At 41.2% G+C, this 71,888-nt stretch overlaps 3 protein-coding genes and 1 pseudogene across 11 annotated transcripts; 1 reads left to right on the top strand and 3 right to left on the bottom strand.

Annotated features, from left to right (window-relative positions):
• Window positions 1–11,993: 11,993 nt before the first annotated feature.
• LOC118498385 (putative protein SSX9) lies at window positions 11,994–24,242 on the bottom strand. The gene is made up of 5 exons (XM_036016338.1): window positions 24,205–24,242; window positions 16,251–16,386; window positions 15,683–15,797; window positions 15,241–15,339; window positions 11,994–12,385 (listed from the first exon to the last, which is right to left on the bottom strand). The coding sequence occupies exons 1-5, from the start codon at window positions 24,240–24,242 to the stop codon at window positions 12,030–12,032; spliced, it is 744 nt and encodes a 247-aa protein (XP_035872231.1). The 3' UTR covers window positions 11,994–12,029.
• A 2,567-nt stretch (window positions 24,243–26,809) lies between these two features.
• LOC114505201 (ferritin heavy chain-like) lies at window positions 26,810–27,544 on the bottom strand. The gene is given in 1 exon segment (XM_036017113.1): window positions 26,810–27,544. A coding segment is annotated over 1 exon segment (528 nt). The 5' UTR covers window positions 27,534–27,544; the 3' UTR covers window positions 26,810–27,005.
• A 6,339-nt stretch (window positions 27,545–33,883) lies between these two features.
• LOC114504542 lies at window positions 33,884–36,269 on the bottom strand (annotated as a pseudogene).
• A 5,658-nt stretch (window positions 36,270–41,927) lies between these two features.
• Window positions 41,928–70,899, top strand: LOC114504746 (zinc finger protein 182). Of its 9 annotated transcripts, none has more exons than XM_036017152.1 (7): window positions 41,929–42,153; window positions 42,378–42,549; window positions 43,542–43,598; window positions 58,555–58,611; window positions 61,030–61,156; window positions 61,462–61,557; window positions 67,993–70,899. In XM_036017152.1, the coding sequence occupies exons 4-7, from the start codon at window positions 58,606–58,608 to the stop codon at window positions 69,618–69,620; spliced, it is 1,857 nt and encodes a 618-aa protein (XP_035873045.1). In that variant the 5' UTR covers window positions 41,929–42,153; window positions 42,378–42,549; window positions 43,542–43,598; window positions 58,555–58,605; the 3' UTR covers window positions 69,621–70,899. The 9 variants fall into 9 exon arrangements, with proteins under 9 accessions (XP_035873044.1, XP_035873045.1, XP_035873043.1 ...); XM_036017150.1 differs by lacking the exon at window positions 58,555–58,611 and adding an exon at window positions 42,744–42,820; XM_036017151.1 differs by lacking the exon at window positions 58,555–58,611 and having other exon boundaries at window positions 41,928–42,153; window positions 61,465–61,557.
• The last annotated feature ends 989 nt before the right edge of the window (window positions 70,900–71,888 follow it).

Genomic DNA, 71,888 nt, shown 5'->3' with positions numbered 1-71,888 from the left:
AAACATTTTTTAAAAGTTTGTATCTCTGTGGGTGATGGGTGTCTGCCTCCATCGCTGAGCCCCTGGATGGAACTGTCATCCCTGAGTGTGGGGGGGTCTCTCTCCTGCAGTGTTGAAGTAAATGCCCTATCCCTTGCCCTCCTCCAACTGCAGGTGGGGTGGAGGCATCTAAGTTAACTTTGAATCCCAGCCAGCCCTTGGCCTTTCTGGGAATTCTGTGTTTCCTGTGGGGGATGGCGGTGGGTGGGTGGAGGGGCCCACACAGAGGCCTCTTGTCCACTTGGGCCTCAAGCGGCCCATTAGATTTGGGCCAGAACCCCAAGTCCATCTCACCTGATTTCCTGCATGAGACGCATACCAAATTGCCTCAGAAAGATGGGCTGTTACATACCTGGTTGGAAGTGGACAGGATGTCCCGCCCTGCCCCCCCCCCCCCCATATAAGACAGACAGACAGTGGAGCTCCTCAGTTAGGGTGTGAACAGGCCCCACCCAATGCCAGAAGCAGAAGGAGGGAAACTGAATTATAATTAAACATCTTCCCAGAAAACAAACACACAAGCCCGCAGGCCAAATGGGACCCAGGCTGCTCTGATTAGTCCCTGAGCAAGCACCTCAGCCGCCAATTGGCCACTGGGTGGGGCGGGGCCAGGGGCCAGGGGCCAGTGAGCCAGAGCCGCTCTCGGCTCTGGGGTCCCCCAGCCTTAGTCTGAATTCTGCCACTTAAGGAGCTAAGGGAAGCAAGGAGATGAGGAGGGGGTACTGGCCGTTGGTGGGGGTGGGGTAGCTTGGAGACACTAAGGCATGAGTGGGAGTCCTGGGAGTGAGGGTTGAGGGATTTCTGGAAATTTTTTTTAGCACTAGTGGAGAACTGAATGGGAGGGGGAGTCCTTTGGTACCTTGCACCTAGGGAGTGAATTTAGGAGTGGGTAAGAGTCCTCAGAGGGTGCTCACGGCTGAGGATGGGGCTCCATGGGAGTCCTCTCCGTCCCAGGAAGGGAATTAAGGGCTTGGGAAGGGGGTCTCCTGGAGGCAGTTTTAGCAATGATAGGGGCCTGGAATGGGGGGTTCTGGGCTACCGCATTTGCAGGAAGTGAGCTCTGGGATGTTTTTTTTTTTTTTTTTCCTTCAGACATTCCACCCAGAAGACAGAGACTGTAGGCTGGCCTGGGGATCAAACAGACACCCCTCTCACCCCGGAAATGCATCAAGTTCTGGAGGGGGCTTCTGATGAAAGTCTCAGAGACAGCTTATCCTCAGGAGGGGAAATTAGAGCTCAGGCCAGATTCCTGAGACACCCCAAGTCCAGGAAGGATTTCAAGTCTGGAATTGTCCACAGCTACTTCTGCCAAAAGGAGTTTAAGACTTGACAGGGGGCCTAGAAAATACCCTTGGTCCCTAAAAGGGGGATTATGGGGAGCATTCCTGGGTCACTTCTGTCCCTGGAAGGGGGCTCAGTTGGGGAATTGTCTCTGACTTGCAGAAAGGATATTCATGGTTATGGCAGATAGAGTTTGCAGTGTCAGGGCTGGGGTCTCCAGGCATGTCTCCACCTCTTGCCCAGTCTATTGATCGACAGGTTGCATCAGCTCTGGTCTTGACTTGGGGCCTAGGAGGGAAGGAGGGTGGGTAGGGGGCATTATGAGAGGTGGAGCAGTCTGCCGACAGGTGTCCCAGCAAGGTGCGAGGCCTGGCAACATGGTGAGGGTGGAGGGAATATGGGGGGGTAGTGTGCCGACCTAGAAGACCTGGGAAGGAAAGAGGCAGCAAAAAGACAGTGAGTCTAGTGTCTGGGAGAAGAGGCAATTGCAGCTCCAAATGGCCATCTCATCTGCTGTGGGGCTGGTCTCTCTATTTCTGTCTCTCCTTTCTATTTATCTCTTCATGTCTCTCTGAGTAACTGTTGGTGTCTTTATCCTTCTGATGCCCTTTTCTCTCTTCCATCTCTTCCTCTCAGCCTCTCACTCATCGTTGATTCTTTCCATTTATCTCTCTGTCATCCCTCTGTTCCTGTTCCCCCACCTCATCTGTTTGTATTTCTCTACCTGTCTTTATATGAACCCCTACGCCTTCATCCAGCTCTTCCACTTCGTAGGCCCCCTGCTCCATCTCTGACCCCTGCCCCATTTCTCTGCCCACAGAATGGAACTGCAAGGTCCAAAGATGGAGGGAGCCCTACCTACGGGTGCTGTGGGGTGAGTCAGGGCCCAAGGGGTTGAGGTCAGGGGATCAGGATTACCCTCTCATCAGCCCCAATTTCTCTGCCCTCTCCAGCTACATGCAGGAAGGCCAGGGCTTTCTGCCCAGCCATTGTCCTGCTCCTGAGAGGGAGCCAACCCAGTTCATGGATGTGAGTGCACAGGATCTGTCCCAGCTGCACCTTGTCTAGCTCATCTCCTTCCCTACCCTTCCCTCTTCCTGGCTACTACTTCTCCCCAGCTGTTCCTCATCTCCAGCTACTCCCCTCCCCAGTTGTTTTCCTTTTTGCTCTACCCTCTTCTCTTCCTCTCTACTTATAGATGCTCCCCTCCAGGATGTCCCCTAGATTTTCCCTTCCTGGCTCTCCCTTTCCCACTTTCTTCCCATCTTCAACTCCTTTTCTTTGCTAATTTCTTGGTTTCTCCTCTGGTTCTTCTTGGGCTTCTTCCTGCCCCAGTCTTTCCAAGGCCCCAGAATTGGTCTCCATACCTGGCCTCCCACCCCATAAGTGCCTGGGCCTTGTTCCTTACCCAGAGAAGACACAGTGTTCAACTTCAGCAATGCCATCATGGGCAGCGGCATCCTGGGGCTGGCCTATGCCATGGCCCACATAGGGGTCCTCTTCTTGTGAGTCCTGGGTGGCCTGGGGGCAGGGGTATTTGGGGGCAGGCAGGAGGTCTGGGGGGTCAAGTTCAAATTGTGACATCTGCTTCAGAACCCTGTTACTGTGCATTGCTCTTCTGTCTTCATACTCCATCTCCTGCTGTCCTGTGCTGGTGTTGTGAGTCCCAGAGCTCAACTCAGACTCCAGACTCACTCCCCTGATCTGAGACCCCAAATTCCAACCTAAACTCCAGACTCTGGACATACCCTCACTCCAGATTCTGGACCTAGGACCCCAGACCCGACTCTTAAATCCTTGCAGTCTAGACCTGAGACTGCACCCTGGACCTCAGACCTATTTTGGGCTCCCAGACCCTCAATTCCCAGTCCCCAACCCTCACCCATTATTCTGGTCATAAATTCTGTTGTTCAGACCCTCTCCACCTCCAGACCACTACATTCCACCTCTAACCCCCACCACTTAGTCTCTAGCCACCCCCAACTATGGAAGCTAGCTGTACAACCCCAAGACCCAGTTCTCAGAGCCCAGCTTCCAAGTTCCCAATGCTCCAGATCTCAGACTTCACTCCCACCATGGTCTTAGACTATGTATATGTGATTTGTTCCCAAGACCCCCACTACCTACCTCCAGCCCACCTCCAACCTTCTCCCTGGCCACAGTTCCTGGCCACAGATCCCACCTCACAGATTCTACCCCCAAGCACAATCCTAACTGCTTAACCCTCACCCTTAGCCCCCATCAATCAGACCTAATTACAAGTCCCAACTCCCCAGTCCCCAGACCCTCTGACCCTGACCTCAATCCTAGTCTGGCTTCCTGGACCCACAACCTGTTCCTTCCTGTCCCCTGCCTCTCTACAAGTGTCTGATCCTAGGAGCAGCTGGGACAGAAAGCACTGGGGCCTATGGGGAAGGTAGTGGTGACTATAGTTGTCTTGTCTCCACAATGTTGGGGGTGAGGACTCTGGGAGGTGAGGGTCACCTTGGGGGAAGGGAGTGGGGTGAGGTGGGCTTCCCTGGCTGGGCTGGGGAAAATGGGGTAAGGAGACAAGGGGAATCCTTTTGCTTGTACTCCCCTCCTCCCGCTCTGGCCATGTGGCTGGTTCACACCCCTTGGCTCTAGTTCACAGGCCATTGACTACCTGTCAGGTCTGGCTGCTCTCTTCAACTCTGTCTCCCAAATGTTCTATTTTGAGACTGTTGGGCAGTCCACTTTGGTCAGACTGTGATTCCTGTGTGACTGTTGCTCTGACTATAGGAGTCCAGTAGACCATGTGTGTTGATTTCTGTGACTGTTATTCTTGCTGATTCCATCTGGTGGCTGGTATGTCCAGTGTGCTCTGATGCTGAGCATGTGACAACTCTCCAGTAGCTCTAAATTCTGTCTGTGGGTTTGCCTTTGTGACTGTTGTACTGGCAGGTTCTCTGATCAGCTATATGAGAGCCAACTACAACTGTGCCTGTATACTATGATTCTAACCATGTGTGTTTGACATTTATTTACTTTTTCTGTCTGGAAGATTCTGTTTGATTCTGGGTCCATCAGGCTGGCTGAATCTGTCTCACTATAAGTGTGTGGTCACTGTCTCCAATGGTGTGTGTGTGTGTGCATGCTGTGTACTGTCATGCTAGCTATGTATATGTGATTTGTTCCAACTGTATGTGCCAGTAGACTCCATCTATGTGATGATAGAAATTTAGTGACCATTGTTCTGGCAAATTCTCTCTGGCTGTGTGTGTGATCATCAACTATGATTGTACATGTCCTCTGTATTGTTCCAACCATGTATGTTGGATTATTGTTCTGATTATGCATCCACATGACTATTTTTGATTCTGGATCCATGTGCTGGCTGAATCTGTTCAGAAATTTGTGTGTGATGGTTGACTCTGTGTGTCTTGTTGGATTTGTAGTTTGATTCTGAAACCATCCAGGCAGGTGACAGTCTATGTGCCCAGCAGTGTCTAATTATAATTAGCTCCCACTCTATGTATGGCCAGTGATGCTTTGTTGATTTATTCCTGTGTAACTGTGTGTGTGAGACAGAAAGAGAGTGTGTGAATGCCTGGAACATAGTAGGCACTCAATAAAATTCTTTTGAATAAATGAGCAGTTGTTCAGCTGATTCTGTATTAAATAGCTTGCCCGGGTACCTCCCTCCAATATCTGTATAGATCTCACTCTTTCTTTCAGCTTGGTTTCAATATTGTGGCCAGCTGGCTGATTCACATGGTCTCTACTTCTGTCTTTGGCCATGTGGCGAAATGGGCCCAGGTGTTCAACAAACCTTGAGCTGTTTAAATAACCACACATGTGCATTTCTGACTTTTTGTCTGACTCCGCATCATTGCCTGCCTGCCAGATCATCAGACCGTTGTTCTACCTGTCAGACACCAGGGTCATGGCTCACTGTGTGCCTGGCACCTTGTATTGGATTATTTGAGTCTGACTGACTTGGGGTATTGTTTTTCCATCAGGTTGTACATCCATTTGTGAGTCTGACATCACAGTTTTGTCTAGCTCTGCATGTGTTCTCAAATGTATTCCTCTGAGAGTATCTGACTTATAGTCTGATAATCAGTATGGCTACTTCTGTAACTCTTGTTGTGCCATCACTGTAACTACACCTTGTTCTTGATGAGAAACTTCCTCCTCATCATCATTGTCAGAGTGTTACTCATCCTGCCACTGGCCCTCATGAGATACTTGGGTAAGAAGCTTCCTGAGTTGATCATTGGATAGTGGGGTTAGAGAATGGGAGACAGATTGAGAGAATACCCATTTTCAACTGCTGTTTCACAGCAGGGGAGAGCTTGTTTGATGTGGGTTTTTAAAAAAAGATTTTATTTATTCATCCTTAGAGAGGGGGGAAGAGGGAGAAAGAGGAGAGAAACATCAATGTGTGGCTGCCTCCTGGGCGCCTCCCACTGGGGACCTGTCCTGCAACCCAAGCATGTGCCCTGATCAGGAATTGAACTTGATTTTCAGGCTGGCACTCAGTCCATTGAGCTGTACCAGCCAGGGTTGATGTGGGTTTTAACAGATAAATAGGAGTTTGCTATGGAGGGGAGGCTGGTCCAGGTAGAAGTAAAAACTTATGCAAAGGTGTGGCATAATTAGGGTAAGGGGTCTTGAAGGCCAGACTGGGGGGGTGTGGGTTTAACATTTGCTGTAGGGGGGCCCCCCTGGATTTTTGAATATCTGTGTTATTGACCCTTGCAGGCTACCTGGGATATACCAGTGGTCTTTCCCTGACCTGTATGCTGTTTTTCCTCATTTTGGTGAGTCCGAGAGAGAAGGACTGGAAAAAGTGGAGAAAGTTTGGGACATTGGGACACAGTCTTCCCTGTGACCTCACTTCCCCACCCTCCCTCCATCCCTCAGGTCATTTATAAGAAGTTCCAGCTTGGCTGTGTTGTGGGTCGTAATGAGACAGCATTAGACAGTAAGAGCACCCTGAGCCTTCACATCTAGGAGCTCAACAGAAGCTGTGAGGTCCAGTGGTCCACAATGGACTCACTAGGTGGGTGGAAAGGCTGATAGGGCTTGTACCACACACAGGCCCTCTGGTCCTGTCACACGGTGTGCTTTTCTCTGAGTTGGAGACAAGTATTGGGCATGGGGGGCTTCCAAGTTTCTTCTTTTTTTAAGTATATTTTATTGATTATGCTATTACACTTGTCCCAATTTTTCCCCCCTTTATACCCCCTCTGCCCTGCATCCCCCACCCTCCAGCATTCCCCTCCCCCTTATTTCATGTCCATGGGTTGTACATATGGGTTCTTTGGCTTCTCTATTTCCTATACCATTCTTAACCTCCCCCTGCCTATATTGTACCTACTAATTATGCTTCTTATTCCCTGTACTTTCCCTCCCCATCCTCCCCCTCCCCACTGAAACCTTCCATGTGATCTCCATTTCTCTGGTTTTGGTCCTATTCTTGTTGATTGCTTAGTTTTTATTTTGGTTTTTTTAGATTCAGTTGTTGATAGTTGTGAGTTTGTTGTTATTTTACTGCTTGTACTTTTTGATCTTCTTCTATTTCTTAGATAAGCCCCTTCAACATTTCATATAACAAGGGCTTGGTGATGATTCATCCCTTAAACTTGTCCTTATCTGGGAAGCACTTTATCTGCCCTTCCATTCTAAGTGAAAGCTGTGCTGGATAGATTAATCTTGGATGTAGGTCCTTGCCTTTTGTGACTTTGAATTCTTCTTTCCAGACCCTTCTGCCTGCAAGATTTCTTTTGAGAAATCAGCTGCTACTCTTATGGGCACTTCTTTAAAAGTAACTCTCAAAAAAAAAAAAAAGTAACTCTCTCCTTTCCTCTTGCTGCTTTTAAGATTCTCTCCTTATCTTTAATATTGGGTAACTTAATGATGATGTGCCTTGATGTGTTCCTCCTTGGGTACAATTTCTTTGGGACTCTCTGGGCTTCCTGGAAGTCTATTTCCTTTGCCAGACTGGGGAAGTTTTCCTTCATTATTTGTTCAAATAATTTTTCCATTTCTTGTGTTTCCTCTTTTCCTTCTGGCACCCCTATGATTCAGTTGTTGGAGTGCTTAAGGTTGTCCCAGAGGTTCCTAAGCCTCTCTTCATTTTTTTGAATTCTTGTTTCTTCATTCTCTTCCAGTTGGATGTTTATTTCTTCCTTTTGTTCCAGATCATTGATTTGAGTTTCCTTCCCTTCACTGTTGGTTCCCTGTATATTTTTCTTTATTTCACTTTGGGAAGCCTTCATTTCTTCCTTCATTTTGCAGCCGAGCTCAATTTTGTGAGCATCCTGCTTACCAGTGATTTGAACTCCGCATCAGATGGGTTGTCTCTCTCCCTGTTACTTAGGTCTTTTTCTGGAGTTTTGATCTATTCTTTCACTTGGGCCATATTTCTTTGTCTTGGTGCACCTGTTAAGTTGTAAGGGGGTGGAGCCTTAGTTTTTGCCAGGGTGGGGCAGCCCTCTTTGCTGCTTTGCTGTGCTGTCTGTGGGAGAGGGGTCAAAGAGGAAACAATACCACTCACTCCCTCTGTTTTATCCCATTTCCAACAAACTGTCCTGTGAGACTGAGAGTTTCTTCTGCCTTCGCAGCCCCCATAGTATTTTACAGCTAGAGGTTTGAGTGCTTAGTTTCCCCTTGAGCCAGCCCCTCCTTGCCATAACGTCCATGGCCTTGCCTGGGTCCTCTCCACTCATCCTGCTGCCCTTCTCCACCCCTCCTACCAGTGTGGATGAATGTTTCTTTAACTCCTTGGTTGTCAGAGTTCCATGCAGTTTGCTATTCTGGCAGTAGTGGTGGTTTATTGTTTTTAAATTGGTTGTTATCCTTCTTTTGGTTGTGTGAGGAAGTGAAGCATTTCTATCTATGCCTCCATCTTGGCTAGAACTCATGTTCTCTTTTATGATGCTAAAGCCTCCTTTTGGCTGATTTTATTTTATTTTATTTTTTATTGCCCTTTGGGCTGCTGTCAGAATGTTCACAAATAACCTAGTTCTCTCTTCTCATCAGACAACTGCACAATCTCATTCCTGTGGTCAGACTTTGCCATTTGATGAGCCAGTTCATGCTTAGCCATACTCTTTTTTCTCTCTGCCATGGCACCTGTTTGGCTGCTCTGTATCCCTGGGTCCTGGCATGAGGGTGTTGACAATGTGAAGAGCCCTAGTTCAGCTGAGATGGACAAGTAGCATGAGTGAGAAATAAATGGTGGTTGTCTGTCATTTCAGCATAACCCAGTTGGCTCTGAGCCCATATCCCTCCTCACCAGGATAATGAAGCATGATGTGAAATAATAGAAAATACATATTTTGGCCTCTTCTGTTGCTGGCACAGAGCACCTAAAACCCTTGTAACTTCCTACATGGAAAGAACACTAGGAGCATCTTTTGTTCTAATGAGGCAACTCTGGGTGCCTCATGAATGGCTCCTGGGTGGGTGCTGTTCACCAGAAAGACCAAAGCATGATTAAGAGCTTAGAACTTTCAGCTTCACCCTCCATTCTCTGGAGAAGGAGCAGGAGCTGGATATGGAGTTAGTGATGGATCATGTCTACATGACGAAGCCTCGATGAAATCTTAATAGTATAGGGCTCAGGGAGCTTCCAGATTGGCGAACACATCCATGTGCTGGGAGAGTGACAGAATTCCATGGGACAGAAGCTCCTGTGCTTGGGACCTTCCCAGACTTCATCCTACATATCTCTTCATCTGGCTGTTCATCTGTATCCTTTATCACATTCTTTATTATATAATGCCCAGTAAACATAAGCGTTTTCCTGAATTCTTTGAGCTATTCTAGGAAATGATTGAAATTGAGGAGGGGTCATGGGAAACTTGAGTTTATAGCCAGTTGGTCAGAAGTACAGGTGACAACCTGGGACTTGCAATTGACATTTAGGGTGAGAGAAGCAGTGTTGTGGAACTGGGCCCTTAACCAGTGGGCTCTAAGGTAACTCTGGTGTCAGGATTGAACTGAATTGTAAGACACCCAGTTGGTGTTGTAGAGAAGAGATTGGTATGAGAAAAAACCCAAACATCTGCTCTCAGAAGTGTTATGAGTGTGGTAGTAGTGTGAGAGTAAAGGAGAAACATGGGAGTGTTTTTCCCAGACAACTGGGATACCTCCCCATACACCCCACCCCTGGTCAGGCCTGGACCAGGAGATCAAGATGTCTCCAGCTCACCATTTCCCAGGATACTGTGGCCTAGAGAGAAATCATGAGGCTTTCTTGGCCCTTCTCCATAGGACTGAGAGCAGGGGGTCATCTGGTGGACACACACTGGGACTGAAGGGCTTTCCAAGCTGCAGGTTGTAACTCATGAACAAGTTAATGGAATGTTTTATGGAACCTGAGCAGAATTTCATGTTTTTAATGAATTAGAATGGGATAATCTAGCACATTACAGAGCAGAATAGAAAATATAAAAGTGTATCATATGTACAAAGGGTCAGCATGGTTTCATGAAGCATTTGTTTTCGAATCATTGCAAAAATGTTATTTATTGTGAGTCTTAGTGAATAATACTAAAAAGTTTCCTCCTGTGATGCATGTACTGTTCTTTTTCACATGTTGCTGCATTTCCCAATTGTCTGCTAGGAAGTGGGATTAGCTATAGAACCAGTGTAAAAAATTATTGAAAGACAAATGAAATAGACAAGAAGGTTTCAGCAGTCATTTTGGACCCTCATCAGAAGAGCACATGTACCCACAATGGGGTCCCAGGCTTGGGTGAGGGGAGAAAGCTAATTGGGGATATGTTTGGGGCCATGTGCAGGCTGATTTCTGGAGTTGGGCAAAACTGTACTAGCCTTTCATGTCAAAGTTTGGATCTGTCACATGGAGGAAGGGGAGGAGGAAAGCTCTATCTACCCACAGAACGTAAAGGAAAAATGTTCCCTATTGTGACTACAAAGTATTTTCAAGTTGCCCTTAAGCATCTGTCTCCCTTGCTGGACATCCAGTTGGTGGGAACCACCTTCCCAATGAGAAAGAAAAGTGAAATTTTTCAGGATCTCTTTTGGGTATTCTATTCTGTATTTGCATGGAGAATAATGTACTATACAATGCCTATTAGCAGAGTATTAAATCTGAGGAATGTGGAACTATATTGGGGTAAAAGAGAATTTGTTTCTGCTGAGGCACAGGTAGAGCAGCATCCTCACTGACCTGGGTAGCACTCTGCTCTCACTGCTCTGCCATGTGGGGTGTGCTCCTAGTTCTGGGGGACCTTGGCCCCAAGTAAGGTGACCCTTCACACCATCCTGACACTTTCTCCCTTTGGTGGCTGTTAGAGCCCACACTGGGCCCTGGAACTTCTATGACCGCCTGCCCTTCTACACACCCTGTGCATCTGTGTCTTCCCCTGCCTCCATCAACACTGGGACCCTGCCTCTCCCTCTCTGGAAGCTTCCGCTCTGGAGCTTTTTCATCTTGGAAAACTGACCCCACATCTCCTACCCTGATATCTGAGGCAAAATACAGAGCAATTCTGTCTCTTCCCACACACTCCACAATGGACTATTCCAGCTCCTGACTGTGATGACCTGACAGAGTAAAAGGTAAGGTGTCCAACCAACTGCAGAAACGTGTCTCCAGATGGTGGTGTACAGAGTCTGTCTAGTAAAAACTAGAAATATCCTTCAGTAGAATGTCAAGTTCACATGGGCAGAGACATTTCTCTGTCTTGTTCCCTGATGTCTTTTCAGAACCAGGGACAGCGCTCAGTACAAGCCCATTAGGTGTTAGCTGAATGAATGAAACCTTTGACACAGCAATTACACTTCCAAGTATGTGTACAAATGAACCAGTTACACATGTACATAGGCTGATGTGCACAAGAATGAGAGGACAAACAACTGGGAAACACTTGTGTTTATTAACGGGCAGTGACTGATGCTGGGAAAAGGAATAATGGGGGTTTGAAACACAGAGCAGCTACCAAACAGGAAACAGACTAAAAGGGACATGGCCAGGGCACTCCTTTAGTGGAGAAGAGCATGTGGGAGATGTTTATAGTTGCACTCTGTGTGTGTGTATACAAGTGCAGAAGATAACACCCAGAATCCAGCCCCCAGAATTGCCTTATCAGTCAGGTCTGAGGAGGGGAGGGTATGGATCTTTTGTGCATAGATAACTGGCAATGCTTGTTTCATTAGGTAAGTGCATGAATACATAGACAGAAACAAGCATTAGGTATATGTGTTACTCATTAATGAAACTCTAACATCTAACAATATTTGGCACATAGCAAGAAACGTGCTTAACTTTATTGTGAACATTTTCTTTTCACTTGTATACTTGAAGACCAGGAGTTCACAGCTTTGCTTATGTTCACGAAGGGCTGCTATGTTCTGTTTTCTATCATGCACACTTGTCACAACCCTGAATTGGAGGCAAGAAGAGAGAAGGAAAATAAGTGGCAGTGAGCTCCCATTGTCTGATCCATCAATACCTAACTCCTCATCCTGACAGGCAGGACCCCAAGCACTCCAATTCTGCCCTGCCTCATGATGTGCACTTACGTACCACTGCTATTCAGAGTGAATCTTCTGCTCCTGCCACAGAGACTCTCCCTTGGTCTGATTTCCTAAGCTAGAGGACACTGTGGCCTATAATTTGGGAGCTGAGCATGGGTTAGGAGCCCAGGGCATCAGAGGTGGGAAAGATCCCTGGATTTACAAAACAATGAATAGAAAGAACATGGGAAGCCTTATTTTGTCTCAGTGCTGCACTCCAAGGGTTTTGGCAAAGGAACGATTTTAGGGGAAGGAATGACAGATGGCATACCAGTCCCATAAGAACAGTTTTGCACAGGTGGGGCCTGGTATGAAAGCTCACTTACACAGTCATCTTCCTCGGGGTCACTGATCTCTTCATACACAACAGGGTCCCTTCTTTCCCTCAGCCTGTGGAGCCATACATTAGTCTTCCCTTTCCCCAATCCTGTGATAAAGATGTGTTGGTTAATAAAGTTTTCAGATAAGAAGATGTCTCCTCCTTCACAAGGGTCCATGAGCCTTCTTCCACTTGGTCTGTTGCCCACATCCTCTAGCTCAGAGCGACTGAGATGTTAGATTCACACAAGTATACAACAAATGCCTCCCACTATCAGGTTTAGATTCCCAAACTCTTTAGTTACAAGAACATTCATTCAGACTTTTTAGTATACATTGTTTAGGGCATATTGTGTGTCAGGCATTGAGCTGAGGGCTGTGGATACAACTCTGAGTAAGATGTTTCCAGGTTATCATAGATGGAATTACTTGAGCACCATTCATATCTTGAGTCATAGCTTTCATTCAATGTCTTCAAACAATTAATTTTGATTTTTCATTTCCATTTTATAAAATAAGAATCTGGAGCTCAGAGAATATGGATGACCAGCCCACAGCAACACTGATTTTATGCTGATGAAAATTCAATCTGTGACTTTGGAAGTCCTGTTTTCAGCTCTCAGCTGCAGCTGCACAAGCTTGATTCTAACTTGGACCCGGGCCCGTTCAGGATCCAGTCCTGATGGCAGTGCATCCAGAGAAATTGTTCTCTACCCCCCGCTTACCTGGCATCTGCTTTCTGGGCTCACCAGAGGCACTCACTTTTCCCAGGGGGTAGGGCTGTTTCTGAGCTGGCTCTGAGTCTGGTGTTACTGGCAGTGGGCTTCAAGTCATTTCCTTCCCTTGTTTCTTTCATGAGTACCACCCATTTCATAGGAAGGTCACATGTAAACAGTGTCAAAGCCATTTCTCTGGTGCTTTAAAACTTACAAAGTGTCTTCATGTGCAGTGCCTTAACGAATTTCTCCACTTCTTGGGGAAATGATATGACCAGTACTTCAACTGTGAAGAACCAGGGCAGTTAGAAGGAAAAGGAATGGCCTAAATGACTAGAACACTTGGCTTCATGCTATTTCCAAACCAGCACTGTCACAAACACAGGAAGGCAGAGGAGACTGGTATTTCTTGTGAGAGTGAGTGTCTCAATGGAAGGATCAGCAGCACGTGGGAGTAAACCCCTGTGGAGACAATCTGAACTTCATAAACATAAGAAAATGACTATGAGCTTGGAAATGGGTCAGCGATTAGGATTAGACTACTGTCACTGCCCCTGTGGTTTCAGGGAAATTATTTAACATCTCTGCGACACCACATCTTCATTATTTCAGTTATTATGTGCTATTATTTTTATTAATGTCCACCCAATTATTTGGATATAATAGTAACTCTTGTCATAAAAGTTTTCTTATGGATTATGTAAATTAATTCATCTGAATTGCTTGAAATAATATCTGGTATCACTATGAAGACAAAAGAAGTACAAGCTATCACAATATTCTCCCACTCTTATCATATTCACATACATGCAGGGAGAAAGGCTCTGTGGTCCTTCTGATTTGAAAGATACCTTCATGTGTTTTCTTGGTTGGACTTTGGAAGTCTCCTGAGGGTGTTCATTGAAACGAGGGTGATTAAGCAGAGTTCTTTGGTGGATAAAGTTCCCAAAGTCCATGGAGATTTCTGAAGTACCATGGAATTCTGAAGCAGATGGTATGAATCCACTCACCGTCAAGGGGTTATTTTGAGCTTGGCTTCTGAATCATCTTCAATAATTATTTATTGATGGTATAAATTCATAACTTTGTTCATGATGGTTTCTGATACGAGGTAAACCCCATTACAGCCTCATCCCGTTCCATGACATTTGTTACTCTTTTTCTCAAAGAACTCAATTGGTTGGGAATTTGAACTGTATCCACTTAAAGATGTGTGGCAACTAGAAATCCCTTAGACTTAAAATAGGCAAATTTTATAGAATGCCTATTATACCCCAATGAAGTTGTTAAGTGTGTGATGAGGTAGGGATGATTTAGCCCATTGGTTCTGGGAGGTTTCCAGTATAAAGACACTCATCAAATGTCAAAAAATTTTCACTGGATTTTCAGTCCCCTGACATTGATTTTGGGAGCTTGTGGAATTGGAGACAGTATGAACACTCTGACCCTCTTGTGACTGTACTGTCAGAGCAGAAGAGCAAGTGAACACATCCGTCCTCTTTATAGTGAGTAAACACACTGTTACCATGCACAGAGATTTTGTGAATCTGTCACTTCTTTCACTCCATGTGGCCTGCTCCCTGACAAATAGGAGAGCTCAGTGTGTGTGGCATTGTTCTCTCAAACCCTCTCCCAAAGTCAATATATAGAATTGGGCTCAGTTAAGAGTGAGAAGATCATTCTGTTTGATAAAGTTCAGGAAAATAAGTGAATGTCATTACAAAATACCTTAATCACTTTGTCTCTTTCAATGCTTATCTAAACCTATGTATTTGGTATTCTAAAATTGACTCTGGATGTTTCTGGAAGATTTACACTTTAATCAAAATTTTCTTAATTTTTAGGTGGTTCATGAGGGTATTCAGCAGGAACAGTAACTCCTTTAAATGAAATATTTCAAACTCCAGAAAAATACGGAGGATAATATTAGAAATGTGTGCACATCTGTGGCTGAGCCCAGTCAGATCTTAACATTATTGCACAACTGCTTTAGATTGCTCTGAGCTCCTTTATTCAAAATAGATCAAAACACTCTGAACAAGTCACAGCTGATACCACCTGTGCAGCCCTCACTGATCCCTGTCGGCCCTCCTTATTCACTCCTCAACACTTGAATTTGTTGAATTTTATTCTCATTCAGTTTTGTATACATTTACTGTTAATTTGTTATCTATAAAACATTATTGCTATTTTGTATGTTTTAGGATTTTATATGAATGGCCTCTGATTGTACATAATCTGCTGCATCTTACTTTCTTCACTCAGCAGTGATCCTTTCAGGAAAGAACCCCCTGAGAATCTTTCCTGAGCAGCTGAACCCCAAAACAGTCAGGCTTTAGGAGACACTCTCCAGGCCCTTCCTGTCACTCACCCTGATTCCCGGGGTTCTGATCTTCATCAGAATCATGCTCAGGAGATTTTGTGGTCTGATTCTTAGGACACATAAAATCTGGGAGGTGGGCCCTGAGACCTGGGAGAAGCAAAACATTTGTTCCTTAAGAGACAGCCTGAGAGGAGCATGGGTGCTGGGGGTGCAGCAGGGACAGTAAAGGTTATGGGGGGATTCAAACGGGGGCCAGTGGTAGTGAAGCATGGGGGACCCATGTCTGAGCATCTCCGTGGCAACTCCTGACCCTGATCCCTGTTCAGAATACAACAGAGCAGAAGGTTCTGGAGCTGCCCTTGGATTTCTCCCCACACAAAAGTAAAGAAGGGGACACTGGCTGTAGCCTAAAAGAAAGCCATGGCATGCAGAGGGAAAGAGGGATGGTCTTGTGTTCCTAGGTCTATTTGGACCTAGAACTTCCTGTTACCTAGCTGAGTCATGGTGTCATAGTTTCTCTTCATGTACACATGGGTGATTTTCTCTGAGTTTCCCAGCTTTGCCCACTGTTCCTCGGAGAAGTATTTGCAAATATCCACGAAGGCCTAAGAAAGAAAGAAAAATAAATCTTGGCGGTGTCTCAGGTAAAAGTATCTGACATTTAGCCTGGCCTCTTCCTCCGCTGCTGGACCTGTGTGTTGGACCTGTGACCTGCAGCTAATAATTCTTCCTGGTTGATGTCACCACTAACTGAGAGAACAAGGGTAACAGTCCTTAGCCTCCCCTCTGGCATGCTGCAGGTGCTTCATGTGGGTGGTGGGCTCTGCTCTCATCGTCCAGAATGGACTGTCAGTCACCAAATGCAGTGCAAGGTTACAGGCCTCATCTCCAGAGATGCTGGGAAAGTTCTGAGTGAGGGTGGGAAGCTCCTGAGGCTCTGGATAACCACCCTAACACCCTCTTCTCTGTCCTCACTGCCTTTGGCCTCATGTCCTCAGAAATCTAGCCACTGTATGGTATCCACAGGCTACCACTCTTCCCCCTCTGGATCACCTTACCTTGCATTTCTCTTCTGATTTGACTTTACCCTCCATGGGTTTTTTTGCAAAGGAGCTTCCTGTGTTCATGGCTGTGGGAATCATCTGACCTCGAAGGGACACAGCCTGAGTCTCACCAGTCACAAGGCCAAAGGTCCTGTGGGTGAGAAAGCACTGAGGGAAAACCATACTCAGACTGTCACCAGGAACAAGGTTTTACTTTTCTCCACCCTTGCCTCATTTGTCCGTGAGAAAGGCCATGGGGGAATCCAGGTTATGACAGGGGCCATAGGTCTATGGAAGAAGGAAGGATGGGGGACAGGCTTTCTGTGGGCATGACCAAAGGAGCCTTGAGTCTTTAAGGAAGTCTGGCTACTGTTGTTAGTAGTTTTCCTGGAGTTTGGCTTATCCTGAAGGAAAGATCAAAAGGCCCTTGTTAGGGAAGCAGTGAAGTGAGGGTGCTGTGTTACTGAGAGGGTGTTTTGTGTTAAAAAGGCCAGGGAAGGTAAGTCTCAGAGATCATATGGTTTGGATATTGAGGTAGAGGGATGTGGGGCTTTTCTCTACTGAAAAGAAATAAGGACCACTAATATGAGTGGATTTGGAGACTAATTCTAGGTTATCTGGAAATTATTACTGTAAAGAGAGCTGAAATTTCTGAGATGACAGGACTAGGCATCAACCTGGCTGAGATGTAGGGAATTTTAATGCAGAAATGAGGGCATTGAGAGTCTCTCAAATAGAGGATATTTTTGGGTTTCTGAGGCCAAGAAGTTTGTTGCTTTAACCCAAGTGCTTATCAATAGACCAATGGATAACACATGGCATGTAAACATATATTCACTCAATATCAGAGCACTTAGATGCATAAAGAAAATCTTGGTGGACTTTAAAGACAAGATCGAGAGCAATACACTCATGGTAGGGGGATTTAACACCACACTGTCACCAATGGATAGATCTTTCACATAAAAAACATCAACAAGGAAACAGTGACCTTAAATGACACACTACATCAAATAGATTTAATTGATATTTAGAGAACATTTCATCCCAAGGCAGCAGAATACATTCTTCTCAAGTGCACATGGATCATTCTCAAAGACAGACTACATGGTAGGACACAAAATAAGTCTTAACAAATTCAAGAAAATTTAAATCACATCAAGCATTTTCTCAGACTACAAGGGCCTGAAAATAGAAATCAACCTCAGTGAAAAACTCAAAAACATTCAAATGCATGGAGGCTGAATAACATGTTATTAAACAGTGAATGAGATCACTGAACAGTGAGATCAAGGAAATCAAAAAGCACCTGGAAACATGAAAATGAACACACAATAACCCAAAACTTATGGGACATAGCAAAGGCAGCCCTAAGAGGGAAGTTCATAGCAATACAGGCCTACCTAAAGAAGATAGAAAACAAAACTAAAATAAACAATCTAACCCTATACCTAAAAGAACTAGAAAAACAACAAACAAAGCCCAGGGTAAGTGGAAGGAAGGAAATAAGATCAGAGCCAAAATAAATAAAAGACTAAAAAAATTTCAAAAGACCAGTGATCCTAGGAGCTGGTTCTTTGAAAATATGAATGAAACTGAAGAATCTTTAACCAGATGCATACAGAAAAAAAAAGAGGACCCAAATTAATAAAATCAAGAATGAAAGAAGTAATAGCTGATACCAGAGAAATACAAAGGATTATAAGAAAATACTATGAACAACTTTATGCTAAGAAAGTGGACAACCTGGGCAAAATGGATAAATTTCTAGAAGCATACAATCTTCCAAAACTGAATCAGGAAGAAGAAGAGAACCTGCATAGACTGAATAGACGTTTTAACAACTAATGAAATGAAAGCAGTAATAAAAAAAAACTCCCAACAAATAAAAGTTCTGGACCAGATGTCTTCACAGCAGAATTTTACCAATCATTCAAGAAAGAACTAACACCTATCCTTCTCAAACTATTCCAAATATTCAAGAAGAGGGAAGACTTCCAAGCTCTTTGTATGAGGCTAGTATTATCCTAATCCCAAAACTAGGTAAAGACACAAAAAAGAAAGAAAAGTACAGGCCAATATCCCTGATGAACATAGATGCTAAAATCCTCAACAAAATAGCAAACTGAATCCAGCAATACATTAAAAAGATCATACACCATGATCAAGTGGGATTTGTTCCAAGGATGCAAGATTGGTACAATATTCACCAATCAATAAATGTGATATATCACATAAACAAAATGAAAGATAAAAATCACATAGTCACATGATCAAATGCAGAAAAAGCATTTGATAAAATTCAGCACCTGTTTATGATAAAAACTTAGCAGAGTTGGAATAGATGGATCATACCTCAGCATAATAAAGGCAGTATTTGGCCCTGGCTGGTGTAGCTCAGTGGTTGAGTGCTGGCCTGCAAATCAAACAGTCACTGGTTCGATTCCTAGTCTAGGGGACATGCCTGGGTTGCAGGCCAGGTCCCCAGTAGGGGCATGCGAGAGGCAACCACACATTGATGTTTCTGTTCCTCACTTTCTCCCTCCCTTCCCCTCACTCTAAAAATAACATCTTTTTAAAATATAAGAGCCACATATGAAAAACCTACTGCCAACATCATACTCATGGGGAAAAACTAAAAGCATTTCCCTTAAGATCAAGAACAAGACAGGGATGTTTGCCTTCCTACTCTTATTAAACATAGTACTGCAAGTTGTAGCCACACCAATCAGACAAGAAGAAGAAAAAAAAGGCATACAAATTAGAAAGAAGCAAAACTGTCATTACTCACAGACAACATGATATTGTACATAGAAAACCCTACAGGGTTCACCAAAAAACTATTAGACTTAATAAATTTTACAAAGTAGCAGGATACAAAATCAATACTCAGAAATCAATGGCATTTTTATATACCAATAATGAACTATTGGAAAGGGAAACTAAGAAAACAATCTTATTTACTATTGTGACAACAACAAAAAAATAAGGTACCTAGGAATAAACTTAACCAAGGAGGTAAAAGACCTGTACTCGGAGAACTATAGAACACTGAAGAAAAAAACTGAGGAAAATACAAATAAGTTGAAGCATATACTGTGTTCATGGATTGGAAGAATTAACATAATTAAAATGTCTATTCTACCCAAATCAATCTGTAGACTCAACACAATTCCTATTAAAATATCAATGGGGAGTTCCAGCCAAGATAGAGGCATATGTAGAAATGCTTCGCTTTCTTGCACAACCAAAGGATAACAACCAATCTAAAAAACAATGAACAACCAGAAGTGCTAAAAAAATCAAACTGCATGGAACTCCAACAACCAAGGAGTTAAAGAAACATTCACCCACACTGACAGCACCACAATGTGGAAAAGAGGGTTGCATCACCCTGGCAAATACCTAAGGGTTGGCCCCCTTACTACATAACAAGTGTGCCAAGACAAAGAAATATGACCCAAATGAAAGAATAGATCAAAACTCCAGAAAAAGAGCTAAGGGACAGGGAGAGAGACAACCTATCTGATGCGGAGTTCAAATCACTGGTAAGCAGGATGCTCACAAAATTGACTGAGCTTGGTTGTGAAATGAAGGCTACCCAAAGTGAAATAAAGAAAAATATACAGGGAACCAACAGTGAAGGGAAGGAAACTGGGACTCAAATAAACAATCGAACAAAAGGAAGAAATAAACATCCAACTGGAAGAGAATGAAGAAACAAGAATTCAAAAAAATGAAGAGAGGCTTAGGAACCTCTGGGACAACCTTAAGCACTCCAACATCTGAATCATAGGGGTGCCAGAAGGAGAAGAGGAAACACAAGAAATGGAAAAATTATTTGAACAAATAATGAAGGAAAACTTCCCCAGTCTGGCAAAGGAAATAGACTTCCAGGAAGCCCAGAGAGTCCCAAAGAAATTGTACCCAAGGAGGAACACATCAAGGCACATCATCATTAAGTTACCCAATATTAAAGATAAGGAGAGAATCTTAAAAGCAGCAAGAGGAAAGGAGAGAGTTACTTTTAAAGGAGTGCCCATAAGAGTAGCAGCTGATTTCTCAAAAGAAATCTTGCAGGCAGAAGGGTCTGGAAAGAAGAATTCAAAGTCACAAAAGGCAAGGACCTACATCCAAGATTAATCTATCCAGCACAGCTTTCACTTAGAATGGTAGGGCAGATAAAGTGCTTCCCAGTTAAGGTCAAGTTTAAGGGGTTCATCATCACCAAGCCCTTATTTTATGAAATGTTAAAGGGACTCATAAAGGGGCTAAGGAAAAGAAGATAAAAAACATGTATAGTAAAATGGCAGCAAGCTCACAATTATTAACAACCACACCTAAAACAAAAACAAACTAAGCAAACAACTAGAACAGGAACAGAACCACAGAAATGGAGATCACATGGAGACTTAGCAACAGGGGAGTGGGAGGAGGAGAAAGGGGTAAAAGGTACGGAGAATAAGTAGCATAGATGGTGAGTAGAAAATAGATGGGGGGAGGGCAAGAATAGTATGGGAAATGTAGAAGCTAAAGAAATTATGACACATGGACATGAACTAAAGGGGGGGAATGTGGGTGGGAGGGGTTATGCAGGGTGGAGGCAAATGAAGGGGGTGTATGGGACAACTGTAATACCATAATCAATAAAATATGTTTAAAAAAAAAACCTTGCAGGCAAGAAGGGGCTGGAAGTAAGTATTCTAAGTCATGAGAGGCCAGGACCTACATCCAAGATTACTCTATCTAGCAAAGCTATCATTTAGAATGGAAGGGCAGATAAGTGCTTTTCAGATAAGGCCAAGTTAAAGGAGTTCATCATCACCAAGCCCTTATTATATGAAATGTTAAAGGGACTTATCTAAGAAAAAGAAGATGATCAAAACTATGAACAGTAAAATGACAAGAAACTCACAACTATCAACAACGGAACCTAAAAAAACAAAAATAAAATCTAAGCAATCAACAGGAATAGGACCAAAACCAGAGAAATGGAGATCACATGGAAGGTTTCAGTGGGGAGGGGGAGGATGGGGAGGGAAGGTACAGGGAATAAGAAGCATAATTAGTAGGTACAATATAGGCAGGGGGAGGTTAAGAATGGTATAGGAAACAGAATTTAAAGAATTTATGTGTACAACCCATGGACATGAACTAAGAGGGGGAATGTTGGAGGGTTGGGGGTGAAGGACATAGAGGAGAGAAAAAACTGGGAAAACTGTAATAACATAATCAATAAAATATACTTAAAATACCAATGCCATATTTCACAGATCTAGAACAAATACTCCTAAGATTTATATGGAACCAAAAAATACCCTGAAGAGCCTCAGCAGAGCCTCTTGAGAAAGAGGAACAAAGTTGGAGGGATCACAATACCTGATATCAAACTAGACTACAAGGCCACTGTAATCAAAACAGTCTGGTACTGGCATAAGAACGAACATAGATCAGTGGAACAGAATAGAGAGCTCAGAAATAAAGCCACGCCTTTATGGTCAATTGATACTTAAAGGAGGCAAGAGCATACAATGTAGTAAAGCCACTCTTTTCAATAAATCATGATGGAAGAACTGGACTAGAACTTGAAAAAAAAATGAAACTGGAGTACAAACTTACACCATAGAGCAGAATAAATTCAAATGGATATAAGATTTAAATATTAATCACAATACCATAAAAATTCTAGAGGAAAACATAGGCAGTAAAATTTTGGATTTCTTTTGTAGCAATATTTTACCAATATATCTTCTAAGGCAAGGGAAACAAAAGAAAAAGTAAACAAATAGGACTATATCAAACTAAAAAGGTTCTGCATAGCTAAAGAAACCATCATCAAAATGAAAAGGGATTCCGTTGTATGGGAGAACATATTTGCCAATGATACATTGGACAAGGGTTTAATATATAAAATATATAAAGAACCCATGCAACTCAATGCCAGAAAGACAAACAATCCAATTTAAAAATGGGCAGTGGATCTGAACAGACACTTCTCCAAGGAGGACATACAGAGGGCCCAGAGACATGAAAAAATGCTCAGCATCACTAGCCATCAGAGAGATGCAAATTAAAACCACAATGAGTTGTCACCTCACACATGCCAAAATGGCAACAGCCCTGGCTGGTGTGGCTCAGTGGATTGAGTACTGGCCTGTGAACAAAAGGGTCACTGGTTCAATTCCCATTTGGGGCACATGCTTGGGTTGTGGGCTGGGTTCCCTGGTGCAGGGCATATGAGAGGCAACCACACACTGATGGTTCGCTTCCCAGTCGTCACGTTGCAGGCCAGATTCCCACTGGGAGACATGCAGGAGACAACCACCATTGACATTTCTCTCCCTCTCTTTTTCCCTTCTCTTCTCTCTAAAAATAAATAAATAAAATCTTTTAAAAATTTAATAAATCAACAGACAACAAGTGCCGGTAAGGATGTGTAGAAAAGGGAACCCTAGTGCACTGTTGGCAGGAATGCAGGCTGGTGCAATCACTATGGAAAACACTATAGAATTTCCTCAGAAAACTAAAAATGGAGCTGCCTTTTGACGCAGCAATTTCACTTTTTGGAATATGCCCTAAGAAATCTGAAACACCAATAAGAAAGAATATATGGACCCCTGTGTTCAAAGCAATGTTATTTACAACTGCCAAGATGTGGAAGCAGCCTAGGTACCCATCAGTAGATGAGTGGACAAAAAAGCGGTGGTACATTTACACAATGGAATACTATGCAGCAGTAAAAAAGGGAGTTATTTTGCAACAACATAGATGGAACTGGAGAATCGTACGCTAAGTGAAATAGGCCAGTCAGTGAAAGACAAATACCATATGATCTAACAAGTGTAAGCTAATGAACAAAATAAATTAATGAGCAAAATAGGATCAGAGACATAGAGACGTGGAACAGGCTGACAGCTGAAAGGGATGAGTAAAGCAGGGACTAGATGAAGGAAGGTGAAGGGATTAGTCAAAGAACATTTTGCATGACCCATGGATATGGACAATGGTGTGGGGATTGATGGTGGGAATGTGGGTGCTGTAAAGGGAGTAAAGGAAGAAAATTGGGGCAACTGTAATAGTATAAAAATAAAGTATTTAAAAGACAAAAATGTAGCAGCACCTAGATGCAATGGAATATTACTTGGCCATAAAAGAGGGAAATCTTTACCATTTGAGACAGCATGGATGGACCTAGAGTGTATTATGCTCAGTAAAATAAGTCAGTCAAAGAAATACAAACACCATATTATCTCACTGATTTGTGGAATCTAAAGAATATAAATGAACAAACAAAAGAGAAACAGACTCAGAGAACAAACTGATGGTTGCTATAGGGGAAGGTAAAAAAGGTGAAGGGATTAAAAACAAACGTAGTTACTAAATAGTCATGAAGATGTAAAATACAGCATAGGGAATATAGTCAGTAATATTGTATTAACTGTATGGTGTCAGGTAGGTACTGGAAATAGTGGGGGGAACACTTTGTAAAGTATATGACTGTCTAACCACTATGCTGTACACCTGAAACTAATGCAAAATAATATTGAATGTAAATCGTAATAGACAAGATTATAAAATAAAAAACAAAAACAAACAAACAAAAGAAAATGATTGTTGCTTTATTCTAGAGGATGTAACAAAGAAGTCCTTTAGGTTGAGGCTATTATTTCTGCTTGAGGAAATCTAGGGGCATTAGGCTAATTTTGGGATTTCTCAGGCTGAGGGGGTTTGGCTTCCCTGAGTGAGAGTAATTAGGGGGTCTCATAGACGACAGTTTTAGTTTTTATCTCTGCTCTAAAGGGATTTCCCCAAAAGACTTGAAATCGTCCATTTTGCAGATTAACTTGCAGATTATTGGGTCGTACAGCAAAGACCCAACTACTCTACATTCTGCAGAGATTCCCCACTTTTCTACATGCTATCCCTCCACGCTTAATGTGTTTAGGCCTGACCCTCAGAGAGAACCTACCTCGGAAGAAGTGAAGTGGTTGTGAAGGCTTGATTCATGCCGAGATGAAAACGTGCCACTCGATCAATCAGCCAATCAACTAACCTTAGCAGTTAGTGAACTTAATTTGGCTATTGGAGGTCAGGATAATAGAGTGGGAATGGCGGCTAGAGGGGTCTATCCGTCCAGCTTCCCAAGCCTAGAATGTCGTTTTAAAGTGGGTGGAGACAATAATTTTCCCGCTTGCAAGCAAAGGTTGCATTCCCATTGCAATTGGCTACTCCAAGTTCCGTAGTTTCGTCACTACGCATGCTCAAATGTTCCCTTTCCATTCAGCGTTTGTCCTCCTCCACTCTTTAATGCATATTATTTTATTTTATTTTTAGCTTAAAAAATTCTAAAGTGTCTGATGTTTATTTAATACGTAGATTATAGGAGGCAGGCTACCTGCTCAAATTGTTCCCTTGAGTCTACAACTTCTTCAGATATGGAGTCTTTCCTAGGACCTCCTACAACCTTTACAGTAAGCAGAGAACTTAAACCGTATGTTTTAAAATCAGCTTTTTATATGTGTCTTTTTTCTAGAAGAGTCAATAACCAAGAACATTTTATTTATCCTTTTAAAAAATGTTGACAACATTATATATCTCGGCCATTCCCCCCCCTTTGCCCACCTCCACCCAAACCCTGCCCATGTCCCCTCCCCTAGCTTTCACTGGACTGTTGTCTGTATCCATGGATTGTGCATGTATGTTCTTTGGCTAATCTCTCCACCTTCGTTTATTCAATACCCCCCTTCCTTCCCTTCTGAGCTGTCAGTTTGCTCCATGTATCCATGCTTCTGGTTCTATTTGGTTTGTCAGTTAATTTTGTTCATTAGATTCCACATATAAATCTTATCATATGGTATTTGTTTTTATCTGACTGATTTATTTCCTTTAGCATAATAATCTCCAGATCCATCCATGCTGTTGCAAAGGATAAGAGTTCTTTCTTTTTTACAGCCATGTAGTATTCCACTGTATAAATGTACCACAGCTCTTTTGTCCACTCATCTATGATGAGCACTTGGGCTGCTTTCAGATCTTGGCTATTGTACATAACACTGTTATGAACATGGGGGTGCATATATTCTTTCTGACTGGTGTTTAGGGATTCTTAGGTCATATTCCCAGAAGTGGGATCACTGGGTCAAAGGCAGTTTCATTTTTAATTTTTGACAAAAGTCCATACTGTTTTCCCCAGTGGCTGCACCATTTTGTATTCTCACCAACAGTTCACTAGGGTTCCCCTTTTCTCCACATACTTGCTAGCACCTGTTGATTTATTGATGGTAGTGATTCTGGCATGTGTGAAGTGATACCTCACTGTAGTTTTGATTTGCGTATCTCTGATGATTAGTGATCTTAAACATTTTTTCACATGTCTATTGGTCATCTGTATGTCCTCTTATAAAGTAAATCACTTCTGTAGAAGCAAAGATTTCCTGATGTTGAGGTTTCAAGACATTTCTCAGGTGGATCAGTCTTATCAGCAATCTTACGATACATACAGGGATAGGATTGCTCTGAGTGTGACTTAAAGTATGTCTTCATGTCAGCCAAATGTGGCCTGCTGGGGCAGAACTTGAGGGAAGCGACTGTTCAGGAAACCAGAGTAGGTCTGCACAAGTGGGTCTCTTATGTTCCAGCTCAATACAAGGATAAAATCTTGATGGTCAGGAAGAATCAGTAATCAGTAAACCTTATGGCCTACAAATTATTTTCCAATACATTTTTTTCATCTGGGATTTCAGCATAGCCTGAGCAACCCATACGTCTGCCTTTTTTCTTTTCAGGTGCAGAGTTCATAATGTTCCTGACTATATTCAAGTCTCCCCCTTCTCTCTTTTAAGAGTCTATATTGTTTTGTTATTTTCCCTTTCACTACAAAAGTGATAATCAACCTCTTTTAAGAATGTGTAACCATCCCTGGCTGGTGTGGCTCAGTGGATTGAGCACTGGCCTGTGAACCAAAGAGTCACTGGTTCAATTCCCAGTCCGGGCATATGCCTGGGGTGCAGGCCAGGTCCCCAGCACAGGGTGTGCAAGAGACAAGCACACATTGATGTTTCTCTTCCTCTCTTTCTCCTTTCCTTCCCCCCTCTCTAAAAATAAATAAACAAAATCTTTTTTTTTTAAATATTGTTGATCTTGACTACTGAATTTGTTTGGCACCTTTTTTAAAAAGATTTTATTTATTTATTTTTAGAGAGAGAAGGAAGGGAAGGAGAGAGAGAGGGAAACATCAATGTGTGGTTGCTGGGGGTTATGGCCTGCAACCCAGGAATATACCCTGGCTGGGAATCGAACCTGGGACACTTTGGTTCCCAGCCCGTGCTCAATCCACTGAGCTATGCCAGCCAGGGCTAAATAAACAAAATCTTAAAAAAAATGTATAAGCAAAAAAGAGAAAATAGGATCTCATATTACCACTCATTCCAAGTAGCCAATTTTATAGTGACTTTGATTAATTTCCTTCTACACACTTCCCCTTCTCTCCTTTGTTTTTTACATTTACATAAATGTATAAACATATAGTTAACATAAGTGTTCCTTTTGCTAAGGTTTGCTCATGATATACAAACTGTTTTTCTTTTCTTTTTTTGTACCAAATTACTTTATTTGAAGGGACAGTATAAATGAAGGACATAAGTGGATGATTTGGTACAAGTTATAGAAAAGGTAAAGTTAATTCCCACAGGCACATACTGCTTCAGTGACCAGGGAAGTCACCCCTGTGGCTGTGGGAAGGCAGCCCGAGGTTTAGTTCTCTTCACTCTCTCAGGTGTGCTTGTCAAAGAGATCCTCTGCCATGCCAGACTCAGGAACCCCTAATCTGTGCAAGCTGGTTATGTGGTCACCCAATTCTTTGATGGATTTCACCTGCTTATTCAAGTAGTGAGTCTCAATGAAGTCACACAGATGAGGGTCATTTTTTTCAGTGGCCCATTTGTGCAAGTCCAGTAGTAACTGATTCACACTTTTTTCCAAGTGTAATTCACACTCCATTGCATTCAGCCCATTCTCCCAATCATCACAGTCTGGTGTCTTGATATCCTAAAAGAAGATTCGGTCATCTCATTGGTTCTGCAGCTTCATCAGTTTCTCAGCATGTTCCCTCTCCTTATGAGATTGGTGAAGAAAATACTCGACAAAGTTCTTCAAAGCCACATCATTGAGGTCAAAGTAGCAAGACATGGACGGGTAGATGTAGAAGGTGTAGAGCTCCAGGTTGACCTGGCGGTTGATGGTGGTCTTCGAGTCCTGGTGGTAGTTCTGGTGTACCTGCCAAATGGACATGGTTGTCATGATGGGAGGCTGAGGACAGACGGCTTTGCGGCACTGGAGCAGTGGCTGGGGGCCTGTGGACTGCCTGAGGTCACAGTGAGGTGGCAGGATGGATCTGGCAGCTGGCTGGGATGGGGGGTTGAGTGCCAGGTTCCATTCAAGCACTATTAAAGCAGGAAACTATGGTGACTCTTGGCAGACTGTCACGAACTATTTTTCGACTCCGTTTTCATTACACGATAATATTGATAATGGTAGTAATGATGATAATGATAATACAGATGATGATGAGAATAATAATATTTGTGGCAGTAGCAGGAACTAACATGTAACTAGCCTACATTATACCTGGCACTCTACTGGTGCATTTTATATACATGACTATCTTAATTGTCACAACTGCTCTCAGAAGCAGGTATCGTTATCATCTACATCTTACAGATGAAGAAATTGAGTCCAGAGTGGATAAGCAAGTAGCATGTGGTTGTTGTACAGCTGGTCACTGGCATAGATGGAATAGTCTTGACTCAACAGAAAATATTTACTATCACGACACAGAGGTATTTTTAACAGCTGCATATTTTCTCTTGTGCCACAATTTATCAATCATCCCCATATTCAAGGACATCTGTGTAATTTCTGTCACAGTGGCAGTGATGTTTCTTGTCATTTATCTTTGTACATTATAGTGAGCATTCTAGAATTTGTTTCAAAAGGCATGCACATTTTGAACTTTCATAGACATTGCCCAATTGCCTTTTGAAAAGTTAGTGCAAGTTTTCACTCCCACTAATAATGAATGAAAATGCCCCTTCTAATCATTTTGTCATGTTTTTTAAAAATTGATTATTTTTAGAGAGAAGGGAAGGGAAGGAGAAAGAGAGGGAGAGAAATAACAGTGTGTGATTGCCTCTTGCATGCCCCCTACTGGGAACCTGGCCCATAACCCAGGCATGTGCCCTGTCTGGGAATCGAACCAGGGACCCTTTGCTTTGTAGGCTCATGCTCAATCCACTGAGCTACACCAACCAGGGCAATTTTGTCATATTTTTAATCCTTGCCATTTGATAGTTGAAAATATCTCATTTCTTTCTCCTGTTTGTATTTATTTAATTATTAATAAGTTTGAGTATCTTTTCAGGACAAGCCATTCATATAGAAAAGCCACTGGAAACAGCTTGGGTGTGCTCTCAATTTGGGTGGGTGGGGGTTTCAGTGAATTACCAGAGTGGGTCTAACAGTGTTATCCAGGTTAATGGAGACTCAGATATGGCACTGTCCTGTTGCCTCTGTGGTAGGAGGGCTCAGAAAAGGAACAATGGCCTCTACCAGCACCTCTGTCTGGGAGAAAGCTGTCCCTCAGCTTCTCACCCTGATGTCAGACAGTTTAGTTTCTTCTATATGCCTCTGGTGCCTTTTGAGCTGTCGCCCCAGCACTGGAGCTCAGAACAAGTCCTACTAAGTGCATGTATGGGTCCTTTAAGAGGAATATCTGGGACTCCAAGAGCCCTCTGTCTCACTCAGCCACAATTCCTGCTGTTTTTTACAGCCAGAAGTTGTGGGGACTTCTCTTCCTGGCACTGGAACCCTGGGTTGAGAGGGCCTGGTGTGGGGCTGGGACCCCTTGCTCCTCAAGGGGATCTCTGAAGCAGAGATATCCCTCCCAATTTTTATCCATCAGACATGGTTGGGGGACCCGTCTGTTCTGTGTCTCTGCCCTTCCTACCAGTCTTAATGTGGCTTCTTCTTTATTTCCTTAGTTGTAGGACTTCTGTTCAGCTAGATTTCAGGCAATTCTGAATGATGGTTGTTCTGTAGTTTAGTTATAATTCTGATGTGGTTGTAGGAGGATGGGAGTACTGCATTTACCTAGACTACCATCTTTTTAAAAAAATATATTTATTTATTTATTTTTAGAGAGAGTGGAAGGGAAGGAGAAAGAGAGGGTGAGAAACATCAATGTGGGAGAGAAACATCAATTGGTTGCCTCTCATACACATCTTGACTGGGGACTGAACCTGCAACCTAGGTATGTGCCCTGATCGGTCACTTTGAGGACAACACCAAACCAACCAAGCCACATTGGTCAGGGCTACGCTGCCATCTTGACTGGAAGCCAAAAGATGTTTCTATTTACACCTCCCATGTGAAATTTACACTTATTAAAATGTACCTCCCTAATTACTTTGAGGCCCTGAAACCCAATGCCGAAGTCTTATAACATTTTCTTATAACTTACAACATACCATTACAGGGTATCCTGTTACTAAACCAGATGTGATTGCCTCTTTGGAGAAGAGGGGACTTTGGATCATAGAGAAAGAAATCTCAATTTATTTTTTTTAGATTTATTTATTTATTTATTTTTAGAGAGGGAAGGGAGGGAGAAAGAGAGAGAGAGAAACATCAATGTGCGGTTGCTGGGGGCCGTGGCCTGCAACCTAGGTATGTGCCCTGACTGGGAATTGAACCTGCGATGCTTTGGTTCGCAGCCTGCTCTCAATCCACTAAGCTACACCAGCCAGGGCTTGAAATCTCAATTTTGAATTGTACAGGTAAATAAGAAATGAACAGGTGAGAGACGATGAGAGTAAGATCCCAGTGGACCAATGAGGGCTGGATATCTTTGAAGGCTCAGAACTATCTTCCTAAAGGATTTGAACTTTTTTTTTTGTTAACTCCGAATTGTTAGTTTTGTGAGTTACTGTCTGATGGTAATCTTAGAATGACATGGTGCTTATTCTCTTGGTCACCTCTGTTATTTTCAGCTTTCCTGAAAGTCTGTTTTCATTCTATTCGAGTTCCTTCCCTCCAAATTCTGGATCTACTGCTTTTTCAAAATCCTTTCTTCCTACTCATGGCTTCCTAAATCTATATGCACCTTCTCTCCTCAATTTTAAGGTATAGTTTCTTAAACAATCAAAGTCACACATTTATTACTTTCCTGTTTCAATTTTTATTAGAGAAATTTGGGGTTTTTTTCCTCCTCAAACTCAAGGTATAGGATAGACATGTACTTCTGAGTAGTATATAGACTTAAAATAAAAGTAAGCCCACCAGAGATCTGGTTATGGCAAAGGTGTATTTACAGGGTATGGCTTCTTCTTTCTTTCTATAAGTCTGGCAAGTTGATGACCAGCTGGAAAGGAACCAGGAAAACCAAAAGAGACACCTGAGGCAAGCTATATCCATTAACAAGAAGAATGTAACTTAGGAGATAGGTCATGAATGTCATGGATTTGTAAATCCATTTCCTCAGAATACATGGGTGGTTTCTTTATCACCCACACCATATATATATGGAAAAGTTCCACAGACAATTTAGCCTTACTGAGTCCTAATAGCGCTTCATAACACAGGAATGTTGTCAATGTACTGAATTTGGTAAATTATTAATTCAGGTAGGTAAGAGAAAAAGGACAGAGTGAAACCCCATCACTATACTGTGGGTGAGAAAAGTCATAATTATAACCCATTCTTTGTTCAGCATAACACAACTCAAGCTGGAAAGGAAACTTATTAATTCGTGAGTGTAGAAAAACTCTCCACAAGAATTTACTCTTTACTGCAAGCAGGAGAAAAACCCTATGAATGTGCAGAATACAGAAAAGCCTTCAACAAGAAGGCATACATCAGTGTACATAAGAGGGTGCACACAGAAGAAAAAAACCTTCGAATGTAACAAATGTGGCAAATCTTTCAGAGAGAAATCAACACTGCATAAACATCAAAGAACTCATAAAGGTGAAAACCCATATGAATGCAATGAGTGTGGCAAAACCTTCTGAGAAAAGAGAAAGCTCAATATACATCAGAGAATTCACCCAGGAGAATATTCTCAGAGTGGGAAAACCTTCAATCAAAAGGTACACCTCAGTGTACACCAGAGAACACACATAGGAGATAAACCATGTGAATGTAATAGATATGGTAAATCCTTTAGAGAGAAATCAACACTATGTAGTCATCGAAGAACTCATACAAGAGAGAAACCTTATATGTGTTAAGACAGTGAAAAGCCTTCACCCTTAAGCTGAGTCTCAGTGTCCATCAAATAATTCATACAAGAGAAAAAGTTGATGGATGTAGTATATGTGGAAAAGTCTTCCGGGAGTCATAGCTCATGTTACATCAGAGAGCTCATACAGGAGAAAAATTTGAGAAATCCTATGAATGCTGTGAATGCAATGAATGTGATAAAGCTTTCTTCCAGAAATCCTGTCTCATTATTCATCAGAGAGTTCACACAGGGAAAAAACCCTGTGAGTGTAAATGTATGTGATAAAGCTTTTGTCTGGAAATTATACCTTATTATATGTCAAAGAACTCATATAGGAGAGAAACACTATAAATGTGATAAGTGTAGTAGAGCCTTCAGTGAGAGGTCAAAGCTCACTGTACATCAGAGAACCCACATAAGATAGAAACCCTATGACTGTCCTCAATATGAGAAAAACCTTCTGCCAGAAGTTAAGGCTCATGATGGGTTAAAGAACTCAGAGAAAAGAGTTTGTGACAACTGAAAATGGGAAATCCTTCATAGAAAAGTCAAAGAAAAAGGAAAAATGAGGTTGGGGATCACGTTTTAGTTAAGATGGTCAGGCAAGGCCTTTCTGAGAATGTGACATTTTGAGCTTAGACCTGAAAATGAGGTGTTAGCCATACTGGGGGTAAGAACATTCCAGGCAGAAGGAATAGCAAGAACCAAGGTCCTGATGCAAAACAACTTGGCCTCTGTACTTGTTATCCTGGGTTTGTACTGACTGACTATTTTATATCAGAGAGATTGTTCAAGTCTGTAATCTTTTGAAGCTTTGAATGTATGAGAGCCTTTAGCTAAAAGCTAAACCTCACTGTAAATCTTGGCACAGTATCAACAGAAACCTACTTTATTTTGATAAACATAGTTCAATGGAAATAATTAGGGAAATATTTCAGTATTAATACTAAAATTCTTATAGAAAAATTAGTAAAATATATTATTAAGAATAGCTGTTTGGCATCTCTCATAATGGGGAATAAGTACCATGAACAAGAAATAAAAGGTTTATGAATGTATACAAAGTTACAGATTTAAAGATAACCACTAAAGGAACAACAATTATAAATATACTATAAATGTCATAAATTATTAGAAAGGATGTGTAATCAGAACAAATTAAAGAAAAAAAACACTATGGCATCAAATCCAATTTCCAGAAGTAGCAACAATTGATAATACAGTATTTCTTCTCCAGCCTCTTTTATGGTCAAGGTTTTGGGTGTGCTTCACCCTTTCTGAGCTTGATCATTCAGTCTTCCCAGAAATACCTGATAAGCTTTTAGGAAATTTGCTTGTTCCTTAAAGTCACCAGAGTTTATTTCTTCTGCTTTTGATGAATAACTATCACATTCAGGAATTGGTACAATGAGTAATGGCACCCATTATGGACCCTCAAGGAAATGCAAGATTTGGTTATCTAGACTGGTTGGGGCTGAAATCCAGTTGGCATTAAGGATGGGGCCTTGGGAATTCCTTGACATGTAGTGGCAGATAGCTGCTTTAATGACCATCTGTGCTTAACTTGGGTGAAGTAAACACTGAAAACAAGGCTTTGAGTAGATGAGTATCCATCCCTGACCAAAGAGTACAAAGGACATAAAGGACTGCTTTTTCATGGGGGTGGCTGCTTCCAATGGGGCTGGCAGCACAGAGTCGCAAGTTCAGATTCTTAAATTCTCTGCTCCAGGCACAGACTAAAACCCAGGCATTCCATAAAAGTTTGAAATTATTACTTTGTTCATTCATTGAATCCCTGGGCTAAATTCCCAGCCTATCATTTTAAACTTAGGATATTGATTGTGAAAGAGAGAATGGTGGCTGAGAGTTAGAATGATAATATGTGGGAGGATGTGGAAGAATGTGAGTACTTTGAACTTTTATTTCCCACTGAGCTTCCTGAAGAGACTGTATCTGCTTTAATTAAAGAGCTTGTAGTGCCCTCAACTGAGAATGATACTTTTTAAAGGAAGCCAATTATCTTACCCTTCACTTTATGTGCTTTACAAACAATTCTCCCACAACCCCATGAGATAGTTACTATAATTATCATCCTCATTTTACAGGTGAGAAACTGGGGCATGGAAATATTAAGTGCCTCCCTTAAGGTACAGAGTTTGTAAGTGATAGGGATGGTATTTGAACCTGAGAGAACCTATGCTCTTAATCACTACACTATCTTCCACGCCCTCTACAACCTTGAGTGATCTGGTATCCAGATTAGAGCTTTAAATATATGACTCTGGTTGAATGGGGGTACCTCCAGTCATTGGAAAAATGAAGAGGGTCAGGCATCAGAGGTCTCTTGCATTGCTTACAGGTAGGTACCATCCTTTATTAAGTCCACAAAAGAAAGAAAAGGAAGGAAAGTAAAATCTGTCTCTGGGAATGAGTCATGAAGTCATTCTCTCCATGTCAGGTTTTGCATTCATATTACACCCCTTGAGCCACTCAGATAAATCATGGCCATAACAGTACTGGATCCAGGAACCCCTGGGAAAAGGAAGGGAGGAGGGAGGATGAAGTGGACAGGCTGACAGAATGGTGGTGCCACCAGCTGCCCAGGGTCCAAGCCATTCCTGTGAACTTACCAGGCATTCATACCATTCTGTGAGGACACTACCTTCTTGACACACAAGATGTCATCCAGAATATGGCGGTTGAGAAGGTCTGGGAGAAAGACAAAGATATAATGATCTGGTGCATTGGAGACAGGGTAACAGTGTATGTAGGGTCCAGGGGTCCTGGTTTTCTTGGGGCCTGAATAACATCAACAACTACATTAGCTGATTCTGGATAACCTTGACATACTTGTCAGCTGGTTACTTCAACTATCATGTTGGCTGGTTCTGTATAATCTTAACTCATTTTGACTCATCCTGAATGACCCTGACTATCATGTTGGCTGGTTATAAATAACCTCAACCACCATATTGATTGGTTCTGGACAGTCTTAAAGTCCATGTTGGCCAGTGCTATATATCTTCAACTCTCATTTTATGTGGTTATGAATTACCTCAATTGCAATGGTAGCTGACCTGACATCATGTCAACCACCATGTTGGCTGGCTGGGAAGGTGCTCAACAGAAAGGTTGGTCAGTCCTGGTGACTTTAAACACTGTCTTGTCAGGTCCTGGATAACCTCAACTTTCATTTTGACTGGTTATGATATGAATAACCCAAATAACCTCAGTATCCATTTTGATCTGTCTTGGACAACCTCAAACACCATTTTGTCCAACCTTGAACAACTTCTGCTACTCAATTTTGTATTCAACAACACTACAATTTATCTGGAAATTTCTATCCTTTCTGCACATAGGTACCTTGTTTCTGTTCCTACAATTAGGTATCTGCTTCTTCCCCCATCCCAGGGGATGAACAACCTGAACCCCAAATCAGGGCAATCTTAATTCCACATGAGGTGAAGTTTCCTGTTTCCCAAGTTCCAGAAAACTACAGCCTCCATTCTGGGTGAGGTTTAGGAGCTATGAGTCCTCCTGACCCAGACAACATTTCAGTGCAGTCTGGGTTAGGAGAAAGGGTGGTGTCTCTAACAGCCCAGGCAATTCTTCTGCTTTCCCTATTGTTTTTCTGCTTGTTACTGGAGATTGTGGCTTAAATAACCTTGCCCTCTATGTGTTGGGGTCAGGCAGGGCTTCTGGGCATCCCCATTGCTGCCTTACCACGACACTCCATGTGGCAGAGGTTCTTGGTGGGTGTAACACCATTGTCACACCACCAGGCAGAATTCAGCTGGAAAATGCCATAGTCACTGCTGCCGTCAGGATTGTGGTTCATGAAGGCGGTGTCAAAGCCACTCTCATAATGTGCTATGCATAGCCCTGGGGAAGAGAGAGGGAAGGTAGCACGTGGGCATGCATTCTAGGAATAGAAGAGGTTAGGAGGAGCAGGGTGGGGACAGGGATGGTTGTCATCTCAGTTGTGGGGTTGATGTTCTTGGTTTGGTGGTGGTGTTGATGTTGGTGATTTTGGTGAGATGTCAATGATAACAGTGTTTATGGTATTCATGGTGGTAATAACAGTGATAACATTGATGGTAGTGATGGTGTTGATGGTAGAGATGAGGGTGATTGTGAAGGTGATGATGGTAATAACATTAGAGTTGGTTAAACCACTCATCAGTTAGTCAGGGGGTGACTGAGAGGATTATGCCCTGACCTAGGGGGGTGATAAATGACAAGGGGAGGGCCTGTATCTGAGTGTGGTGGGATGTTTGGGGTATAGGTGGGGCATGGGGCAACTGAGGTCTCACAGTCTCCAATGCTGTAGCCTTGGAAGCCATTGAGGCCCGCCTTCTCCAGCTTCATTGCCAGGTCGCAGCGTTCATAGATCTTGGCATCCACAGTGGCAACTATCAGCATGAGGGTCACCACCACAGTCCCCCAGGCTTGCATTGTGACTACCACAAGCCTTCCTAGTAGATTCCTTGCTCCAGACTCACCATGCAGTGTTCAGAACTAGGGCATTCTGGAACTCTGGGCTTTATGAGTAAAGACCTAAGTCATAGATGTTCTGGAACACAGAAGCCAGAGGGTTGGGTACCTCACCATCTTCTTCAGTGCCAGCCCTGTTACACACACACACACACACACACACACACACACAGAAAAAGAAAGACACTGACATATACACAGAGATGGAAGGAGACAAAAGACAAAAACAGGGAGAAACTGAGATGTCAGAGATACAGGGAGAGGGGTGCTGGGGACACACAAAGGACAGACAGGATTCATGTTTGGCTCGCATTCCTTTACATTCTTTAACACTGTGTCACTCTACTATTAATTATTCTCTAGCACTTGGTTACCTCCATTTTCTTTCTTTCTTTCTTTCTTTCTTTCTTTCTTTCTTTCTTTCTTTCTTTCTTTCTTTCTTTCTTTCTTCCTTCCTTCCTTCCTTCCTTCCTTCCGTCCTTCCTTCCTTCCTTCCTTCCTTCCTTCCTTCCTTCCTTTCCTTCCTCCCTCCCTCCCTCCCTCCCTCCCTCCCTCCCTTCCTTCCTTCCTTCCTTCCTTCCTTTTTTACTCACTCTGTCCTATACCTCCATTCCCCCCATTCTGCTGAGTGGTCAGCTCTGTTCACTACACTGTGCCTACTACCACCTCAGATTCCTTGTGTTTTGTAAAATATGACCACCACACCCTCATTCACTGCCCCCCATTACCTCCATTTACTCATTCTTACCACATCTTTCACTTATTGTGCCTTGTTTCATCCTAATTTATTGGAATCTGCCCCATGTTACTCCACAGTCTGCCTCATTTTACATGTTATATGTTACATATTATATGTATACACACTCTACTGCTTTTTCAACTCTGTTCTTAGTCTACCTTTTATTCCCCACTTGCTTACACTGCTTCTCTTCCACTCATTCATTCACACTGGGCCTCCTATTACTACAATTTCCCTAACTCTCTACTTATCATTATCCCAATTCTCCCATGTCATATTCGTTTTTTACCTCCATTCACTCACATTCATTTCCTACCTTCACCTCCACTTCCTTGACACTGCATCAAATGACTCCCATTCAGTCTTACGTGGCCCATCCTTCAGCTTTGTTCATTGACTCTAGACCTCATTTTTCTCCCTTATTCTCTCCCTGTCATTTCGTCACCTCTGTTTTCTCTAATGCTGCCTCTACATACCTCCATTTCCTGGACTTGTGTCTCATATTACTCCTAAACACTAGCTCAAGTTACCTAGGTATACTCACTCTGTGCTTGGCTGCCTCCATGCTTTCTCAATTTTCTCTTCATTGCCTCCATTTACTCTCACTCTGCCTTTCATTATCTCATTCATTTAAATCCACTCCCAGTGTAACTCCTATTTCCAATTATCACTCCCATTCTGCTCCTGATTCAAGTCTAGTTCCTCCTGTTCTGTTCCACAATACCCCCATTTAGTCACACTCGACCTCAAATTCACCATTTTTTGCTCATGTTGTGCCCCATTTTCCCCACCTTACTCATCATCTTGGGCCATGTGAGTGGACCTTCATTCCCTCTTCCTTTGCCTCACAATACCCAGTTACCTACCTTACTCTGCCTTTTACTTCTGTCTCGTGTCACCCTGCCCAACATTGCCTTCATTTACTCACATGCTTCAGTTCATTCACCTGGGCTGATTCACACTGGGATCCCTGTATATCCCTGGAACACTGCCTTGCATTACCCCTATCTTATCCTAGCCTGCCTCTCATTCACCTTTTGTCACTCTCCTTCCCTTCATAGTATCTCCACTCAAACTCAACCTGATTCATGTATTCATAGTCTACTATGGATTTATCTCCATTCCCTCTTGTGGGGGGGGGGCTCCGCCCGCAGGGCCCTCCCAGCCACCATGATGAGAATAAGTCTACCAAAACATGATCTGCTTGGGGAGGAAAGGTGGCCCATCTCTCAAAGGAGAAGGGCCAGGAGCCTGTTCCTCAATGGGCTTTTTATTGGGTTTGTTTACACAAGAATTCAGGTAAAGCTCATTAATCATTGCCAGACAGTAAGGATCAAACAATGGATAACAAAGAACTCTGAGGGTCTATTTTGAGTCAGGGTCAGATAGCTAAAGAGCTATAAAACTTTGAGGAACAAACTTACTTCTTGCTTGGACCCTTATCATTTAATTGAGAGCATTCTAAACAAAGCAGGTTTCACAGGATTTTACATATTCTTTCTTAGGCCTGATCGCCCAGGGAACCTGCCCATTCCAGCACAGGGCTGCACGGCCCTCTGTCATTGTTTCAGGCTTAGGTGGAGCAAGGGAAGTAAGGCAGCCAAGAGATTAGTAGATTTCTCATAGACAATGAGGACTCAGGCTTTGTCAAAGCCAAGGGGCGAGGGTCCATCACCCCCTTTTGCTATAGTCCCCAAAGTCCTTCCTTGGGGGCCTCCCACATGATCGTGCCTGTCTTAGATTGTCCCCCCCCCTTGGGGAATCTTACCCATCATTGGCTAACCGACCAAGCATTGGCGGCCAGTTATGATGAAGTAAAAGGAGCAGAAGCCGAACTCCTACCAGGGAGATAAGCTTTTGTCTCCTTGGTGGCTTATGGTCCAAGGTCGCTCCTTCAGCCTTAGTCTTGGTGGGGGTTACAGCTTCTGAAACCAGGCAGGGCAGTTCCCAACACCCTCTTATTTTGTCCTTTGTGCATCCCATCTTCCCTCTATACACCACATTACCTCCATTCACTTCTACCTTCCCCTGAAATTCACCTCTTTGCTCATACTGTGCCTCATAAACCATGCTTCATTAACACTGTAATCCTTAGTATTCATATCAACTCTAATGCATTATCAACTCCATTCATGTTTCTGCCTTTCATTACCGCCATTCATTGTGAGTGAACTCACAGTCTTCCCCCACTTTAACTCATTGCCACTTAGATTGTATCTTATTTTCCCATCATGTACTCTGTCTCATTCATAACTTCAGATTATGGCACAATCTAATATATAGTTACTTCCTCACTCTGCCCCACACTACTCACATTCATTCCACTCAACTGCTCTTTCATCTCCATTCCATAGTCCTTTGCCTCTCCAAATTCACTCCCAATTTGTCCTTCATTCACCATTATTCATCACCTGCCCAGTACCACGTGTCTCACATTTACTGTCACATTAACCAAGACAAAAAAGTCTGATGGGACTATCAGTCAGGATTCAGTTTGACTGCATATACCGACACCAATACAAATACCAGTGGCTTTAAGAGTCTGGAAGGGGCCCTGGATGGTGTGGCTCAGTAGATTGAGTGCCAGCCTGCAAACCAAAGGGTCACCGTTTCCATGCCTATTCAGGGCACATGCCTGGGTTGCAGGCCAGGTCCCCAGTAGGAGGCGTGAGAGGCAACCACAAATTGATGTTTCTCTCTCTCTTTCTCCCTCCCTTCCTTTCTATCTAAAATAAGTAAAATCTTAAAAAAAGAGGTTGGGAGGGGATTCCTCACTTGGAGGTAGGTAGTTTAGGGCAAGCGTGATGGTTCCAAGGTCACCAGGGAACTGTCTCCTGTGCTGGTGCTCCATCAACCTCGCCTTCTACCTCATGGTCCAAAATGACTGCTCACAATTGGCAACTTTCATAGGTTTGATAAAATGTATGTTAAGAGCAATTGTAATGATTCATCAGTGAGGTGGAGGGCCTTTGGGTGGGAGTGTCACGTATGCAGACATGGTGGTGGGACCATCTGTCAGCTTTCTAGACTACTTCACCTAAATAGCTACCTGCTGCTTAGGCCACTGTATGAGGAGGTCTTGCCTGTAGGGCCTGATAGTAGAGGATATCCAGGACAGAGAGTGGGGGTCCCAGCTCTGCAGCAGAAAAGCTGGCCTCACATATCTTGTGGGTGTGTATTGTGAACCCTGGGACAGTTTCTGAGGGGCTGTATCACTGGCCCAAGAACATTTTTGGAGCTGGCAACCACTGCACCCCAACACCCACCAACCCTAAAGGGTTTCTTTCTCCATGTGTATGTGAGTGTGCACATACAAGGTGGTAAGGAAATATTGTTTACAGGCTGGAAGAGGCCAGACTAGGATGAGCCTAAAGGTCCACTTACTCCTATTTTCTACTTACTAATGCATTCAGAGGGCTTATAAATTTTGTTCCCAGTGAGCAAGAGATCTGAGTTATTCCCTTGCTTTCTTTCTTTGTTTTGTCTGCTGGGAAGCTCCATTTGTACTTCTGGAAAAAAACATTCCTTGGCTAGTTTTAATGCTTCTAGAATGAGGAACCTCAGATACTTTCTGGAAGTTCTGTGGGATATTGAATAAACGAGAGTATTATTGGGTGGCAGTTAAGGATCTGACCTTGGGAAACTGTGTGACCTTGGGAAAGTTATTTAGTCTCTCTGTGACTCAGTTTCTTTATCTGAGAAGTATGGGCAATGCATAGGACTGTTCACAGAAAGTGGGGGCTCTCTGAGGCAGGTCATGTCATGTGCTTCACATAGTGCCTGGCACGGAGGAAGTAATGTGATAGGTCCGAGCCCTCTTTATCACTTGCTGGGCCTGTTGGCAGGAGCCTGCTCACTTTTTGCTCTTGCCCTTGCCCTCTGCAGTCCAGTCTCAACACCATCTTTTTATTTTTTCTTCTTATTAAAAAAGTTTTATACATACACAATCTAATTTTATTTAAATCATCATCATCAGCATTTATATTAGCACTTGCCATGTTCCAGGCATTGTTCTAAACCCTTTCAATTATCAACGCATTTGTCACTACAACCCTAAAGTAGTAGGTATTGTCAGTACCCTAGTTTTATAGATGAGGAAACAACCCAGAGAAGTTGAGTCCTACCCTAGGTTACACAACGGGTAGGTGTGGGTCTCCATCATGGTGGTCTGTTGTTTTTGTTTGTTTATTTTTGCTTCTGTTTTCTTCCCTGCTATATTCTCACCATCTACAACACTACCTGCCATGCGGGAGGTACTTAAACAAATCCCTATGGAACTTATGTTCTAGTGATGCAAAACAGGCAAAAAAAATGAGCCAAATATATGTGTATTTTTAACATTAATATATAATGTTAGATCCGCTTCAGACTGGTCTTTTAAATATCTGATCCCTCTTATGGCTTCCCATTAGGTCCAGAATGAAACAAGAGCTCTGTTCTTGATAGAGGAGGCCCTACAACATCTGGTCCCCATTCGCCTCTCCCTTGTGCACACCTCCTACACTCCCAGTACAATGACACAGTTTTTGTTCCTCCAAGACACCAAACTAGGTCCTACCTCCAGGCCTTTAACATCGGTGCCCTCCACCAGAAAGCTCTTTGCTTCAGATATTTGTGTGGCCTGCTTCTTTTGCATTGTGTAACTGTCATTTCTGACCAAAGAAGGTCATCCCTGTGGACCCAGAGGAAGCAACTTGTCAACCCCTACTTAACACAACCCCTTCCACTCCAAAGTGTGTACGTGTGTGCGCGCGCGCGTGTGTGTGTCCTAGGTCGCCGTCGGTTTATTCTTCAGCTTCTGGTTTGCCTTTAAACGCTTGACTGTCAACTCCCAGCCCTAGCCACTGGATGGAGCCAGAGCTACCTCCTATACTATGTCCACGCCTTGCAATTCTGCTTCGCATCCCATCTTACTGTTGAATTACACCTGCAAACATGATGCTGCCCTCCCAATTCAAGACACCAAAATCCTTCGTGTTTGAACTATCCTTAATTGGGTGTTTTCCCTCCCCGTCATAAGAAAACTGGTCTTGGAAATTTTAGGAATGCTGATCTCCGCAGAACAAAGTAAAACACCTGCTGGATGCGTCCATCTTCCAAAAGAGGAGACGCGGTGGGCGTAGCCATCTGCTTGGAGTGACATCACTGGCGCGGCCATCTTTCCTCAGCGCCTGCGCAGTGGTTGCATGGCGCTCACTTGGGGCGGCGGGAGGGGGCCGCAGGTTGACTATTGGCGGACGCGGGCTCCGAGCTCCAACTGAGTATGCGCACAAGCGGCCCCTGCAACCCAGTAGGCAGCAGTGCCGGAGTTGGTTCCGAAGCGGAAGTATTTTCTTGGGGCTAGTTCTTGCAACGGTCTCCTCTGCGGAGAGCAGAACATCTGTTGTCGAGAGAGAGAAAGAGAGGTTGAGGGGGCGAGTGCTAGGGGTGATGGACTGAGTGATGGGGACTTATGGGGGATGAGTAAAGGGGGATTTGTGGGAGTCATTGATGGAGGGGCTTGTGGGTTGAATGATAGGGGACCGAGAGGTCAGTGAAGATGGTGTTTGGGGTCAATGGTGGGCAAAGTTATGGGACTAGTCAGGATTGAATGGGGCTTATTAAACGTTGACTTTTACACATTTTCCAGCACAGTGACCTGCGCTAAGGGGTCATAGCACCCTTTAGGCCCCTCCTCAGGTGTGCCCCCACTCTCCCTTTGCCCAAGCCCCGAGGTAGGGGCCTGGTGTCAGTGTTCCAGCTGAGGTGAATCTGCACCTGAAGGCTTCCTTCTGGTTCCTGGGCAAGACGGCCCCAGTGAGGTGAGGAGAAGGAAGAAGGTATCTGAGAGCACTCACCTGCCTAAGGTCTTCACTAAGAGCCTGGGCTTGGCGGTGGGGAGGGGGTAGGGCCTCGGTCTGCGGGGTCTGTGGGGGATCAGCTAATGTCATGGAGTAGTGTTTTAAAAAGTTGTTTTCTTGGCGGTTAACAGATAATTAACACATTTAAGTTCTAGATTAATTAGAAAATAAAAGAAAGTCAAAAGGAACTAACTTTATCCCCCTAACATTTAAATGTCCATTCTTATCAGAGGTATGCATTTTTAAACATTTAACATACATTTTTAAAATGGGTTCCTGCAATTCTGTAACCTACCTTTTTTTAGTTTACAAGTTTACTGTGATTCAGCTTATAAACTTATATAACATTTAAAAACTTGATTTAGATATATGTACAGAAAAGTGCACAGATAGGTGAGTACAATGTGTTGTAAACAGTTGTCAAATTACAATGTTGCACACCTGAAACTTATATAATGTAATAAACTAACGCTACCTTAATAAAAAGTACACACATAAGAAATATGCAGTTCCATACAACATTATTTTTAATAGCTACAGAGCATTTCATTTCCTGTGTTTCCTTATCAATCCTGTATTATGGGTCATATAGGATTGTTTAAATTTGGCATTGTTAAAGTCAATGCTGAGATGAAGGTACTTACAGAGAAATGATATGCTTTTTCATTAAGGAAAATACCTAGAAATACAATTTCTTGGTCAGTACATAAGTGTATAGAGAAAAAAACCTTTTGTGTTAAATGTTCACATGAGGAAAAGAGGCAACAATACACAGGTGGTTGTTAAAACCACATGGTTGTCCAAACTCCCACAGAGTTTGGACAGAGTTTGTCCATAGAGTTGGACAATGGCCGCACATCTGGCTGGTGTGAGGGAATTTGTAGGCAGATAATTTTGGACACTGGAAGCCTGATGGGGTTTCTCATATGTTCTACATTTCTCCATTCTTCCAGCTCAGCCTTCACACATCTGCCTTTTCCCAAGAAGAGCAGGAAATGGCCAAAGCCCAGGTAAGACTTGTCTGTTCCTTCTTGTTTTACCATGGGTATGATCAGCTACATAGGAATCTCTGACATAAAATGGGAAATTATTTGTAAATAAGCATTAGGATCAGGGAAAATGAAAGCAGCAAGGCCAATGTAGACATGTGGAGGGCTTAGGGTATAACAGATACTAGCGATGAGTTGCAAATTTGTTTTTGAGCCCCTGGCAGCCAGAGGGAGGGAAATGTAACCAGTAACCTGGCTCACCTTGCTCATAATAGAGAGAGCACACCAAGTCCTTAGGAAAGAAAAGTTTCCCTGCAGTTGCCTTTCAAGGCATTTCTTTGCTGGGTCTTCCTGTAGAGGGTGGAATTGTCTTCAACTACAGCCCAGTGAAAAATGCAGTCCCTGGTTTCCTGCAGATATTTCTTACAGCATTTCTTAGTGAGGTGGAGACCCAATGTCAAAATGTAGGTTGGAAATGAAATATCTTAGGGAACCGTGTGTCTTCCAAATGGTTTTCCTAAAGTAATTTTCTCAGTTGGAATTTTGATTCTCATTTGTCTAAGAGACAAAGTCCTGCAGACACCCATAGCCCACCACTTTTTTCCTTTCACTTTAATTAATTTTTTCCCAGAAAACAATATAGAAACAGACTCATAGATGCAGAGAAAAGACTGACAGCTGTCAGAGGAAGGAGGGGGTTGTGGGGCTGAGTGAAAAGGTGAAGGGATTAAGCAACAACAACAAAAAACCCTCATAGACACAGACAACAGCATGGTAATTACCAAAGGGGAAGGGGACTGGAGGCAGGTAGATGAGAGTATAGGTAGATTAAAGGGTGATTGGTGGAGACTTGACTTGGGTGGTGAACACACAGCACAATATACAGATGATGTGTTGTAGAGTTGTACACTTGAAACCTATACAATTTTATTAACCAATGTCACCCTAATAAATTCAATAAAATGTTTATTTTTAAATTAGTGTACAGTAAAATTGATTTTGTTTTTGTCCAGTTCAATAAATGCTAACATATGTATAAATTGGTGTAACTAATCTATAGAATATAGTTTCATCATGGCAAAAAAAATGCCTCATGCTACCCTACCTGTAACCTCAGGCAACCACATATCTGTTTTGTGTCAGGTTTTATCTTTTCAAAAATGTCATATAAATGGAATCATATGGTATGTAACCCCTTAAAAGATTAAATAGTCTTTTAAGATAATTGACATGGAATTGTAAAAATAATACAGAGAAATCCCATGTATCCTTTACCCAGTTTCTCCCAATGTTAGCATCTCAAAAAAACTAGTACAATGTCACAGCTAGGATATGGACATTGATATGGTCAAGAAACATTTCTGTAACTCTTAAGGATCCCTTATGTTGCCCTTTTATAGCCACATCTACCCTTTTTCCACCCTCATCCCATTCCTAGGCTCCTAGCAATTATGGATCTGTTCTCCATTTCTAGAATTTTCTCATTTCAAGAAAGTGATAAAAATTGAACCATATAGTATGTAACCTTTTGAGATTGGGTTTTCCCCCTACTTAGTATAATTGTCTGGTGATTCAGCCAGGTTGTTGTGTGTCAGTAGCACTTCCCTTTGTTATTGCTGAGTGGTATTCTACTCTATAGATGTACCACAGCTTATTTCTCTGTTCTCCTGTTGAAAGACATTTGAGTTGTTTACAGTTTTTGCCAATTATTAGTAGAGCTACTTTAAACATTCATAGCAAGTTTTTTGGGGAACTTTGTCTGTTTTGTATGAAGATTTTGTCTGTTTTAATTTCTCTACAGTAAATATTGGATTGCTAGGTCATATGGTAAGCATATGTTTAACTTTTTAAGAATCTGCCAAATTGTTTTACAGAATGGTTGAATCATTTTTCATTTTCACCAGCAATTAATTAATTAACCAATGTCACCCCAGCATTGGTTAATTAATTAATTGATCTTAAGCCCTCTTTTAAAAAAAGATTTTATTTATTCATTTTTAGAGGGAGAGGAAGGAAGGGAGAAAGAGAGGGAGAGAAACATCAATACATAGAATGTTCGTTTCTCACCCCCGCCCCCCCACAACTGGGGAGCTGGCTAGGAATTGAGCCTGCAGCCTTTTGGTTTGCGGGCCAGCACTCAATCCACTGAGCAACACCAGCTAGGGCTTACCAGCAATTTATAAAAATTCCAATTGCTTCACATTTTTGCCAGCATTTGATATTGTCAGTATTTTTATTTTTAGTCGTTCTAGTAGCACAGTGGTATCTTATCATGGTTTTAATTTGCATTTCCCTAATAACTGATGGTGTTGAATATCTTTATATATGCTTACTTACTTTTTGCGTACCCTCTTTGGTGAAGTTTTTGTTCAGTGAAGTCTTCTGCCTATTTTAAAAAATATTTTATTTATTTATTTTTAGAGATGGGAAGGGAAGGAGAAAGAGGGAGAGAAACATCGATGTGTGAGAGATACAATGACCAGTTGCCTCTCACACACCCCCAGTTGGGGACCTGGCCCACAAACCAGGCATGTGCCGTGACCAGGAATCAAGCGACCTTTTGGTTTGCAGGCCCATGCTCAATCCACTGAGCCACACTAGCTAGGGCATTCTGCCTATGTTTAAATTGGATTTTCTCACTATGCATTTTTTTCATTAAAATTCTTTTTCAATCACTGTTTATGTTTCATATAATTTTGTATTAGCCCTGGCTGGCGTAGCTCAGTGGATTGAGCATGGGCTGCGAACCAAAGGGTTGCAGGTTCAATTCCCAGTCAGGGCACATGCCTGGGTTGCAGGTCAGGTCCCCCGTGGGGGCCATGCAAGAGGCAACCACACATTGATGTTTCTCTCTTTCTCTTTCTCCCTCCATTCCCATCTCTAAAAATAAACAAAATCTGTAGGAAAAAAAATTTGTATTAGTTTCAGGTGTACAGCATAGTAGTTAGACACTCATATACTTTACAAAGTGTTCTCCCTGATATTTCCAGTACCAACTGGCACCATACATAGTTATTTTGATATTGTTGACTATATTCCTATGCTGTATATTATATCCCCATAACTATTTTGTAAGTACCAATCAGTACTTCTCAATTCCTTCACCTTTTTCAGTTTTGAGAGTTCCTTATATATTCTGCGTACAAGTGCTTTGTCAGATACGTGATTTTTAAATATTCTCTCCAAGTGTGTGGGTTGTCTTTTCATTTTCTTAAAAGTGTTCACAGCAAGAATTTTTAATTTTGAAAATGTCCAATTTATAAATTATTTCCTTTATGCATTGTGCTATTGATGTCATGTCTAAGAACTCTGCTTAACCCTAGGTCATGAAGATGACCTATTTTTTTCTGTAAGTTTTATAGTTTTAGGTTTTACATTTAGACCTATGATCCATTTTGCATCAATTTTTATCTAAGGTGTGGGGATTAGGTAGAGGTTCATAATTTTGCATATGGATTTCCATTTGTTCTAACCTCATTTGTTGAAAGGAACATTTTTCTCCATTGAATTGCTTTTACAGTTTTGTCAAATACCAATTGGCCATATTTGTAGGGTCTACTTCTGGAGTAGATTCTGTTTTAGTGATCTATGTATCTATCTATCCCTTTGCCAGTATCACACCATCTTTATGAACTGCATCTTTATATGAAGTCTTAAAATCAGGTAGTATGATTTCTTCAACTTGATTCTGTTTTTCCAAAATTGTTTGGCTATTCTTGATCCTTTGCTTTTGTCTTTCTATAAAAATTTTAGAATAATCTTCTTATATATCTAAAAATTATCTTGCTAGATTTTTATAAGAATTGACTTAATCCGGCCCTGGCTGGCATAGCTCAGTGGATTGAGCGCAGGCTGGGAACCAAAGTGCCCCAGGTTCGATTCCCAGCCAGGGTACATGCCTGGGTTGCAGGCTATAACCCCCAGCAACCACACATTGATGTTTCTCTCTCTCTATATATCTCTATCTCTATCTCTATCTCTATCTCTATCTCTATCTCCATCTCCCTCCCTTCCCTCTCTAAAAATAAATAAATAAAATCTTAAAAAAAAAAAGAATTGACTTAATCCTGTAGATCAATGGGGGAGATTTGGTGTCTTTATTATGTTGTCTTCCAATCAGTGAACACAGTATGTCTCTCCATTTATTTAGATCTTCTGTGATTTATTTCATCAATATCTTGTAATTTTCTTTTTTTCTCTTTATTGAATTTGTTGGGGTAATACTGGTTAACAAAATTATGCAGGTTTAGGTGCACAATTCTACAATGCATCATCTGTACACTGTATTGTGTGTTCTGCACCCCAAGTCAAATCTCCGTCCATCACCATTTCCGGCCCTCTATATTTCTCCACTTACCCCACCCACCTCCCCCCTGAAATCACCACACTGTTGTCCATGTCCATGAGTTTTTTTTCCTTTTTTCTTTTTTGCTCAATCCCTTCACCCCCTCATCTAGCCCCCCATGGCAATTTTGTAATTTTCAACATACAGATCCTTTACATGTATATTAGACTGTTTGCGCTGCCATAACAAAATGTTACAGAAATTTATTTTCTTACTGTCCTGGAAGCTAGAATTCCTAGGTCAGGGTGCCATCAGAGTTGAGTTTTGGTGAGACCTCCTTCCTGCTATGTTGACAGCTGCTTTCTTACTGTGCCCTTACGTGATCTTTCCTCTGTGCTTGTGCAGAGACAGGGTGGGAGCTTTGGTGTCTTTTCCTCTTCTTATAGGGACACCAGTCCTATCAGAGTAGGGCCCCACTCTTATGACCTTATGTAACTTTAATTACCTTCTTATAGGCCCTATCTTCAAATAAATTCATATTGGGGGTTAGAGCCTCAGTATGTGAATTGGGGGGACACAATTCAGTTCATAACACCATGTTTCGTTAGACCTATACATGTCTCATTAATTTCATTTTCTACTCTATTATAAATTGTTTTGTTTTTAAAATTTCAGTTTCCAATATTTATTGCCACTATACAGAAATATGATTGCTTTTTCGCTGGCTGATGTGGCTCAGTGGATTCGAGTGCTGGCCTGCAAACCAAAGGGTCACCAGTTTGATTCCAAGTCAGGGCACATGCCTGTGTTGCAGGCCAGGTCCCCCGTGGTGGATGTACGAGAGGCAACCACACATTGATGTTTCTCTCTGTCTCTCTTTCTCCCTCCTTCCCCCTCTCCCTAAAAATACATAAATAAATAAAATATTTTAAAAAAGAAATATGATTGATTTTTGTTTGTTGACCTTTGCTGTGGTCTGAATGTATTTCCTCAAAATCCACATGTTGGAATCCTAATGCCCAAGGTGATGGTGTTAGAAGGTGGGTCTTCCTTTTCTCCTTCATTTATTTACTTATATCAGTAATACAAAATTTTTATTTTTATGAGTTTTTATTATATTCCATGAATTATAATCCATTACTGTCATTGTTTATTTTGATGTTCAGTTATCCCTGAGTTGGCCAGTGGAAGCCCTTTTAAGTTGGCTTTGGTGTCCTTTTGACACATCCCTATAATTTTTGTATCACTTGTTTACTGTCTGATGCACTAAGATGTCCTAACCCTCATCTTCTCCTTTCCCTGACCCAGACCTGGAATCAAGTCATTTGTCCAAGAAGCACTGGCTCCTATTAGTGGATAATGATATACAGAAACCAAGATCTCTGTGTGAGGTGTGCTTATCATTACTGGGGTGTCATTAGATATAGGCCCTTTCAGTAAACAGAGCTTTTTGTCTGTGTCTATTTATCTATATGTATATATACACATGCACATGCACACACATATACATACATACTCACATATATACCTTGAATTCATACAACATCCTAGGAATCTTCCTACTTTTCTCTAATTTTATAGTTGCATCTCTCTTTTCCAACACTGAAAGTACCTGCTCCTGGCATCAATATATTGACTCATTTACTCAGTCTTATAATACATAGAAAGTAGAATCAGAACTCCTGCACCAACACTCATGAAAAGCCAACCTACTGAATACAGTACATGATTTATTTGCATGTCTTTCATACCAAGGATATATAATCAAAGTTCTCTGTTTACAAGTTATTTGGATTGGTTTTTCTTTTTAATTTTCTTTTTCCCACATCCCGTGTGCTTACGTTATTTATTTGGCATACAGTTAGGTCCACACTTTTCTTTCTATATTCAGTTTTAGATTTTATTTCTTTCCATTTTTGTGGATTTAATTTTCTTCATGTGTAAAAATGTTGACATGTTTTGAAGAGATCGAACTATACAAAAATACATACATATAATTGTCACCTCTCCCCTGTACTTTCTACCCATTATTTTTTTAATTTTAAAAAAGATTTTATTTTATTTATTTTTAGAGAAAGGAAAATGGGAGGGAGAAAGTGAGAGAAACATCAATGTGTGGTTGCCTGTGGTGTGCCCCCAACTGGGGACCTGACCCCCAGGCATGTGCCCTGTCTGGGAATTTAACCAGCAACCCTTTGGTTCTCAGGCTGGTGCTCAATCCACTGAGCCACACCAGCCAGGGCTTTTCTACCCATCTTATTCTACCTTGGAGTGGAATCTTGTTAGTTTCTGATTTATACTTAAGATGTTTCATTTTAAAATAAGTAGGTAGATGTATATTTTTAAAGTTTCTCTTTGTTTTACTTAAGAGATAATACAGCATGTTCTTTAATAACATCATTTTGTTTAATGTTGTTTTGTTATAACATTGATGAGATGCTTGGGAAGAATTATAGTACATAGAGTCTTGGGTCTTTTGTAAGCACGAGTCTTATCCTGGGCCTATATGTGGGCTTTCTAAATTTCCCTGTACATGGGTACTTTTTAAAAATTTTCTTTTTCTTTTTTTTTCTTTTAAAGATTTTACTTACTTATTTTTAGAGAGGGATGGGAGGGAGAGAGAGAGAGAGAAACATCAATGTGCGGTTGCTGGGGGTCGTGGCCTGCAACCCAGGCATGTACCCTGGCTGGGAATCTAACCTGCGACACTTTGGTTCGCAGCCCGCGCTCAATCCACTGAGCTACGCCAGCCAGGGCAAAATTTTATTTTTCAATTACAGTTTACATTCAATATTATTTTGTATTAGTTCAGGTGTACAGCATAGTGGTTAGACAATCATATACTTTCCAAAGTGTTCCCCCTGGTATTTCAAGTACGCACCTAGCACTGTACATAGTTATTATAGTAGTATTGATTATATTCCCTCTGCTGCACCTTACATCTCCAGGACTATTTTGTGACTACCAATTTGTAGTTATTAATTCCTTTACCTTTTTCATCCAGCTCCCCAAACCCTCCTCCCCTCTGGCAACCATCAATCTGTTCTCTGTATCTATGAGTTTATTTCCAATTTGTTTATTCATTTATTTTGCTCTTTAGATTCCACATATAAATGAAATCATATGGCATTTGTCTTCGTCTTTGACTTATTTCACTTAACATAATATCCTCTAGGTCCATCTATGCTATTACAAATGGTAAAACTGCATTCCTTCTTATGGGTGCTTTTGAATAATGCCATTTCCCAGAGAATCTCCCCCTAGCATTGCCTCTCAGGCCTTAGACAGTCTGTTGTATGTCCGGACTGTAATCTTTTGTCCCAGGCATCTGTGGGTTGTTAGTTTGCCTTGCAACCTTTTGGAGCAATACCAGCTTTTTTTCTGACCTGAGTTCTGAGTTAGGCGAAACAGAGGCTAAGTCCTTGCATCAGTTCTTCCGGTAGTCCCCAGACAGGTTTGAACAGACAGACACTAATTTGTGAATAAGGTCTCTCTGATCCTTCCAGAAACAAGGGTTCCACACTGGGAACATGGGCTGCCACTGCCACACATAGAAAGGGGTGGGCAAGAGCAAGTAAAAGCGCCATGAAATTTTCCCACCAACTTTAAGTTGTCTTTTTTTTGTTTCCATGTTTGCTTGGTTGCTACAAACCTTTGACTGTTTTCCAGAGTTCTAATTAAGTTGGTTCTGACAATTTTTGCTTGTTTTTGATGTTTCTGGGGGAATGAGAGCTTGGCGCTGCCTATCCTATCATTTTGCTGATATCATTGTGGGGTGATTTTCTTATCACCTCAAATAATTTCTCATTTTCTTTCTTTTTTAAAATATATTTTATTGATTATGCTATTATAGTTGTCCCATTCTCCCCCTTCACCCCCCTCCCCCCTGCCCATCCCCTCCCACCCACATTCCCCCCCTTTAGTTCATGTCCATGTGCCATAAGTTCTTTCGCTTCTACATTTCCCACACCATTCCTACCCTTCCCCTATTTTCTTCCTATTGTCTATGCTACTTATTCTCTATATCTTTCCCCCTCTCTCCTCTTCCCACTTCCCTGTTGCTAACCCTTCATGTGATCTCCATTTCTGTGGTTCCGCTTCTGTTCTCTTTGTTTGCTTAGTTTGCTTTTGTTTTAGGTGTGTTTGTTATTAACTGTGAATTTGATGTCTTTTTTTACTGTTCATATTTTTTATGTTCTTTTTCTTAGATAAGTCCCTTTAACATTTCATATAATAAGGGCTTGGTGATGATGAACTCCTTTAACTTGGCCTTATCTGAGAAGCAATTTATTTCCCCTTCCATTTAAATGAAAGCTTTGCTGGATAGAGTATTCTTGGATGTAGGTCCTTGCCTTTCATGACTTGGAATACTTCTTTCCAGCCCCTTCTTGCCTGCAAGGTCTCTTTTGAGAAATAGGCTGACATTCTGATGGGAACTCCTTTGTAGGTAACTGTCCCCTTATCTCTTGCTGCTTCTAGAATTCTCTCCTTCGTTTTTATCTTGGATAATGTAATTATGATGTGCCTTGGCGTGTTCCTCCTTGGGTCCAACCTCTTTGGGACTCTCTGAGCTTCCTGGACTTCCTGGAAGTCTATTTCCCTTGCCAGATTGGGGAAGTTCTCCTTTATTATTTGTTCAAATAACTTTTGCACTTGTTGTGTTTCCTCTTCCCCTTCTGGTACCCCTATAATTTGGATATTGGAACATTTAAAGGTGTCCTGGAGGTCCCTAAACCTCTCCTCATTTTTTTTTTGAATTCTTGTTTCTTCATTCTTTTCTGTTTGAATATTCCTTTCCTCCTTCTGGTCTCTTCCATTGATTTGAAACCCAGTTTTCTTTCTATCACTATTGGTTCCGTGTGCATTTTTCTTCATTTCACTTATTGTAATCTGCATTTTTTCATCTAATTTATGACCAAAGTCCACCAATTCTGTGAGCATCCTGATCACCAGTGCTTTGAACTGTGCATTTGATAGGTTGGCTATTTCTCAGTCACTTGAAAAAATTGGTTCTGGGGCTTTTAACTCTGTTTGAGCCATCTTTTTTATTTTATTTTTTTCCTTTGGTCTGGTCGCGCCTGTTACATATGAGGGGCGGAGCCTTAGGTGTTCACCAGGGCGGGGCACCTCAGTTGCTGAGCTGTGATGTTGTATGTGGGGGTGGGGTCCAAGAGGGAACGTGGTGCCCGTTCCAGTCTCTCCAGGACTCCAGTCCCCCTTGCCGCTTCCCACAAGCAAATTGGTCCCCTCTGGTGCTGACTCCCAGGCAGGTGGGCTTGTGCACTCTCTCGGACTCTGTGGGTTTCTCCAAGGAGCCTCCAGTGAGGCTGAGAGAATCTCCCAGCCTCAGCTTCCACAGTTGTTTCAATTGGTGCCTTCAGGCTTTTTTTCCCTGGCGCTGGGTCCCTGGGATGTGCGGTCTGTGTCGCACTGCCCATTTTTGCTTAGTTCTGCGAGCGAATGTGCAGCTGCGGACAGCCAGCTGCCTTGCTCGCCTCACTGGGTCTGCTCGTTGCCTCCCATGCCCAGGGTCTGCCACCGGTCCATCAGCTGCGGTTTGCGCCCTGCATGCGTGTCTGCCAGCCACCGATTTTTCCTGACAGTACCCCCCGACCCCTCTCCGTAGGCCTCCGATTCTGCCCCTCCTTACCGGACTGGATGTATGGTATTCAGACTTCCCTTCGGTTCATTTCTCTCTGTTCTGGTGGGTTTTTGTTTGTAAATTCTTGTTGTCCTTAGTTTTGGTTGCACGAGGAGGTACGGTGCGACCACCTATGCCTCCATCTTGGATCCTCCCTCAATTTCTCATTTTCTATTACTTTTTTTTTAAGATTGTATTTATTTATCTTTAGAGAGGGGAAGGGAGGTAGAAAGAGAGGAAGAGAAACACCAATGTCTGGCTGCCTCTTGCATGCCCCCTACTGGGGCCCTGGCCCACAATCCAGGCATGTGTCCTGACTGAGAATTGAATACCAACCCTTTGGTTCTCAGTCCAGCACTCAGTCCACTGAGCCACACCAGTCAGGGCTCATTTTCTATTACTTTTAAAGAAACTGAATTGATGTAGATTGCTTTTTCATGTTTGTTTGAGGACTTTGTTGGAGGTTGAGGTGGCGTTTGTATGATCCTTGGTTCAAGACCATCCTCTATTTTTAAAAGAATCTTTTAAAAATACTTTATTTATTTATTTTTAGAGAGCGGAGAAGGGAGGGAGAGAGGGAGAGAAACCTTGATATGAGAAACATCAATTGGACTTGTGGTCAAGAGGGCGACATAGATAATCATGACTTGGCTTGTCATACAACCACATCAAAATTACAACTGAAATATACAACAACCATCACTCAGAAATGGAAGCCGGACAACTACAGAATTAAAGAAACCACATCCAACCAGATGGGTAGGAGAGACAGAGACATGGAATAGGCTGGTCCCACATCCATGTGGGGCGGATAAAAATTTGACAGGGATGTCTTGGTAATAAGGAGTCACAGCCCAACACCAGGCACCCCTACCCAGGATTCCAGTGCAAGGAAGGTAAGTCCCAATAACTTGTGGCTGGGAAAATCAGCAGAGATTGAGTCAGTGGAAGAAAATTCTGGAGTCCTAAGCAGTTCCTCTTAACCCATACATGGCCTTACTCAGACATACTCCCTCTAAGCTCCAGCACTGGGATAGCAGCTTGAAAGGCACTGGTTGCATACAGGGAGAAACTGAAGTGTCTGGCATCAAGGCAAGAGCTGGAGGACAGCTTTCTCCCTGACAGAAAGGTGGGCAGAGTCCATTGTCCCTTTTCTGAACTCTCCCTCTGAAGAGCCACAGAGCTGGCAGCCTGGTGCCATATATGAGACTCCATCAACTAGGCTAACACTGTTTGCCCCACCCTGCAAACCCCCAGAGACTTTGTCCTACCCAACATACAGGCCTACCAATGCTTCTTTTCTGTATGAATGACTGGTCTTTGCTCATGGTTCACAACTTTCTAAATATTCTCAAGCAAGCAACAGCTAGTCTCAGTGAGCCTCCAGCCCTCGTACCTCTTGCCAAGTGGTGCCAGGCCTGGCACTAGTAGCAGCCAGCCTAGATTCACAGCTTGGTTCACCTGGGAACCTCTAAGCCCAGCACAAATAACAGCTATCTCAGATTGCTATATGGCTCTGGCAGGGTGGCCTTGGGTAAGACACAGGTAGGGGCTGACCTTAGGCTGTACCACCTGGGAAATTCCAGAGCCTGTGCACCCAGTGGACAGCTACATACCATGTTGGAGCACTGCCATCCTGCCCCTGCACAACTGATCCTCCAAAGAGGGCAGTGGTTGGTGGTTAGTGGCCATAGCCAGTCCTTGGAGCTGACTGGCCTGGGTAAATCCCTGCCATTGACCTGCCAACAGCAGTCCAGGCTCATCTACAAGAGGAGGGTATACTGAGCCCTCACAAACTGCACCTCGAGTATCCAGCTTGGGTGATAGGGGAGGCTGTGCCGCTGGATTTTACAGGATACCTACTACATTAGGCCATGCTACCAAGACAGGGAATCATAGCAGCTCTACCTAATACATAGAAACAAATAGAGAGGCTGCCAAAATGAGGAGACAAAGAAAAATGGCCCAAATGAAAGAACAGGTGAAAACTCCAGAAAAAGAACTAAACAAAATGGAAATAAGCAGTCTATCAGATGAAGAGTTCAAAACACTGGTTATGAGGATGTTCAAGGAAATTAGTAAGGACCTCATCAGCATAAAAAAGATCCAGTCAGAAATGAAAGATACACCAATTAAAATAAACAATTTACAGGGAAACAACAGTAGAGTGGATGAAGCTGAGAATTCAATCAATGATTTGGAACATAAAGAAGCAAAAACAGCCAATCAGAACAATAAAAAGAAAAAAGAATCCAGAAAAAAGTCCAGTAGGGGGTGTGCTAGAGGCAACCACACATTGGTGTTTCTGTCCCTCTCTTCGTCTCTTCCCCTCTCTCTGTAAATGAGTGAATGAATGAATGAATGAATGAATAAAATCTTAAAAAAATAAAATGCTAAAAGTTAAAGATAAAGAGAATCTTAAAAGCAGCAAGAGAAGAGCAGTAAAGTTACCTACAGGGGAATTCCCATAAGACTGTCAGCTGATTTCTCAAAAGAAACTTTGCAGGCTAGAAGGGATTGGCAAGAAATACTCAAAGTCATGAAAAGGAGGGACCTACAGTCAAGATTGCTCTACCCAGCAAAGCTATCATTTAGAATTGAAGGGCAAATAAAGAGCTTCCCAGACAAAAAAAATTAACAGAGTTCATCATCACCAAACCATTATTATATGAAGTATTAAAGGGACTTAAGAAGAAGATCAAAACTATGAACAATAAAATGACAATAAATACATATCTATCAACAATTGAATCTAAAAACAAACTAAGCAAACAAGAAGAACAAAGACAGAGTCATGGGTGTGGAGAGTGTTTTGATGGTTGCTAAATGAGAGTGGAGTTTGGGGGAATGGGTGAAGAGGTGAGGGGATTAAGAGGTACAAATAGGTAATTAAAGAATAGTCATGGGGATATAAAGTACTGTATAGGAAATGGAATAGTCAGAGAACCTACACATGACCTGTGAACATAATTGTGTGGGATTGCCTGAGGGAGTGGGGGGTGCTGAGTGGAATGGGGCAAAGGGGGAAAAGCTATAATAGCATAATCAATAAAATAGAATTTAAAAAAGAAACACAAATCAGTTGCCTCTCGTACTTGCTCTGACTGGGGACTGAACCTGCAACCTAGGCATATCCCCTCACCGGGAATTGAACCAGTGACCTTTGGCTTTGAGGATGATGCCCAACCAAACCAACTGAGCCACACCAGTCAGAGCAAGACTATCCTCTTTTGTCAGTGAGGCAAAGTGCAGTTTCCTTAATGGATGACTTTCTTTTGGCACTGTGTAGATCCACTGATTGATGTGTGTGCTCTGACTTGTTTTCTTTTTGTTTCTTTTTTTTGTTTTCATTCTTTGTCTGCTCTGACTCTAAATTTCCCTGTAGATTTCCCCTTTACTACCCAGTCTCCAAATGGTTCTTTCTTATTCCTTTTTACCCTCTGATCCCTCAGAGGTGATTTTCTTTTTGTGACTGCCACCTTTTGTCCCTCACACCTTTCCTATAATTGGTGCTCTGATATATTTGACTAGTTTTTCAGTATTTTCATACTTACGGTAAATGTCCCCCTTTGAAGCGTGATTTCAGCTCATGCTTAGGTGCTCTGCTCCCCCTTCTGTTCTCTTGAACTCTTTTTTTGACTCTTCTACATTCCAAAAAGGCTTATGACAATAGTTTGAAAGCCAGCTCAGTGGTAATTTGGTATTTGTTTTTTACTTATAGGTATTTAGAAGTTTGTACGAGTCAATTTTTTATTGTAAGTTATAGTGAAGATATAGATTATGTGTGGTTTTACTTGTTCTTCATGTTGATCTACATAGTTTTTTGGAGGATATGTGGAGAGATTTGGAGTTACATAGATGCAATTATTCTAGATTACCTGGAAGCTCTTCATATTTTTTAATTAAAAATTAAGATATAATTTATATATAGTAAAACAGACCCTCTTTAGCATATATATAGTTCTGCAAAATTTTAAAAATATTTTTATTTATTTATTATTTTTTTTAGAGAGAGGGGAAGGGAAGAACAAAGAGAGAGAGAAACATCAATGTGTGGTTGCCTCTTGCGTGCCCTTCTACCAGGGACCTGGTCAACAACCCAGGTGTGTGCCCTGACTGGGAATGGAACCTGCAACCCTGTGGTTCACAGTCTGGTGCCCAATCCACTGAGCCACACCAGCCAGGGCTATAGTTCCACAAATTTCGACAAACTCATACAGTATGTAACTGCCACCACAATGAAGATAGAGATCAATTCTTTTTTTTAAGATTTTATTTATTTATTTTTAGAGAGGGAAGGGAGGGAGGGAGAGAGAGATAGAGAGAGGGAGAGGGAGAGAAACATCAATGTGCGGTTGCTGGTGGTCGTGGCCTGCAACCCAGGTATGTACCCTGACTGGGAATTGAACCTGTGACACTTTGGTTTGCAGCCCGCACTCAATCCACTGAGCTACGCCAGCCAGGGCGAGATCAATTCTTTCACCTCCCAATATTTTCCCTTTGTAGTAATCACTGATATATTTTTTGGTCTGTGTAGTTTTGCCTTTCCCATAATGTTATTCAAATAGAATCATAGTGTGTAGTTTTGAGTCTGACTTCTTTCACTGAGTGTAATACATTTGAGGTTCATCCATGTTGTTGCATGTATCATTAGTTCTTTCATTTTTATTACTGAGTAGTAGTATTACATTGTATGGATTTCAGTTTGTGTATTCATTCACTAGTTGAAAAACATTTGGGTTCGCAATTTGAGTGATTACAAATATAGTTTCTAGTATAATATATAGTTTGTAGTATAGTTACAAGTATAAATATTCATGTACAAGTTTGGGGATTTACATAAATTTTCATTCAATTTGATTAATGTACCTGTGAGTAGGATTGCTTGGGTCATATGGGAATCCATGCTTAACTTCATGAGAAACCGGAAAACTGTTTTTCAGAGTGGCTGTGACATTTTCCATTACTACCTATGATATATGAGAGTTTCAATTGTTCCACATCCTCAACCAGCACTTGGTATTTTCAAGTATTTTTTTCCATTCTCATAGGTGTGTAGTGGTATCCCATTGTGGTTTTAATTTGCAGTTTACTCATGTCTAATGATGGTAAGTATCTTCATACATGCTTGTCATTTGTGTATCTTCTTTGATAAAGTATCCTTCATTTGCCCTTTTGTGTTTTAGCTTTGAGAGTTCTTCATAGATTCTGAATATATAACTTCTTTGCCAGATATGTGGTTTGTGAATATTTTCTCCCATTGTGTGACATTTTATTCTCTTAACAGTGTCTTTTGAATTTGGGTGTCACATCTAAGAAGTTATTTGGCTAACCTAAGGTTAAAAAGATTTTCTTATATATTTTCTTCTAGAAATTGTAGAGGTTTAGATTTTATATTTAGGTCTGTAATCCATTTTGAATTAATTTCTATATATGTTGGAGGTATGGATTGAAGTTCTTTTTTTTTTGCATGTGGATATCCAAATGTTGTAGTACCACTTGTTGAAGTGCGAATTTCCATTTTCTTTTTTTTTAAATTTATTTGTTTTTAGAGAGGGAAGGGAGGGAGATAGAGAGAGAGAGAGAAACATCAATGTGTGGCTGCTGGGGGTTATAGCTTGCAACCCAGGCATGTACGCTGGTTGGGAATCGAACCTGCGACACTTTGGTTCGCAGCCCGCACTCAATCCACTGAACTACGCCAGCCAGGGCAGAATTTCCATTTTCCATCGAACTGCCTTTGGACTTTTGTTGCAAGTAATTTTAGTATAAAGATATAAAATACGTTGAGTTACACATGAAGCACAGTGTATAAGTCTTCAGCTTGGTGAATTATTGTAAAGTGAACACACTATATAACCACTCCATAGGTCAAAATTAGAACAAAATCAGGACCTCTGAATCCCCACTCATGCTTTTTCCCAATCAATACCACTCCCAAAGGTAACCACTCTCTTGACTTCTAACATTATGGATTGGCCTTGCCTGTTCTCTTTATGATATATAAATAGAATCATGCAATATGTACTCTTTGATGTCTGGATTCTTTTACTTAGTGGTATATCTGTGAGATTCATCTATGTTGACTATATAGTTGTAGTTCATTCATTTGAATTACTGTACAGTATTCCACTGGAAGACTGGGCCACAATTTACCCATTGTATTGTTGAGGGACATTTTGATTTTTCTCCACAATTTAGTATTAGCATGGCAGTGAACATCCCCGTCCTTGTTTTCTAGAGCCATATGCATGATTTTCTCTAAGGTGTGTACCTTTGAGTAGAATCACTGGATCATAGTGTATAGAAATCATTAACTTTAGTAAATAATGCCAAACTGTTTTAACAGCTATGCCTCAAACTGCCTCAAACAACTATGCCAGTTTACATTCCTACTAACAGTATGTGAAAGTTCTCATAGCAAACCAATCTTATGGTATTTTAGTCTGTTTAATTGTAATCTTTCTGGTGGATGCATAGTGGTGTCTCATTGCAGCTTAAATTTTCACTTACTTGAGTGCTAATGGGATTGAGTACATTTCATTGGTTACCTGAGTGCTAATGAGGTCAAGTACATTTCCTCATGTTCATAGGTCATTTGGTTTTTCTTTTTAGTGAAGTGCCTATCCATATCTCTTGTCTATTGTTTATGTTGTTTGTGTGATTCTTACTGATTTGTAGAGGTTATTTTATGTGTTCTAGGTAAGATCCATTTATCACGTGTGAATGTTATGAACAATCTCCCCACCTATAGCTTGCTTTTTTACCTTTGTGCCTTTTTTATCTTTATTGTATTTTTTGCATTACCATTCAGCCCCCTTATACCCTTCTCCCTCCAGAAATCACCACAATGTTGTCCATGTTCATGAGTCCCTTTTCCTTTTTGCGCAATCCTTCTACCCCCAACCTTCCCACACCCCTAACTGTTGTCCTGCTCTCCATGTTGTACTTTTAATCTTGTACCATGTATAAGTCTTTTAAGAGTAGTGCTTTTCATGTCTTGTTTCAGAAGTGTTTTCCTATCCCAAATCTGTGAAAACACTTCCCTATATTGTTTTCTAGACACTTTATTGTGTTACCTTTCACATTACATTTACAATTCACCTGTAGCTTATTTTTGTGTATGGTGAGTGTTAGGGATTATATGTTATTTTCCCTCATATAGATATCCAGTAAACCATCCACATTTATTTGAAAACATCATCCTCTTCCCACTGTTTTTAAGGCCAACTTTGTCATCACTCAGGTGTCCATACATATTAGATTCTCTTTTTATTTCAGTTGGACTATTTGTCTAGCCTTGTCCTAATATCACATTCTCTTACATGTTCCATTATTTAATGGAATGGTTTTTCTACCATGATTTGTGATTTTCCCTCAAAGTAGGTCACTAACTTGATATAAAGTAGGCATCCTGTATTAAGTCATCATCATGAATTTGGAACCCAGTTAGAAGTTTCCCTAAATTCTATCCCCATCACCCCCAGAGCTCAGCAGTTTAGAATAAAAGGAATGTGCAATTACAGGGACTCGTGACATTTGAGGATGTGGCTGTGGATTTCACTCAGGAGGAGTGGCAGTACCTAAACCCTCCACAGAGGATCCTGTACAGGGGCGTGATGATGGAGACCTACAGAAACCTGGTCTTTGTGGGTAAGAATGACTTCCTCAGGTAATTTTGCTGTTTATGATTACTGTGCCTAGTAGAGGTCCTTTAATTCTTCAATTTCAGAAACTTGTAAAGTCTCTGAACTGTTTGAAGAGTGAACTCCAGGGATCAAAGTTCCCTTTTTCCCTTTGTTGCCCTGACAAGGTGTTTGTGAACAAAAAGCCCAGGTGAAATGATTTGACTTAACCATTGTGTCAAGTGATAGGTCCCTTGTGCTGCCCCAAACTCCACCTTCCTCTTTCTCAAAGGCTCTGAAGACCAAGGAGGTGTTGCTGTCATTTCTCATTAGCAGGGCAGCAGGCTACCAAACCAGACCTCATCCTCAAAATGGAGGTAGAAGAGCCGTACCTTGCAGAAGATAAAATCCCAATTTGGAGCTGTCCAGGTAAGTGGAATTCACCCAGGCTATGGGGACATGAGGTCCCAGCTTCTTAGTCAAAGATGAGGACCTCTGAAAGGGCTTTCAGGAATTACCTGGGGAAATATTATGGCCCTTTGATGTTTGAGGATAGGGATGTGAACACCTAGACATAAGACTGACCCACTTCCCCTGTCCCACACCCACCAGACCTCTCTCTTTAATTGGTGCTCACCCACAAATTTCTGCACAGCTCCATTCCCCATATGTGTGTCTTGTATATGCCAATTCCCAGCCCCCAAGCCGTGCCATGTCTACCATTCTTATTTCTGACTGCCTTATCTAAAGCCAGGCACACATTAGTCACAAGCCAAAGCTATTGCTTCAATTCCAGATTGAATTGCCTGATTCCATTCAGTTTAGATATTCTTATCTAAAACATTTTGATTATCTCTTTTTAAAAAGAGCTTTATTGAGAGATAATTCACACACCATAAAATTCACTCTTTTGGAACATACAAATTCAGTGATTTTAGCATATTCACAGAGTTGTGCAGCCATCACCACTACCTAATTTTAGAATATTATCACCCCAAAAAGGAACCTCTATCTCTTAATCAGTCACTCTCCATTCCCTGCCCCCATCCCCTGGCAACTGCTAATCTACTTTCTGTCTCTATGGTTTTGCCTCTCTGGTTTCTTTCACTTCTTGGCATGTTTTCAGGGGTTATTCATCTGTATTGTAATATGTTTCAGTACTTCATTTATGGGAGAAAGATAATCCATTGTATGGATATGTCACATTTTGCTTTTCATTTGCCAATGGACATTTAGGTTATTTCCACTTTAATGATTGTATTAATGTAAAAGTTTCTGTGGTGATGTATGTTTTCATTTCTTTAGAGTACATACATAGGAGTGGAATTGTTCAACAATGTGATAACTATGTGTTTTACATTTTGTGGAACTGCCAAACTGTGTTCCTCAAAAATTTTTATTCAGTGGTTTTAATATTCCCTGATGATTTTTGCCTAAATCAATTATTACTGAGTTGGTTGAAAAATAATGAATTTTCTATTATTCCTTATACATTTGTAAGTTGGCACTCTTCTGTAAAGAACTTTTCCCTTACCCCATCTCCATTAAGTAATTTTAGTATCAGTAGGGACTCGTGAATTCCTATTTTTCAATGTATTATAATCCATAACTTTATATTCTCATTAATTTTGATGTTCAAATTGTCCTCAATTTAAACTAATAAGAGTCCCTTCAGGCTGGCTCCTCTGTCTTTTGATGTGTCTCCATCATTCCTTGAGCACTTTCTCGCACAAAAATACATTTCAGGTTCACCTTGTCTTGTCCTCATTTCAGACCTCGAATGAGCAACTTCTCCAAGGATCTCTGATTCCATTTAGTGGGGAATAATAGTATATAAAAATCAGCATCTAGGTGCTGGGTGTGCTCATAGCTATTCAGATTCTTGTCTAATTATCTACAAATGATTCCCTCCATTTGTCTTTTTTTCCCTCCTTGTATTTATTTTTTAAGGAACTCAGGCATTTGTCCTTTAGTTTCTCACATTTTGGATTTTGCTGTTAAGTACCCCCATAGCAGTATTTAACATATTCCTCTTTCACAACAGTATTGTTAGTATTATTCTGAGGCTGCCAAATATATATAGAGGGTTGTTGAATCATTTGAAGTAATCATGCCAGTGCCATTGAAAATCAAGACTTTTCAGTATGGTTGTTGGAAATAAAGATGAGAGGAATATTAATTATTAGGGAATCATTTTATATTCAATTTTGCTGTCTGATTATATAAAATTTGCAAATATTAAAGAACGAAAATTCAACCGAATAACTTGGAAGATATATTGACACTATAAAATAATTAATGAATTGGGGAGCATTCCCATCTAGCAAATAGAAGGGAGCTTAAGGAGTTGTACAACATGGAAGGTTTTCATAGGCAGAAGGAGGGTGGGAGAAGGAGGTTTAAAAGGGTGTATTATGTCAAAGAAAAAAAGGTTTATTATTTAAAACAAGATCACCTTCCCTTAGGGGAAGGCAGGGAATCTTATCAGTCAGGGTTACCTCATTAACATTGATCAGGAAATTCTAGAATGGTTTTAAAATTCCACTCCTGGGAGAGGCTAAAATTGCAGTTATTAAGACTTGGTGGGGATTACCACAAGTGACTCCATTTTGGGTGTGTTTTTTCTTTGTAACACAAATATTTGCTTGGATCCAAAGTCAAATCTAGAAAACAGGTATATTCTAAGAAGTCTAGCTCCTTTACCTCTCCATCCCACTCTCTTCTTTCCTTCTCCCTATAGGTTAATAATACTACCATTATATGTAACCATTTATTAAAATTTAGAAGTTTATTCTTCCATTGTTTTTTATAAGATGAGCTCATATAAATATATATTTTTATATTTTTCCTTTTTAAGGAAGGTGTTAGCCTACTATGCACAGTTTTATTAACCTTATTTTCAGTTGATAGTTAAGAACATGTTAAATACAGGATCCAGCAGAAATAATACCTGCTTGAGTGTGTTTGGTAGGGTAATAATATAGGTATAATAATTTATAGTTTTAATTTGAACATTTCCCCTAAAATGTCATATGGTGTGCTTGAGTGCAATATTGTTATGTTATAGAATTACATACTTATGATTTTGCAATAAAAAAGGGGTGTAATTTGTGCTGAAACCTGTATATTGAGATGTTACTTATTTTTTTAAAGATTTTATTTATTTATTTTTAGAGAGAGAAAGGAGGGAGATAGATAGAGAGAGAGACAGACAGACAGACAGACAGACAGACATCAGTGTGTGGTTGCTGGGGGTTATGGCCTGCAACCCAGGAATGTACCCTGGCTAGGAATTGAACCTGCGACACTTTGGTTCACAGCCCGCGCTCAATCCACTGAGCTACACCAGCCAGGGCTTGAGATGTTACTTATTTTTATAGTAATATAGTAGCTCTTAATTGTAATAGTAGTAGTAGTTGTAGTAGTAGCAGTAGTAGTAGTTATTGTTATAGTATATTCATTGTTCTAGTCAACATTTAAAAGTACTTCCTGTGTGTCATGCATATTCTGTTGTAAGTAATTTAATCATATCAACAAACATTGAGTGGGCACTGTTATAATTCCTGTTTTTTCAAGGTGGGAAAGTAAGGTACAAATAGATTAATTTGCCTAAGTTCACAGAGCAAGTAAAGGGCTAAGGCAGGATTTGATACTGGGCTAGAGAGCCTGTAACCCTAGCCACATATGTTCTGCTGCTTTTTACTACCCCAGGAGGTTCAGATTCAGTAGATCCTTGGTGGACTTGGGTCCCATCAAATTTATTTTGTAAAAGTTTTTTGTGTGATTGTAATGTTCACTACTGGTTAAGAACTAGTGGTTAGCAATCCAAAGAAAGGATGTCTCAGGAAGAGAAACCACAGCTGCATGATCCATTTTAAAATTCAGTATTATCATGTTATCCTTATTAAATCTAAGTGGTAATATGAGGAGTTTAGTTATAGTGACTCTTCTTTCAACTTGTCTGTATGTTTGAAAATTTTCATATAAAATTTTAGGGAAAGATGAGAAGAAAAATAAACTTCAAAATGATAAAACTAAGTACTATATGTGCAAAAAGTGTTTACTATATTTTACTGACTTCAAGATACCATTGGATTTTTTTCTTTTTCCTTTTTTAAACATTTTTATTGTTGTTTAAGTACAGTTGTCTTTATTTTCCCCACACCATTCCCCCCCACCCCAGCCATCCCCACTTCCCACCCTTGATCCTACCCCCATGTGGTTTTGACCATGTGTCCTTTATAGATGTTCCTGAAAACCATGCCCTCTTTCCTCCCATTATCCCCTCCCACTTCCCCTCTGGTTACTATCAGTTTGTTCTTAATTTCAATGTCTCTGGTTATATTTTGCGTGCCTGTTTGTTTCGTTGATTAGGTTCCACTTATAGGTGAGATTGTGTGGTATTTGTCTTCCACTCCCTGGCTTATTTCATTTAGCATAATATTCTCCAGTTACATCCATGTTGTTGCAAAGGGTAGGAGCTCCTTCTTTCTTTCTGCTGCATAGTATTCCATGGTGTAAATGTACCATAGATTTTTGATCCATTCATTTACTGATGTGCACTGAGGTTGCTTCCAGCATTTGGCTATTGTAAATTGTGCTGGTATGAACATTGGGGTGCATAGGTTCTTTTGAATTGGTGTTTCAGGGTTCTTAGGGTATAATCCCAGCAGTGGGATTGCTGGGTCAAAAGGCAGTTCCATTTTAGTTTTCTGAGGAAATTCCATACTGTTTTCCACAGTGGCTGCACCAGTCTCCATTCCCACCAACAGTTCATTAGGGTTCCCTTTTTTTTCACATCCTCTCCAACATTTGTTGTTTGTTGATTGGTTTATGATGGCCATTCTAATTTGTGTGAAGTGGTGTCATTGTGGTTTTAATTCTCATCTCTCTGATAGCTAGTGATGCTGAGTATCTTTTCATATGTCTCTGGGCTCTGAGTGATAGTGAGTATCTATTCATATGTCTCTGGGCTCTCTGTATGTCCTCCTTGGAGAAGTGTCTGTTCAAGTCCTTTGACCATTTTTTAATTGGGTTGTTTGTCTTTCTGGAGTGGAGTCATGTGAGTTCTTTATATATTTTGGAGATCAGAACCTTGTCTGAGTTATCATTGGCAAATATGTTTTCCCATAGGGTTCTCTTTTCATTTTAATGCTGTTTGCTTTAGCCATTCAGAAGCTTTTTATTTTGATGAGATCCCATTTGTTTATTCTTTCCTTTATGCCCCTTGCTCTAGGGGACACATTGGTGAAAATATTGCTGCATGGAATATCTGAGATTTTCCTGCCTATGTTCTTCTCTAGGACTTAAATGGTGTCATGACTTATATTTGTCTTTTATCCACCTTGAATTTATTTTTGTGTATGGTGTAAGGGGAGATCGAGTTTCATTTTTTTTGCAGGTAACTGTCCAGATCTCTCAACACCATTTGTTAAAGAGGCTATTTTTACTCCATTTTATGCTTCTGCACCTTTGTTTAATATTAATTGACCAAATTGAGTTGGGTTTAATTCTGGGCTCTATAATCTATTCCATTGGTCTATGTGTCTGTTCTTATGCCAGTACCAGACTGTTTTGATTACAGTGGACTTGTAATACAGTTTGATATCAGGTATTGTGATCTCTCCTACTTTGTTCTTCTTTCTCAAATTTTCTGTGGATATTCGGGGGCATTTGTGGTTCCATATAAATTTTTGAAATGTTCTATATCTGTGAAATATGTCATTGGTATTTTAATAGGGATTGCATAGAATATATAAATTGCTTCGGGTAGTATGGACATTTTGATGATGTTAATTCTTCCAATCCTTGAACATGGTACATGCTTCCATTTGTTTGTGTCTTCCTTAATTTCTTTCTTCAGTGTTGTGTAATTTTCTGAGTATAGTTCTTTTACCTCCTAGGTTAGGTTTATTCCTAGGTACTTTATTTTTCTTTTTGCTATATCAAATGAGATTTTTCCCTGATTTCTGTTTCTGATATTTCATTGTTGGTGCACAAAAATGCCTTTGATTTCTGAAGATAGCATTCAATTTTAAGACATACCACTAAGAAAGAATTTTTGACATGTCATTGATTGTAAAGTGCATGTGGATTCAGAAATGTCAAAATGTGGAATAATATTCATCTTGTGATTGATGAAATATGGTATATTAAAGGCAAGGCTTTGCAATTTCAACTCTTTGGATGGGTGGTACAGATGAACAACTACTTTAGAAATTCATAAAAATTAAAGTTGTACAGGTAAGTTTTGAAAAGACTGATCTTGAAAGTTATCTAGAATCTGAATATAGCAAAATATGGAGGACTAGGCTCTGTAGGTGATGGAATGTGAGGAAGAGTTTGGAGTTAATAATAGAACTAGCTTTTAGGAGAAATAGTCTAGATAGGAGCAGAAGGTAGTGTTGAAGAACTGTGAGTGCAAAGGTGAATCCAGGGGCAAAGATCTTTAGGTTTTCTTTGTTTTTTGTAAGGCTAATTATTATAAGTCTTTTATTTACTGAGAATGTTAATTTGGTATTGTGTAAGTCGTTGTATAAATAGTATAAATCAGGTACAGATATGGGTTCACATGGTAAATGAGTTTAAGGGTAGTAAGATCACCAGAGTCAATGGAAATCAGAGATGATGCAAACATAGTGATAAAGACTTAGTTGTCAAGGTAAGATTAAGTTTTCTTGGTAACAAAAAGGCTAGTAGGTGGGAGTTTAGTAAAAGAACAGAATTTGATGGTCAAGTTTCTCTCTCTAGGAACTCTGATAAAATGAGATAATAGTATCACCTTTCATGTGGCAGTGCATTTTTAAAGAAGGACCATTGCATAATGTCAAAGTATAAAAATGGGTTTACTCTACTTCTTTCTAGAAGAAGCCTGCCAAGTTGAACAGATTGAGAGACAGCACCAGGATGATGAAGATAAATATCTGTTGATGCAAATTGGATTCCCCAACAAGAATGCAATTACCACCAAGGGTGAACATGACTATAATGAATTTGGAAACACACTTTATCTGACTGCAAACCTTGCTGCTTCAATACAAAGACCCCATAAACATGAGCCATTTGGAAATAATATGGTAGGCAATTTAGACTTATTTAGTAGAAGCTCTTTAGTAAAGAAACATGATGGATGTACAAAATTGTTATTCCATACTGAATATGAGAAAACAACTCCTGGAGTGAAAACTTATGGATATAAAGAGTGTGGGAAGACCCTCAGGCGAAAGAAAGGTCTTAGTCTGCATCAGAGAATTAAAAATGGAGAGAAACCTTTTGAGTGTACTGCATGTAGGAAAACCTTCAGCAAGAAGTCACACCTCATTGTACATTGGAGAACTCATACAGGAGAGAAACCCTTTGGATGTACCGAATGTGGAAAAGCATTCAGCCAAAAATCTCAACTCATTATACACCTAAGAACTCATACAGGAGAACGACCCTTTGAATGTCCAGAATGTGGAAAAGCCTTCAGAGAAAAGTCAACTGTCATCATACATTACAGGACTCATACAGGAGAGAAACCTTATGAATGTAATGAATGTGGAAAAGCCTTCACTCAGAAGTCAAACCTCATTGTCCATCAGAAAACCCACACAGGAGAGAAAACTTATGAATGCACTAAATGTGGGGAATCTTTCATACAAAAGCTGGACCTAATTATACATCATAGTACTCATACAGGAAAGAAACCCCATGAATGTAATGAGTGTAAGAAAACTTTCAGTGATAAGTCAACTCTCATTATACATCAGAGAACTCATACGGGAGAGAAACCTCATAAATGTACTGAATGTGGGAAGTCTTTCAATGAGAAGTCAACTCTCATTGTGCATCAGAGAACTCATACAGGGGAGAAACCCTATGAATGTGATGTATGTGGGAAAACCTTCACCCAAAAGTCAAATCTTGGTGTACATCAGAGAACTCATTCTGGAGAGAAACCATTTGAATGTAATGAATGTGAGAAAGCATTCTCTCAGAAATCCTATCTCATGCTACACCAGAGAGGTCATACAGGAGAGAAACCCTATGAATGCAATGAGTGTGAAAAAGCATTTTCCCAGAAATCATATCTCATTATACATCAAAGAACTCATACAGAAGAAAAACCCTATAAGTGTAATGAATGTGGCAAAGCCTTCAGAGAAAAGTCAAAGCTCATTATACATCAGAGAATTCACACAGGAGAGAAACCCTATGAGTGTCCTGTATGTTGGAAAGCTTTTAGCCAGAAGTCACAACTCATAATACATCAGCGAACCCACACAGGAGAGAAACCGTATGCATGCACTGAATGTGGCAAAGCCTTTAGAGAAAAATCAACATTCACTGTACACCAAAGAACTCATACTGGAGAGAAACCCTACAAGTGTACAGAATGTGGGAAAGCTTTTACCCAAAAATCAAACCTTATTGTACATCAGAGAACACATACAGGAAAGAAAGCCCATGGGAAAGGCCACAGTCGGAAGTCAAAGCTCATTGCACATTAGATAGTAAATCAATAGTGTCTGTTATGTTTCCTAAAGGAAACTTTTGTTAGTTAACATTTTTTAAAGTATGTCATGACTTCTGGTTTAAATATAGGGAATAAAGTCAGCCTTTTTTTTTTCTTTTAATCTCAGTCTTCACTCAAAAGTTGTAGGGAGAAAAAGAAGCAGAAGTATACTCTCTGTTACTGACAAAGTTAGCTGAAACCCTGATGAGAGGGTTGCCACTGGCAGATGTGGGAGATCTCAGAGGAGATAGAATGCTCAAGGCTGCAGGTATGAGACAGTACTGGTAAGGACTCTTAGTTGAGGTTCAGCATACACCCTGAGTACAGCACAATATACTGCAACAGCAGTAAACCAGAGCATGGGTAACTGGGAAGTAGGATGTTTCCTATACCCATTTGGGGTCTGAAGAGTGACAGGCAGGGGCCTTGTCAAGGAATTGCTCAATCATATTTAGCAGAAACTAGTCTGTGGTAATCAGAGGAGCAATTGATGGTGGATGGGCCAAAAGAAGGGAGTGTTCCTTGTGATGAACCCTACAGCTGCCCCTATTTACTGACTCCAGAGAAGTCAAGTATGAAAGAACTACCAAATGGGAAAAAAATCCCAGTTGTAAGAAAACCTCCAAACTGCTTTAAATGAGGACCTGGCTTCATTTCCCAAGTGAACCTCCAGCAAACATCAATTCCAGGAAAAACTTACTCAAAGAGGAATGATTCCACAGTGATCAAAACCAGAAATGTAGTTGGGTTTTCAGTGATCTCACTTCTAGGAATGCATATACTCATGCATGTATAAAATGATGAACACACAGAGGTATTCATTGATGTACTATTTGCAAAAACAAAAGGTTGGGAAGCTATTTAAATGACCACACCAGGGGTCTGGCTCCTGAAATCCTGATATGTTAATGTAACAAACTCCTAGGTAGACAAAAATAAAATATATAAAGAAAACTTGGACACCATTTACATAGTGATGTGGGATGATCACCAACATATATTATTAGGTGGTAAAAGCAAGGTGCAGGATAGTGAATATAATGTGCTACCATTTGTATATAAAAAGAATATGTGGTAAGTGAATAATTCAGAGTGTATGCATAAACTGTCCCTGGAAAGATACATGAGAAGCTGGGAAACCATGACTACAGCTGGGAAAGAGAAGGGGAAGTGGGTGGCTGGGGGGATGGAATTGGGAGATAACTGTATATCCTTTCATAACTTTTGAAAATTGTACTATGTGAATGTACTGCCATTTCAATAAATAAGCTTTCTGAAAGCACAGTTTCTTCCATTACTATTACAATGAGGTCAGAGTCTACAGATACAGGACTTCATAACATTTAATAGAGATATGCTCAATGTGGAGTTTTAATTTTTTAATAGAATAATTAGAATAATCAGTCAAAGCAACAGGTAGCCAATCAGTTCCAAAGGCAAATGTATATTACTTTCCAGGGGGTGTCAAAGTGATTCTCAAGTTATCTGGGACCACATTATATAAACTTAAAATAATTGAGACTGATATACATTTATTTTATATACACAGTGACATCTATAAAGATATCCTGTACTAGAGTTTGACAGTGGCTTTCCATATCTTAACAAAATGATTTAAACAATTTCATTTGTGTATGTGCTTTTAAAAAAGAGACACAAAGCATAAATCCACAGAAAAGCTAACTTAGTTCTCAGGTCACACTACTGTGGGTGATAACATTTTCCAAGGTGAGGGACAGATTGAGAGCCCTGGTCTGAATGGGTGTGACCAAAGGCTGTGTTACAATATATCTGCCCCAGAGTAAGAAGTCCCATTGTGTGAATGACCCTATTTGTGGCCCTTATGCTTCTGTGGTGGAAATGGACAACCCAAGCTATATAAAATCTGGGCATGGTCAGGGTTTGGATGGAACAAAACAGGTGAGTCAGATCTGAGACCCTGCCTGTGTACTCCTAGGCTTTGTTTGTTCTCTAAATTATTCTGTAAGAAAACAAGCCATGGACTCACTTTTTATTCAGCTATGTTAGTAAGACATGGCATATAGGGTGGGGCAAAAGTAGCCAGGTTTACAGTTAATATAGAAAATAATACAATAATTAATGAAAGTAATACAAGAATAAATTTTCATGTACTCACAATTGTAACCTACTCTGCCCTATCCTGTATTAAGTGACTTTCTAGGGAGAAGAAAGTATGGGGGAAAATGTGGGGCTGGCTTCCTTGCTCTTTGTGCAGTCTGCTGAGAATGCCCACAGGTACTAG

This window comes from Phyllostomus discolor, chromosome X, assembly GCF_004126475.2.
Source record: "Phyllostomus discolor isolate MPI-MPIP mPhyDis1 chromosome X, mPhyDis1.pri.v3, whole genome shotgun sequence".
Lineage (NCBI taxonomy): Eukaryota > Metazoa > Chordata > Mammalia > Chiroptera > Phyllostomidae > Phyllostomus > Phyllostomus discolor.
The sequence above is the reverse complement of the archived record's forward strand: the minus strand, read 5'-3'. Positions and strand labels throughout refer to the sequence as shown.

Excerpts from the sequence above, each read along its gene's own strand:
- LOC118498385 (XM_036016338.1), bottom strand. The coding sequence starts at position 24,242 with ATGAATCAAGCCTTCACAACCACTTCACTTCTTCCGAG. Across the intron at positions 15,798-16,250 it reads AATCAGAAGAGAAATGCAAG|GCCTTCGTGGATATTTGCAA; the intron begins GTAAGGTGATCC and ends TTTCTTTCTTAG. Across the intron at positions 15,340-15,682 it reads TGACACCATGACTCAGCTAG|GTCTCAGGGCCCACCTCCCA; the intron begins GTAACAGGAAGT and ends TGCTTCTCCCAG.
- LOC114504746 (XM_036017149.1), top strand. Across the intron at positions 61,157-61,461 it reads CAGAAACCTGGTCTTTGTGG|CAGGGCAGCAGGCTACCAAA; the intron begins GTAAGAATGACT and ends ATTTCTCATTAG. Across the intron at positions 61,558-67,992 it reads CCCAATTTGGAGCTGTCCAG|AAGAAGCCTGCCAAGTTGAA; the intron begins GTAAGTGGAATT and ends ACTTCTTTCTAG.